A 72,089-nucleotide genomic window follows, 5' to 3' on the forward strand; every position below is an offset into this window, starting at 1 on the left:
ATGGGAGGTGAGTTTCCCATAGTCTTTCTTCCATTATTCCCTAGCCTCCCTGCAAGGCAGCCTGAAGCCAGGAAGTGAGCCTCAACGTGAACATAGCTTCCTCCAGAAGCAGCTTCTAGCTGTGTGTGGCTCCAGGCTTTGGAAAGAAAGCTGCTAGCACTCAGGCGTATGGAAACACTCATTTTTTTCTTCTCTCTGTTCTCTCTTAGCCAGACCCCAAGCAGTCCTGTGACACCAGTGGCAGAGGCCCCTGTGGGAGACAGATCTGGCTCTCTGATCTACACAACTGTGATCCCGAGAAGGTGGGACAAACATTGATTGACGTTTTAAAATACCTGTTTTAATTTTAGAATAGTTTCAGATTTACATAAAAGCTATAAAGGAAGCAGAGAGAATTCCCAGTGACCCCGCACTATTGTTTCTCCTACTGTTAGCCTCTCCCGTTACTCTCTCTTTCTCTGACTTCCCGCAGCTTGACCCTGGATACGCAGAGGTAAGTGGTTGGTGCAACAAGTTACCTAAAGCCCCATCTTTCTACTCAAAGGAAAGAGAAAGGAGTATCCCAAGCAAATGCAAAGTGCCAGAGACGTGAGGGAGAAAGAGGAGCTCAGGAAAATGACTGTATAAAGTGGCTGATGAATTCCTGTGCTCACCCCCAAGCTGTGCCTGCATGGGTTTGGTCCTAACCAGCATATCTAGCATTGAGAACTGGACCAACAGACACCCCACTACTCACCTACTTAGAATGACCACCACAGACATGGGCAGACCTAATAACACTATAGAGGATTGGAAACAATTGATCAGAGTTCACAGAAGGGCAATTGGGACTTTCCACCTAAATCTAAGCAGATTGATTTCCTACTAGAACCAAACCATTCCACAGGAGTTAAAACAGGGCGCAGCGCTGCATAACATGCTAGGCCAAATGCTCAGAATCTAATTCAAAACTACTCAGCCTCCCAATAACCAGAAAGCTTTTAAGTCCATTGGGGAAAAACAGTTAAAAGATGACACAGATGAAAGTTCCTGTTGTGGTGCCAGTAGGGTAAGAATCCAATGGCAGCAGCTCAGGTCACTGCAGAGATGCAAGTTTGATCCCTGGTCTGGCACAATGGGTTAAAGGATCCAGCATTGCCACAGATGCAGTGTAGGTCAAGGCTATAGCTGGGATTCGATCCCTGACCAGGAACTTCCATATGCCATGGAGATGGCTATTAAAAAAAAAAAAAAAAAAAAGATGACACAGATGTTGGAATTATCTGACAAAGACTTCAGTCATTATACAAACGCTCCAATAAGCAATCATCAATGATCTTGAAACAAATGAAAAAATATAGTCTTATTAAAGAAATAAAATATATACCAAAGAATCCAATAAAAATTGAAAAACAGTAAACTGGAATTTTAAAAATTCACTGGATGAACTCAGCTGCAGATTGGAAGAGATATTTAGTGAACTTGAAGACAAGAGAGAACAAAATTGAAAAAAATAAGCAGACCCTCACAGACCTGTGGCACTATAACAAAAGCTCTAATATTTATGTCATCTGAGTCCAAAGGGAGAAGATAAAGAGTGTGATGGTGAAAAAATATTTGAGGAAGTAAAGGCTGAAAAGTTCCCAAGTCTGGCAAAAGACGTAAAGCTACAGACTGAAGATGCTAAATTAATCCCAAACAGGACACATCCAAAGAAATGCACATACAAAGAATCATCATGCTCAGACTGTTGAAACTGAGGACAAAGGAAAAAATCCTGAAAGCAGCCAGAAAAAACTCCATGCAGTAACTAAAGGGGAACAATTTTTCAAATAACCATGAATTTCCCATCACAAATCATGGAAGCCAGAAAAAAATACTATAGTATTTTTCAAGTGCTGAAAGAAAAAAATTGCCAATCTAGAATTCTGTATTTAGTGATCTACATCAGGAACAGGTTAAAATAAAGCCATTCTCAGATGAAGATAAGCAAAGACAGTACAGCTTTAAAGCATACTCTCTTTAAAGGAATTTCTAAAGCAATTTCTTCAGGCAGAAGATACATGAAACCAGAAGAAAACTTGGAATGTTAGGAATGAATGAAAAAAGATATAGAAAATATCAGGATGATATCATAGACAATTCTTTCCTCTTGAGTTTTTAAAAATGCATGCCACAGTTTAAAGTAAATATAACATTTTCTGGTGGGGTTCTTAATGACTTTAGATGTAATGTATAAGACAAATATAAAGGTAAGAAATAAAGTTACCTATATAATAGCAAGTTTTCTGGTTTCCACTTCAAGTGATGAAATTTTGACTATATGTAGACCACTAGAAATTAAATATATGTATTATAATTCCTTTGTTGAACAATAAAATATTAAAAGGGGGATAGTCAAAATCTAAGTAGCAACATTAAAATAAAATGCTAACTACATTAAAGTAATCCATTAGGAGTTCCCATCGTGGCACAGTGGTTAACGAATCCGACTAGGAACCATGAGGTTGCGGGTTCGGTCCCTGCCCTTGCTCAGTGGGTTAACGATCCGGCGTTGCCGTGAGCTGTGGTGTAGGTTGCAGATGTGGCTCGGATCCCGCGTTGCTGTGGCTCTGGCGTAGGCCGGTGGCTACAGCTCCGATTTGACCCCTAGCCTGGGAACCTCCATATGCCGCGGGAGCGGCCCAAGAAATAGCAACAACAACAACAACAAAAACAAAAAGACAAAAAGACAAAAAAAAAAATCCATTAGAGAGCAGGGCAGAGGAAATAGGAAACAAAACCAAAAACGAGCAGAAATTAAAAAACAAAATAATAAATCTAAATTACAACAGAATAATCACAGTTAATGTAAAAAGTCTGAACACACTAAATAAAAAACAGAGATTTCTTAAAATTGATAAAGCACATGCATGTATAAAGAGCTCAGAGCATTATGACAGATAAATTAGAATTTTTAATTATGAAAAATGATATATCATGCCAACACTAATAGAAAAAGAAAACTGGAATGGCCATACTAAATAGACTTCGGAGCAAAGAAAATTAGCAGGAGTAAAGACGGACAATACATGAGGTAAAAGAGTCAATCCAATACCAAATCCAAAACGTATATGCATCTTAACAAGTTTCAATGGCAGAGCTGAAATAGATAAATCTACATACAACCACAGTTTGAGTTTTTTTTTTTTTTAACCCTTCTCTTTTAGTATTAAAGAGAACTAATACAAAAGAAACTAGTAAGGACATGAAAGAGCTGAACAAAAACATCAACTAAAAGAACCTCACTGATTTTATAAAACATTCCATCCAACATCAGAACACACATTTTCTTTATGTGCACATAAAATATTTATCAAGATAGGCAATATTCTAAGCCATAAGACAAAGCTATTGGAGTTTAAAAGAACTGAAATCATATAGAATGTTATTTAACAAATATATATGTTATATCTATATAATTCATATATAATTATTATTCGTATATTATTATGAATTATATAATAAGAGAAAGTCTGGAAAATCCCAATACAGGTGTTTACTAACAACATACTTCTAATTAATCACAGGGCCAAAGAGGAAGTCTCAAGGGAAATATATATTGAACTGAATAAAAATATACCAAATTCATCAGCTTCAGCTAAAGCAGTGCACAGAGGAAAATTTATAGTATTACAATGTTTATGGTCGGGAGTTCCCATCATGGCTCAGCAGAAACAAATGTCACTAGTATCCATGAGGACACGGGTTCGATCCCTGGCCTCACTCAGTGGGTTAAGGATCTGGCATTGCTGTGAGCTGTGGTGTAGTTCACAGATGCAGCTCGGACCTGGTGTTGCTCTGGCTGTGGTGTAGGCTGGCAGCTACAGCTCCAGTTCAACCCCTAGCCTGGGAATCTCCATATGCCACAGGTGTGGCCCTAAAACACAAAAAAGAAAAACATAAAGTTTATGATTGTACAGCAAAAATGATCACAACATTGTAAATCAACTCTACTTCAACAAAACTTCAAAAAATAAATTTAAAAATGCTTGTGTTAGAAAAGAAGAAAGATCTTAAATCAATAATCGAAGTTTTCACCTTAAGAAACTAGGGGAATAAAAGAAGAAAAAGAACCCAAATTAAACAGAAGGAAGAAAATAATAAAGACAAGAGCAGAAATCAGTAAAAATGAAGGGAAAAAATCAATGAAACAAAAAAACTGATTTTGGAAAATATTTAAAGAAAAGATCAACCTCTAGTGAGACTGGCCATAAGAGACACGAATTACTGATATCAGAAACAAAAGATGGGATATCGCTGCAGACCCTAGAGACATTAAAAGGACTAAAAAGAATATTATGAACAACTTGACAACATAAACTTTACAAAGTGGAAGAAAAGACCAATTCCTTAAAAAGTCACAAACTTCTCAACTTCATCCAAAGTGAAATAATCTGAAGACTTATCAGTATTAAATAAATTGAATTCAGAGTTTTAAAACCTTCCCAAAAAGAAATCTCCACACACTAACAGTATCACTGCAAGTTCTCCCAAATATTTCAGAAATAAATACCATCAATTCTACACAATCTCTTAAAAAATACAGAGTTCCTGTCCTGGCTCTTGCAGTAAGGAACCCAACTAGTATCCATAAGGATGCGGGTTCGATCCCTGGCCTCGTTCAGTGGGTTCAAGATCCGGCATTGCCGTGAGCTATGGTGTAGGTCACAGATGCGGCTCAGATACCACATGGTTATGGCTGAAGCATAGGCCGGGAGCTGTAGCTTGGATTTGACCCCTAGCCTGAGAACTTCCACATGCTGTGGGTGTGACCCTAAAAAGAAGAAGAAGAAAAAGAAAAAAAACTTTGGGGAAACGTTTCCTCTGCATAGACAGACATATATTTGTCTTTTAGGACCACGCCAACCACAGAAGTTACCAGGCCAGGGGTTAGATCAGAGCTGTAGCTGCCCACCTCCACCACAGCCACAGCAACTCGTGAACCAAGCCGCGTCTGCCACCTCCACCACAGCTCATGGCAACGCCAAATCCTTAACCCACCGAGCGAGGCCAGGGATCGAACCCATGTCCTCATGGGCACTAGCCTGTTCCTTACCCCTGGGAGCCACAACAGGAACTCCTCCCCAAACATTGCATGAGACCGATGTTACTCTGATATCAAGGAGAAGGGTTCAGAGCTGGCAGTGCAGAACTGGGGGTCAAGAGCATCATAGCAAATAGCAGTGCATGCAAAATCCATGCAATTAGCTGAGATTACCCAAGGAGAACACATCTAGTAGGAAGAACCCCTGGCCCATGAGAGAAACCGGAAAACCACAGGGGGCTGGCAGCTGAGAAGAGGGTCAGGGGAAGAGACCAAGAAGAAGTGGTCAGAGTTGAGGCCAAGAAAATCAGCAGCTTCACAAAGAAATGAGAGCTCAACAGTATCAAAAGAAGCAGTGTGATTGAAAACATGAAGAAAGGTGCCTGCAGTTATTATCCACTTAAAAGCACAGGCTCCCTAAAGAGGAACCATTGTCCACTCACTATTGGTGAGATTGCAATGTGGTTCACCCATTATGGAAAATAGTAGGAAGGTTCCTCAAAAAAATGAAAACTACAACTAAGTACAATCCATCAATTCTACTTCTGGGTACATAGCCAAAGGGAATGAAAACAGATTATCAAAGCGATATCGGCACTCCTATGTTTATTGCAACATTATTCACAAGAGCCAAGCTATGAAAACAACCTCAGTGACTATGGATGGATAAATGGATGGGAAAATGTGGTACACAATGGAATACTATTCAGCCATGAAAAAGAGGAAATCTTGCCATTTGTGACAACATGGATGGACCTCGAGGATATTATACTAAGTGAGATAAATCAGACAGATAAAAACAAATCCTATAAGATAGCCCTTTTATCTGGACTCTAAAAAGAACTGAATTCCCCCACAGAGAGTAGAAGGATGGTTACCAGGAGCTGTGATTTGGAAATCTAGGGGAGATGCTTAAGGTACATACTTGGAACTAGCAGATACATAAGATCTGGAGATCTATACGCAGTCCAGCGATTACAGACAACGAAAAAATATATTTTAAGCATTAAACTTCAAACATTAAGAAAGTAGATCTTAATTGTCCTCCCCACTAGAAAAAACAGTAATCCTGTGATGTGACAGAGGTGTTAGCTGACTCTACAGTGGCAACTGTATTGCAATATAAATGCATCAAATCAACATGCTGTATCCCTGAAACTTACACATTGTATGTCAAATTCTACCTCAGGGTTTTTTAAAAAGAGTATAGGCTTTCAAGTCTATCTCACTGGGCTCAAATCCTGACTTCACTAACTCAGAACCTCAGTGCCTTCATCTGTAAAATGGGTTGATAATAGTTCCTGCTTCAAAGATTGCTGCAGAAAAAAAAATGATCTAATGGGAGTAAACACCTGGCATAGTTGCCTGGCACGAAGAAAGTCTAAGATAAATATTAGCTGCTAATATTTCAGTGCCCTTTCTGCTGGCTTTCCTGGCAATAATCAGACCCAACACATGTGGAGGCAAAATGAAAGTAAGCCACGGATCATTCACTTGAACTGGTCTCATTGCAAACACATCACTGGCCCTCATAGCAAAGTCTGAAACTCTCTGAAAATGCTCAGAGAGCATGTGAAAACCCAGTCACTGGTGAGACCTTATTTTCTGATTGTGCCATGTATAAAAGCTTCATTTTCCACATATAACTAAAAGGCAACAAGGTATTTCTATAAGAACAGTAGGCCGGTTCTCCAAAGACAATGGTTCTAGCCCTGGATTCTGCCTCCAATGGACTGGGTGAACCTGGACAATTCCACTGACTTCCCCGAGCCTCAGTCCCTCCTCAGATCCGATGCATATCTTTCCATCTCACATAAGGGCTGTTGGGTTTAAGCAGATACAGCAGACTCTTCCCCTCCCTCAACATTGTGGAGAATCTTCAAGATGCCGCTTTGTCTAAAGTTGCCAGCCCGGGACTTACCTGGGAGAATCTGAAGATAGGCAGGCCAGGGTGGATGGATGAGGGAACAGCCACATCACTCCACAGAATTTCAAATCCCCTTCCAAGAGGTCAAGAGGTTGTCCAGTCTGTCTTCCATACTGCCAATGATGGAGGTCTCACCACTCACCAAGACTAAACCCAATAGAAGCCTGCTCCACCTTTGAACAGCACTCACCGTCCAAAAGCCCCTCGTAGGATATGGAAGAAGCAGAATCTCCAGCACAAGAGTCAGGGGAGCTGGGTGCCAGGCTAAGTCGTGACCCCAATAAGCTGTGAGATGGTGGACAAGATGCATGACCCTCTGTGGGTCAGTTTCCAGATTCTATGGGTACCACCCAGGGAGAAAAACAAAGCAAGTAAGTTTCCAACCAGAATACTTTGTTGCTTTTTAACAAGAAGGTTTTATTCCCCCCCCCCCCACTCTTTCTCTTTGGGTGGCATCTATTGTGCCAGAAAGTGTAGGTTTTAAAGCAACGGTGGCAAAAATGCTAGATGACAGTGATGCAAAATGGGACCCGAGGAACCTCATCTCATAACTGCTTCTCATTCAGGGACACAGGAGGCAATCAACCCACCATCGCTTCCCAATTATTTTGCCTCCTGAAGCTCATTAAGGCTTTCTCAATTCATAATCAATACATTAAAGTCCCTCTGTTTTATAAAACAGTGCATCAATATTTTATGGTTTTAATAATTTATGTTTTATTACCGAAGCAGATGGAACCCTACAGCACACATGTTCTCGAGAGACGACAGAGGAGAAAGAAAACTGGAGTTGCAGATTCTGGACTTAAATAATCAGCCTTTCTGGGGCCCCGGCCTCCAATCTGGAATTTTTGGAGGCAGAATGGGCTGGGGGATGATCCACCTGCCCCGACAGTTCATGAAGGAAGGGATCAATTCCAATTATTTCTTGACCATCTACCATGAGTCAGGCACTACCCTGAGTATTTGACAGGCATTGTAGCATCAGCTCCCCCAATAACCTGATCACAGATTGAAATCATAACGGAGTAACCCAAGTTCAGGCATACAGAATGGAATCGGGCAGCCATGGAGCATCTGGCCTCAGACACACAACGTCCCTGCACCATTGAGAAACTGAACTTTCTGAACTGTACCAAAGCCAGGGACATCTCCAGCCATTTTTAGCACATCTGGTAGCTGCAACCTTGTGTCTCAAAGACCTCCCCTAGCAACAAGGTAACCATTTCCTTCCCCAACCAATCCTAGCCACAGTCACAATTCTTGACAAAGAATATATGTAACTAACTGTGACCTTATGGTTTTTGCCTTTGTAAGCTTCCTTTATTTTAAAGTCCAGCAGAACAAACACAATTCAAGTGATTCCTGAATCTCTGCTTTCCAGCCTGCAGCCCTATCAACCCCCAGATAAGCACCTTTTTATTTCTGCATCTTGCTTAACAAACCACAGGAGAAAAATATTATTGTCCCCACTGCCCAGATGAAGAAACTGAGGCTCAGTGCCCAAGTAATTTAGCCAAGGGAGCACAGCCAGGAAATGGCAACACTGGGATTGAAATGTCTGACTCTAGCATTTACTCAGTTGATATCTTTTTCTTTTTTTTTGTCTTTTTTGTATTTTTAGGGCCACCTCCTCGGCATATGGAGGTTCCCAGGTTAGAGGTTGAATCGGAAATATAGCTGCCAGCCTACACCACAGACACAGCAACTCAGGATCCGAGCCGTGTCTACCATCTACACGACAGCCTACGGCAATACTGGATCCTTAACCCACTGATCAAGGCCAGGGATCGAACCTGTATCCTCATGGATACTAGCCGGGTTCATTAACCACTGAGCCACACTGGGAACTGCTCAGTTGACAGCTTGCCATTCAATTGTCAATATTTCTTCCTTTAACAAATGTTTATTTATTGAGCACAGATTTTTTCCACGCATTGAAAATACTGAGATGAACTACACAGACAGCGACTTGAACCCATGGAGCGAACATATTGGTGGCGTTACACCACGTAAAGGTAAAAGCTTTCAAAAATCAAGAGCATTCAGAACTCCTCTAGAGTCCAGCCAGTGCCCCTTTTGCAGCAAAGCTGCTGCAGCCCATTTGGTCTCACTAGCCAGGTCATGGCGTGACTTGGCCATCTTGGCTGGGTTCATATGGTCAAGAGCAAAGACCCAGACTTGACAATGGAGAGACCAGACTAGGTTCCAAAGAAGTACCCCCCAGAGGTACATGTTTGTATTAACTCTGCCCTGGGAACTGTGTTTTCCAATGCACTGTTGAGTATTCTCCTGGAGGTTCATGATTTCCCAGGGGTGTTATTCCCACGGAAGCTGGTTTACTACAGGACCAGGAAAGTAGCTTCTTTCATAAGCCCACAGAGGAACTTCAGGCTGGTGGAAATATTTACTGCGATTTCCAAGGTGAACACAAATGTATAAAGGATCACTCCACTATAATCTCATTGACCACTTAGGAATCTGGGTCCCTCGTTCATTTCTTAAAGCTGAGATTTTTTTTCTTTTTGTCTTTTTAGGGCTGCACCCTTAGCATATGGAGGTTCCCAGGCTAAGGGGCTCAAGTGCCTTACCACACGAACTCCTTAAATCTCAGTTTTGAGTTCCCATCCTGGCTCAGCGGAAACGAATCTGGCTAGTATCCATGAGGACGCAAGTTCGATCCCTGGCCACTCAGTGGGTTAAGGATCTAGCGTTGCCATGAGCTGTGGTGTAGTTCACAGACACAGCTTGGATCCCATGTGGCTGTGGCTGTGGTATAGACCAGCAGTTGCAGCTCTGATTTGACCCCTAGCCTGGAAACTTACAAACATCAATGGCACAGCCCTAAAATGAAAACAAAACAAAACTGAGATTTAAGAGCCCATTGCCTAACACAATGCTAAGTGCTCAGCAAATGAATGAATGGATTCTTGGTTGAGTTCAAAGCTGGGGCTGTCATTTATTTCCTGTGCAACTTTGAGCAAGTTACTGAACTCTCTGTGCCTCTGTTCCCTCATATATAAAATAGGGCATAAAAGAGTGCCCACCAAACAGAGCATTTATGTGCTTCAAGTGAGCTAACAGACATGAAACTCTTAGAAGAATGTATGACACATTATGTACTCAAAATAAATGACACTTTCCTCTTTTTCACCGTAGGTATGCAGTCAAGGCCATTTTTCTGATGAATATAATTTTCCCAAGCATAATTTTCCAGGGACTATGTGTTTCATTCAGGATATGTTTCTGTAGGTGTTTTAAATACTAGGTGTGTTTTTTTTCCCCAGGATATTTTCTTCCTTGTGCATATTTTTTGAGTGGTCATTTCTCCTGGTAAAAATTTTCTTGTAGGTATTTTTCCCAGAAAGGCTATGCCCCTAGAGTTTATCCTTACCCCCTCCCTGCTTTTTGCAATGATTTCCCCCCACCCCATGGAAACTTTTCCCTGTGAATATTTTTATAATGAGCATTTTCATAATTACCATTTTTCCCAGAGAATATTTTTCCCAGGAAGCATTTTTAGTGAGAATTCTTCCTGGTGTGTATTTTTCACAGTGGGTACTTGGGCTAGACAGTATATGGTTCCATGGAGAAGGACATTTGTCTTCAGTGGGTTGTTTTTCCAAATAGGTACATTTTCCCAGAAGTCCTATATTTCTCCTTGAGTATTTCCACGAAGAAACACGATCCTCTTTATGGACTGACCTATACCCCCCATTAATGTATTGAACCCTAATCCCCAATGTATTTGGAAACAGAGCCTTTAAGGAGGCAGGAGGTCAGAAGCGTGGGGTCCTGATCCAATAGGATTAGTGTCCTTAAAGAAGAGAGAGAAACACTAGGAGTGTGGGCACAGAGGAAAGGCCCTGTGGGGACGTAGCTGGAAGGCTGTCATCTGCAAGCCATGGAGAGAAGTCTCAGGAGAAACCAACTTTGCTGATACCTTTTTTTAAAATTTATTTATTTTTGTCTCTTTAGGGCCACACCCATGCCATATGGAGATTCCCAGGCTGGGGGTCGAATCGGAGCTGGAGCTCCCAGCCTACACCAGAGCCACAGCGATGCGGGATCTGAGCCCTGTCTATGACTTACATGGCAGCACACAGTAATGCTGGATCCTTAACCCACTGAGGGAGGCCAGGGATTGAACCCCAGTCCTTATGGGTGCTAGTCAGGTTCATTACCGCTGAGCCACAAAGGGAACTCCCTGATACCTTGATCTTAGACTTCCAGCCTCCAGAACTGGGAGAAAATACATTGTTTCTGTTTAAACCACCCAGTCTGGTATTATGCTAGGGCAGCCTGAGCAAACTAATAGAGTTCCCAGTACTTCATATTCTTCTGGCTGGAGACAATACAGTGATAACTTTGGGCCACTTTTTGCTGGTCCCTCAAAATCATCCTTTGCTCATCCCACATTGAACACTCAGGTCTAACATGGGAGAACCAGAAAACCTACCCTGGCCTATAGCTCCCTTGTGTGCTGCTAAAAGAAAATACTGTCCTTAATCCAATTTATCTCCCGGCCTGCAACCCTCCATAATGCTAGCCCTGCAAAACCAGCTCAGTAAGGAGTGTTTTGTTCCCACCAGTGCAGCCCTGAGGTTGCACCCCAACATGTTGCAGAGAGAGAAAGATCCTGAGGAATGCACAGAGATGGCTTGGGGCCCTTCGCCTGGGTTATCCTATAGGGAGGCACCCACCCCAAGAGTCCTCTCCCCAAGGGTCCATCCCTTCCACCCTAATAAAGTTCCAGAGACCTGGATTTGTTTCCAGAGTTGTTCAGACCCTCTCCACTAGAGGGCTTTCGATGGCGATGGGCATAGCAGTTAAGAGAATCCTTACTGCACATCCACACATTAGACTTTGGATGATGGTGTATTAACTCTCCATGAGCATAAGGAGAAGTCCTGGGCAAAACAGCCCATAAAAGCCAGAAAGCGGGGCTGGTGGGTAGAGATTATATTCGAAAAAGATAGGGAGTTCCCTGGTGGCCTAGTGGTTAAGGACTCAGTGTCATCACCGCTGTGGCTCAGGTTACTGCTGTGGCTGGAGTTTGATCCCTGGCCAGGGAACTTCCACATGCCATGGGCATGGCCAAAAAAAGGAAAAAGCTATTTCACCTTCAGCCTCCCCACCTCACATTCGAAGCTCCCTTTCTCCAGCTTCTATACCCACGCAAACCAACTCCCCACGGAGCCTGGCCTGATGAATTCCATTCCTTCTACACAACTGCACACTCCAAGTCCTCTTAGCCCCTTCTCATCGCCATTCATTTTTTTCTCAACAACAAACATAATCGAAAACTGCCTCATTCTGATGTAAACAACTTATAATAATGAATAGTTTCACTCCTTCTCTCCTCATTTTTTTTTCCTCACACATTGTTTTAAAAGAATCAAAGCCACAGAGTTCCCACTGTGGCTCCCCAGGTTAAGAACCCAGCAAAGTGTCCGTGAGGATTTGGATTCCATCCCTGGCCTCGATCAGTGGGTTAAGGATGAGCATTACCGCAAGCTATGGGGTAGGTTGCAGATGTGGATAGGATCAGCGTTGCTGTGTCATAGGCCTCAGCTGCAATTCCAATTCCACCCCTAGCCCAGAAACCTCCATATGTCACAGATGTGGTCATAAAAAGAAAAAATAAAATAAAATAATAAAATAAAAATAAGCAAAGACTTCAATGAAAGAAATAAAGATCCACCCTATGGAATTTCCAAGATTAGCTAATTGGGGAATGGATGATTGACAGGTGGTGACACACCTGCCCTGTACTTTTCCTCCATGTGGGTTAATGTAAGAGAAACAAAGGCATCTTGCTGGGCATCTGAGTGGTACCCAACCAAGATCCTAAAGATATTAAAGCACAACATGATACTCTCACTCTGCTCCAGGTCAGCACAAGGAATTTTGTAACATGAGAATTCCGTGAAGAACAGACTCACCACGTGCTGTATAAAGAGTAATGCTTGGAGTTCCTGTCGTGGCGCAGTGGTTAACGAATCCGACTAGGAACCATGAGGTTGCGGGTTCGGTCCCTGCCCTTGCTCAGTGGGTTCACGATCCGGCGTTGCCGTGAGCTGTGGTGTAGGTTGCAGAGGCGGCTCGGATCCCGAGTTGCTGTGGCTCTGGCGTAGGCCGGTGGCTGCAGCTCCGATTCGACCCCTAGCCTGGGAACCTCCATATGCCGCGGGAGCGGCCCAAGAAATAGCAACAACAACAACAACAACAAAAGACAAAAAAAAAAAAAGAAGAAGAATGCTCCACCCCACCCTGCAAAAGATATCCATGTCCTGATCCCCAGAACCTGCAAACGCATTACCTTACACAGCAAAAGGAACTTGGCAGAGATGAGAGGTTACCCTGGATGATGCCTACAGGCCCAACTACCAAGAGGCAGGCAGGTGAGAGTCAGAGAGAGAGTTGTGGTGCTGTGCTGCCGACACTGAGCCTGGATGAAGGGGTCATGGGCCAAGGCGTTGAGGTGCTTCTAGAAGCTGGAAAAGTCAAGGGGACGGAGTCTCCTCTAGAGCTCTCAGAAGGAACATGGACAAGCTGGCACCTTGATTTAGCCCATTTCAGATTTCTGATCCCCCAAAAGTGAAAGATAATAAATTTGTACTGGGAGTTCCCTGGTGGTCTAGTGGTCAGCACTCAGCATTGTCACTGCTGTGGCCTGGGTTCAGTCCTTGGTCTGGGAATTGAGAGCCCACATCAAGCTACTACATGCGTCAATTAAGAAAAATACAAATAAATAAATAAAATAAATGTGTGTTATTTAAACTCCTAAGTTTCAGAGTTCCCATTGTGGTGCAGCAGAAAAGAATCTGACTAGGAATCATGAGGTTGCGGGTTCGATCCCTGGCCTTGCTCAGTGGGTTAAGGATCTGGTGTTGCCGTGAGCTGTGATGTAGGTCGCAAATGTGGTGTAGGTCACAGATGTGTGCAGATCTTGTGTTGCTGTGGCTTATGGGGTAGGCCGGCAGCCGTAGCTCTGATTCAGCCCCTAGCCTGGGAACCTCCATGTGCCATGGGTATGGCCCTAAAAAAAAGCAAAAATATTTTAAAAAATTAAAAATAAAATAAATGACCAAGTTTGTGTTAACTTATTACAGCGAAATAGAAAACTAACACACCATGGCCCAAGTCGCTGCATTGTGGGTGTAGAATTTTCACTGCAGCCCAGGGCTAACCCTCAGATATCCCATTACAGTGAGGGGATAGATTGTTTATCAAGCTGGTGATTGTGGTGGGTTGAAGGGTGGCCCCCAAAATGATACATCCAAGTCCTAACCTCTGGTATTTATAAATGTGGCTTTATATGGAAAGAGGGTCTTTGCAGCTATGATTAGACTAAGGATTTCAAAATGCTATTACCCTGGATTTAAGGTGGACTCTAAGTCAAAAGACCGGGGAGTTCCCATCATGGCTCAGTGGAAATGAATTTGACTAGCATCCATGAGGACGCAAGTTCGATCCCTAGCCTTGCTCAGTGGGTTAAGGAACCTGCGTTGCCATGAGCTGCAGGGTAGGTCACAGATGAGGCTCAGATCTGGCATTGCTGTGGCTATGGAGTAAGCTGACAGCTACAGCTCCAATTCCACCCCTAGCCTGGGAACTTCCATATGCCTCGGGTGCAGCCCTAAAAAGACGAAAACAACAACAAAATTCAAATGGCCAGTAACTCTTATAAGAGAAAAGAGAGAGATTTATGAAACAGAGACACAAAGGGGGCAATGCCATATAAATATGGAGTCAGAGATTGGAGTTATGCTTTTTCCAAGGCAAGGAACATCTGGCACCACCAGAGGCAGACAAAGGCATGGATTTTCCATGAGTTCTTTCCAAGGAGTTCTGCTCTGCCAATACCTTGATTCTGGCCTCCCAAACCGTGAGAAAATCAATTTCTTTTTGTGAAGCCCCCAAACCTGTCCTAATTTGTATGGTAGCCAGGATCCAGCTCACATGCCACTTGCATCACCAGCCTTCTCCCCATCACCCGGAAAAAGTTATCTTCCCCTCCTGTGGGTCGTTCCAGTCCTCCCTTGGGCAAAGAAGAGGGGGAATGCATGTGTGGAGCATAGCGACATACTGTAGCTGCCTTCTTGAAACACTCATTCCATGGCCGCACTATCCCCCCGCAAGTCTCGTTGTCCCCACCTTAGAGGTACAGAAATAAGCTCAGAGAGGGGAAGTCGGTCAGAGTCAAGCAGCCCACAGCTGGGCACAGGATGCTGTCAGAATTCAACCCAGCCCTCTGCTCCTCCCTCACGCCCTCGCCACTGCACACTGCTCCACCCTTGGGGCATTTCTCACTTCTGTTCTAAGTACTTTATGTCTTATCTTTAAAACCAGACCAAACTGGGTCTCAGCTTGAATCTTCCCGCACCTCTGGCATCTAGTAGTGCTGCCCAGGTAGCTGTGAAATGTGCCAAGTGGAGGGAGAGGGAGGATTAAGGAAGAGAGATAGAGGGATGGGAAGATGGGGGGAGATGGGGAAATTAACACGCACTGGGCATTTCTCCTCTTTTCTGATGTTCGATTACCTGGCCCCAGCTCTGGCTCTTACTACCAATGTGGTCTTTCACCCTCTTTCTCCAGCTAAATAGAGACGTCTCTGAGGACCTGAAACAGGGAGGCGCCACAAGGTGGAAGGAGCCCGGGTTCCCAAGGGGCTGTATAGAGCAGAGCCCTTGCCTGCCCACGCTGGACTGTGACGTGAGGGAGGACTCACCTTCACTTCAGGACGCCATCAACATCTCTGGAATCTTTCCTGCAAGGATTAGCCCACCTTGGGCCATTTGCTGGCCCTCTCTGCATCTCAGTTTCCAAACCAGTAAAATAAGGTAATCATGTCATATCTAAGATGACGCGCCATAAAAAAAAAAAACCTGCAGGTCTCTGAATTTCTCCGGAATTTAGTTCCAGCTCCTCCGTGATTTAAAAAAAAAAAAAAAAAAAAAATTATGTGCATCTACCAAGTGGGCTTTTAGTGTTACGTATGTTACACTCTGAATAGATCCATTTCTTTTAATAATAGAACAGCAGATCCATCCATAACAGGCTTACTCCAAAACAGGGTTTCAATTGACTGAGCCTCAGAGCGTTTGCATCCCATAACAGAAAATCAGTCTGCGATTGACTGAATTTAACTAATTTCAATTTGTAGGGTGGCTCCTGATTTAAACACCATTTCTCTCTCTCTCTCTTTTTTCCCCTGTCGCCCAGCTCCTTGCCAGCTGTACACCTACAGAAGGGTGATTATTCTAAATCTTCCAGCCGAGACAGCTCTCCGGGTACCGTCCACCTTGATGGAGCAAACATGCATGAAGATCGAGTCTCCTCTGTTGGGGAAGTTTGGGGCACAGCTAAAGGGGATGGCGGCTCTCTCTCCAGGCTAACTGCACTCACTGACAGTAGTGGAGTCTTTCTAAGTTCCCATGATATGGGCTCTGGGTGAGATCCATAGAGGCAGGTAAAGAGAGAAAAAAGAGGAGTTCCCGTCGTGGCGCAGTGGTTAACGAATCCGCCTGGGAACCATGAGGTTGCGGGTTCGGTCCCTGCCCTTGCTCAGTGGGTTAACGATCCGGCATTGCCGTGAGCTGTGGTGTAGGTTGCAGACGCGGCTCGGATCCCGCATTGCTGTGGCTCTGGTATAGGCCGGTGGCTGCAGCTCCGATTAGACCCCTAGCCTGGGAACTTCCATATGCCGCGGGAGCGGCCCAAGAAATAGCAACAACAACAACAACAAAAGACAAAAAAAAGAGAGAAAAAAGAAAGATGGGTTTCGTTTATTTAATGACAATGACTGACCTTCCTAATGGTCCCACGAGTTCCCTGCTTGCCCCCTAGAGTTAACTCTCCACACAGCAGCCAGTATGATTCTGTTAAAACACCAGTTGGACCATGCAGAATCCCCAAGAATCCTATCTTGTTCAAAGTCAAAGTCCTTACGAAGGCCCATGAGGCCCTACTTTCCTGGTCTGCCCACGTTCCCTTCTCATCTCTTGTTTTCCCTCCATCTCAGTCACCTGGACTCCGTGCGGTGACTCAAAGATGTGAGCAGACTCCTGCCTCAGGTCCTTTGCATGTCCTGTTCCCTCTTCCCGGAACACAGTTCCCAAGATCTCTTTGTATCTGCCCACAATTCCTTCAACTTTCTGTTCCAGTAAGAGCTCTTCCCTGAAAATCCTATTTACACTTGTAACTCCATCAGTGGCTCTGCCTGGACCCTTTCCATGATGATATTTTTCCCTTTTCACCTTTTATGTATTCTATAGTTATATATAGAAGCATACATGGTTTGTATTTTCTTGTCTACTAGCCCTTCTTGGAGTCCATGGGAACTTTTTTTTTAGGCTATACCCACCACATATGGAAGTTGAATCCAGGCTGCAGCTGTGACCTACACCACAGTTGTGACCCATCCCGCAGCCATGGCAATGCCAGATCCTTTAACCCACTGCCAGAGATCAAACCCACTGCGGAGACCTGAGCTGCTGCAGTTGGATTCTTTTTTTTTTTTTTTTTTTGCTATTTCTTGGGCCGCTCCCGCGGCATATGCAGGTTCCCAGGCTAGGGGTCCAATCGGAGCTGTAGCCACCAGCCTATGCCAGAGTCACAGCAACGCGGGATCCGAGCCGCATCTGCAACCTACACCACAGCTCACGGCAACGCCGGATCGTGAACCCACTGAGCAAGGGCAGGGATCGAACCCGCAACCCCATGGTTCCCAGTCGGATTCGTTAAGCACTGCGCCACGATGGGAACTCCTGCAGTTGGATTCTTAACCCACTATGCCACAGCGGGAACTCCCATGAGAACTTCCTGTTGTGCTTTTGCTCCCATTCCCCTGGCACCTGGAAGACAGACTGGCACAGAATGAGTGCTCAAGAAATATTTGTTGAAAATTCTAGAGACGGAGGATGGATCCGTGGTTGAATTACCAGGGCTTAGAGACGGGGTGAGGAGAGGGCAGGAGGGATGGGACTGGGTCAACAGCAGAGAAACAGGAGAAGTCTTTGCAGTCAGGATCTTGACTGTGATAGCTGTTAACAACCCAGTTAGCTGCTAAAATTGCATAGAACTTAATACACACAAACACATAAAAGCATCCAAGTAAAACTGGCAAGAATGTAAGTAATATCGGTGGATTATATGAATGTCAGTACCTGGTTTTGATATTAAACCATGGTTTTTCGGGAGTCCCCGTCACGGCTCAGCAGTAATAAACCCAGCTAGTATCCATGAGATGCAGTTCGATCCCCTGCCTTGCTCAGTGGGTTAAGGACCCAGTGTTGCTGTGAGCTGTGATGTAGGTTGCAGTTGTGGCTCGGACCCCACGTTGTTGTGGCTGTGGCATAGCACAGGGGCAGCTCCAATTCAACCCCTAGCCTGGGAACTTCCAGGTGCAGCCCTAAAAAGCAAAAGAAAAAAACCTATAGTTTTTCAAAATGTTACTGAGGGAAACTGGATGAAGTGAGGAAGGAATGTTTGTATTATTTCTTACAATACCTTGTGAATCTGTATCTCAAGTTTATCAATTATGTTAAAAATCCCTACCACATTTCAGATTCCAAAAAATAAATATTTGCAGGAAAGAACAGAAATTTTGTTCTGCCCTTGTATTAAATGGTACTAGAGGCACTTTTTATTTAACATATGACATTCTGTGCCCTGCACAGGTGTCAACTGTTTTTATCGTAACTCTTCAGCTGTAATTGTAATTTTGATAAACATTGTAAGTTTTTTTCACCCAAAGGTAGAAAATGCAACGGCAATGCCCTACTCTGAAAAGCCAGCCTGGGGAGGAGGAAAGAGAGTGGTGGGTGTTGCTAGATCACAGAGACCCCTTCATTCATTCACGGAAATATTTGCTGAGTCCCTTCCATGTGACAGGCATCTGTAGTGTTTTCAGATGATTACCTGTGTCTGCCTAGCTCAGTACAGGGATTTAGGAACTGTTTTTGAAAAAAATAATTTAATTAAAGAATCCCTTTAGAAACTAATGCGTGCATTGAATGCAGAGTCTAAGGTGGGTTTTAATTATTGTTGCAAGAATGATCTCTCGAAAGACCCTCTCCAGTTCCAACAGGCTAGGAATCTATGGAATGAGTCTATCACTTCAAGGGTTAGCAAAGATAGATTGAAGCTTCTAGAAGTCGCAGGCCCTCATCTGGTGGTTTTCTTAAAGAGATGCCATCAGGAGGTTATTCCCACCCCCTCACAGCAACCTTCTGAGAAAACACACATTAGTAGATAATTCACCTGCCTGAAAAAAACAGGTGTTACCTTCTACTTTATGGCTAAGCTTTGGGGAGGGATGGGGGTGATAAAAGGAACTGTTTCCATAGCAACAGAAATGCACACATTAAAGAACATAGTGTCTTGCTTAAGTCTATTTATAAAAGAATGTGTAGGAAATACAATTAAGGAAACTAACAGCAGATGAGGTGCTCCGGCTCCGGCTTAATTGTCTGTCTTCCATCACTTAGCACCCAAGAAAAATGGGCAGCAAGAGGGTCGGGGGGGTCAGCAGCTGCAGGAGGGGTGCCACCAAGAGGAGCATGTGACCTTCCTGCTTCACTGCAGAGAGCTGAGCCCCCTCCTCACCCCCGGTATTCCCAAGCCCAAACTGGCGGCTCCTTCTACTGGAACCAGAACTGGCCCTATTTCGTTGTTCAGGAGGGGCCAGATTTGTGGGTTTGTAAGCCATCACCTTAGGGGCCTGATTTCATTGTCCCCTGTGGCTTACTAGCTGCAAAAGTCTTTGTTTTTATTTTTTGTTTTTTGCTTTGTAGGGCCACACCCGTAGCATATGGAGGTTCCCAGACTAGGGGTTACATCAGAGCTACAGCTGCCAGCCTACACCACAGCCACAACAACTCGGGATCCGAGCCATGGCTGCAACCTACATCACAGCTCACAGCAACACCAGATCCCTGGCCCACTGATTGAGGCCAGGGATCAAACCTGCATCCTCTTGGATACTAGTCAGATTCGTTTCCACTGTGCCGCAAGAGGAACTTCTAAAAGTCTTTATTGTTGACCTGAAATTCCCACTAGGAGATGCCCAAAATTCCCTCTATAATAGGATTCTGCCTCTTTCCCCAAACTCAGAATACTCCCTGGTTCTTCAATGGTGCCACGAGCTCAACATTTTTAAAACCACTGATCTTCCTGACCAGCTTACTTCTGTCCCATCACCCTCTCCAGCATCAGAACCGACACCACCCACAGCCCAAATCTGGCCCACTTTACCTTCTCAATTGCCTCTTGCAAGCTCTTCATCCTTGTGACCCAAGATTGCACAAAATGCAGCACAGCCGCACTGGATGCAGTTCTCCTAGGACAGGTCTTGGCTCTTTCATGGGATACGTGGCCTCTCCTCATCCTTGGCCTGGATTCCCAACCGAGAGAATACCCACCTATTTAAATCCATCCCATTAAGTGAAACCTCCTGAACTTCCCAGGCCAGCCCTGGAGGGTCAGAGGCTGGAGCACACACGTGTCTCACCAGATGGGTTTCAGCTTTCACCTGACTTTGTGGGAGCTGTGGTTCTGCACCTTCCCTCAGCACTTACACCTTCACGGTGCTTGGCGGCACACCCACAAGGGGCACCCCGCTGTCAGGAGTGGCTTTGGACTTCTCTGCCCTGTCCTCTCATGCTCCACAGCAACCGAAGACTCTCATTCAACCTGGGAAAAAGGAAAGGCCGCCCAGAGCACACACGGGATCTCTCGCTAATGAGACAAACCCAATGGGGCCACCGGCAATCGGCGCAGACCCTGAAATGGAATTAAAACGCATCTCTCCTTGTCACGTGGGCTGATTCTGACCCAACACTGCCACGGAAAGAAAGAACCAGAAGCCCAAGCACTGGCACACATCATAGGTTGTTCCATGAGCTCTCCTGATCCATTTCTCAGACACCCTTCTCCCTCCCCCGCCAAGAGTCAATCTTCCATCTTTATTCTGTAAAGACCAAAGGTCTTGGTGCTGCAGGAGAACCTTCACCCTCCGGCCACTGCCCTCAAGGCAAGGTTCTCCTCAAAGAAGCCAGCCATTCCCTTGGAACACGCTTCTCCCACTCCCTGAATCGCTCTCCTCCAAATCATTGTTTGGCTCCTTCTTACCCTGCCATTCGCAGCTGAGAGGAGCCTTCCTGGACCACTCTATCTAAAGAATCGCCACTTCCCAAAAAAGGCATCCTCTATTTGTTCTCTTTTCTCCATGGCATTCGTCACTGCCTGTGAGGACTAATTTGTTCATGCATGGCTCCACGTACCTTCTGTATCCTCCGCTTGGATATATGTTTGTTGAAACAGATATCTTATCTGTCTGGTCCGCTATGGTATCCCCAGGGCCCAGAATAACACCTGCCGTGATATGAGACCTCAGCAGACATGCGTTGTCTGGATGAATGGTTTGCTCAGAGACACTAGTGGTTAGAACCACAGGCTTCAAAGCCTGACCTCTGCACGTGAAAATCCTGGATGGAACCTGCCACGAGGCAAGTCAGTTAACTGTCCAAGGCCTCCCTTACTTGATTTGTAAAATAGGGTGAAATACAGCCATTTATTTCATCAGATGATTGTAAGCATTGAATGAGAGAAGATAGTTCAAGCACTAACCATAGTGTCTGGCGTATAACCTCAACACCTGGAGATTATCTTCCTATTTTTCCCCCATTCTGTTTCGCAAAGCTCTTCCTATTACCACCGATTAATTGAAATTAAAGTTTGTATTCTGTCTTACCATAGAAAGTTCTCTTAAGGAGACGCTGGTCTAATCCAGTCCTTTCTATCGCCCTGTGGAAGTTTTCTCTCCCACAAAGTACTGCAAAATAAAAACAGAGTGCTTATTCACTGAGCATCTATATTCAGGCTTTTGTTTTTCCCCCTTTTTTTTGGCCTCAGCCACAGCATATGGAAGTTCCCAGGCTAGGGGTCAAATTGGAACTGCAGCTGCCACCCTATGCCATAGCTCACAGCAACACCAGCAGATGCTTAACCCACTGAAGGAGGCCAGGGATTGAATCCACATCCTCATACATACATTCCGAAGAGCCACAACAGGAACTCCTATATTCCGGCATTTGACATACAATTGGGATTTGACATATATTATCTCCCACCCTCAGGGAACCTAGCCAAGGAGAGGGCAACACTGGCAACTGTCACAGCATAGCCATTCAGCCCTCCTTCTTGAGTGACAGAGTCCTGATTAGTGGGGGAGGGAAGGAAAGAGAACATTTCTCAGCCTTTTTTTCTTAACTTGATTCACATTGGTGGCATCTGAGCTTTTCTGTACCAGCAAAACGTCATACTAACACTTACCATAGGCACTGTAAGTAAGTCCTGTTATTGATAAACAACCAAAACCTCAGAAAGAATGAGTAATTGGGCCAAGATCCCACAGCTAAAATGTCACCCACCTGCAATAAACATAGGGGTGCATGTACCTGTTTTGTCTGGATATATGCCCAGGGGTGGGATTGATTGGATCATATAGTGGTGCTCTATTTCGTTTGCTGAGGAAGCTGTATACTGTTTTTCCTAGTGGTGGCACCAATTTACATTCCCACCAACAGTGACAGTAAAATAAAACAAAAGGTTTATCTTAAAAAAAAAAAGTTGCCAACCTGGTATTGAAATGCAGATGAACTTCATTCCAATATATGAGCCTTTCCCTTTAATCTGCAAGCTATTTCTCCACTCAGAGGAAAAAGGATCTCACAGGAGCTTCTTTCAAGCCTTCACACAGTAGGGGACCCTGAAGGATGATGGTGGGCGAAGCTATAGCCGCCCAAACTCCTGCCTTTAGTTCGGTGTCATACTCAAGTGGCATAGAGGCCAAGGTACCCATGTGGCCATGGGAGTGCAGGGAGTAAGATGGAGGGGGTAACCCTGAGCCCCCATAGCCTGTACCTGTGGCTGAGGGACCCCAAACACCTACATGCTCTGGGGGAGGGCACAGAATGGCCAAGGGAAACCTCAGAGCAGCAGCCTGACGGTGGTGGAGCAAAGCGACTCCAGAAGCAAGTAACCAAGACCACAGATGCCAGCAGCATCAGCACACATTATCCAGGCATAAAAACAGATGGCACCAAAAAACCACCACCGCCACCACCACCACAGAGCACACAAAAATGAGCAGGTCAAATGAATAGAGGAGCCAGAGCTCCCAATGGCAAAAGCTAGAACAGCTTGAGCAAGCAATTAAGGACTATCAGATTATAACCCAAACCCTAAAATAAATATCCATGAATCTATGCAAACCATTGAGTGAATAAATAAATGGGAGCGAAGAGAGAAATCACCCATGCGGAAAGATTTTAAATAATATTTGGAAAAACTCCACCCTCGAGGAGGTGAGGCATAACTTCCCACTCCTTAAGGGCCAGCTCTGCCTAGTGACTTCCTCCCAAAGAGGACAACACGGAAAGTGGATGGGATACCTTCCCAGTGGGGAAGCCTGGCACACGAGACCTTGGACACGGGCTCCAGGTCAGCATCAATGGTGATAAGTCGTGTTGACAGTGCGTACGCTTGACAGGATAAGAATGGCTCTTTACCACGTGATCTTCCTCCAAAACCCATGGCCTTCGTCTCATCGTGAGAAAAACAATGAGAAAAATCCCAATTGAGGGCCAGTGTACAAAACACATGACCAAGACGCCTCCCAAGTGTCAAGGCCATCAAAAACAAGAAAAGTCTGAGAAAATGTCACAACCTAGAGCTGCCTAAGGAGACAGGAGGAGTAGACGTAATATGGTGCCCTGGACAAGATCCTGGAACAGTTGGAGGATGGTGGGGGGGAACTGAGGAAATCTGAATAAGGGATGGATATTAGTTAATAACGATGTCCCAATATTAGTTCCTTCATTGTGACAAACGCACCAGACCGATGGAAGATTTTAAAAACAGAGGAAACTGAATGTGCAGTCTATGGGAACTTTCTGTACTCTCTTTGCAATAATTCTGTAAATCAAAAACTGTTCTAAAATTAAAAGTTTATTAAAAAGACAAAACAGATGGCATCAGACAAAATGTGCTTCAGGGCTCGGCACATCCGTGGAGAGGCTCTGACCAGCCTCTCGGCAACAATCACCAGTAAGCATCGCAAGGATTGGATCTGAATTCAAAGGCCCCGGTTCTCTCCTCTCCACCCCCTCATCAAGGTCAACTAAGATGCCGCTCCCTTTTTACTCTGATTCTCACTTGCAGAGAAACAGGAGAAGGGCAGCACTCTGAAAAAAATCAATGCATTAGTTATCACAGAGAGAGAAGGAGCTTAAAACACTGGACTTGGCTGACTGGACCCACCCAGTGGGATGGAGACACTTGGATGATAAGAACAGTCTTGGGGGGGAGTTCCTGTTGTGGCGCAGTGGTTAACGAATCCAACTAGGAACCATGAGGTTGCGGGTTCGGTCCCTGCCCTTGCTCAGTGGGTTAACAATCCGGCATTGCCGTGAGCTGTGGTGTGGGTTGCAGACACGGCTCGGATCCTGCGTTGCTGTGGCTGTGGCTCTGGCATAGGCAGGTGGCTATAGCTCCGATTCAACCCCTAGCCTGGGAACCTCCATATGCCGCGGGAGCGGCCCAAGAAATAGCAAAAAGACCAAAAAAAAAAAATAATAATAAAAAAATTTTTAAAAAAAAGAACAGTCTTGGGAAATAAAGTGAAGCACACGTGAAAGAAAACTGTGTGAGAAAACATGCACCTTCTCTATCTACAGGGCATGTCAGGGATTCTTCAGACTCTGTGTGCAGGGAGGGATCAGTTGCACCGAATGGCTGATGACAACTCCCCAGATCAGAAATAGCATCCGACATCCTGAGGCTGCCTCCATGACACCACGACAAGGTATATGCAGAGTCCAAGAACGGGACGGCGTGGAGAGGAAAGTTCTTCCTACTTAACAGAGTCCCTCATCATGCATGATTGTTTTACCACTCAAATTCACTCCCCTCTGGAGATGGATTATAGAGTCTGCCCAATGCAGACCATACTTGAGCCAGATGGAATGAAGAAATCCATACCTGCCAGGGATCCACCCTCCGCTGGAGAGATTCCACTGATCCCCACTGATGTTGGGGCCCCTTCTCCCAGAGCAGAAGGAAATGAGGAATCAGCACTGAAGAGTGCCACTGGTTTTTCTCCTTATTTTTCTATGTTCCAGTGGGAAACTAGACAACTCATTATTCTCTGCTTTGGGTGATAAGACCTCCAGAAAACACTTCATATGTAGCTAATTTTAGAAAAAGTGTGGCAGGTCAAACTAATTAACACGGTTGGTATTTTAGAAACTTGAGTAAGGAAGGGTATAAAATGGGAACTATGGCTTGCTAGGAAAGAGTGGCAGGAGGAGTTCCCGTCGTGTCGCAGTGGTTAACGAATCCGACTAGGAACCATGAGGTTGCGGGTTCGGTCCCTGCCCTTGCTCAGTGGGTTAAGGATCCGGCGTTGCCATGAGCTGTGGTGTAGGTCGCAGACGCGGCTTGGATCCTGCGATGCTGTGGCTCTAGCATAGGCCGGTGGCTATAGCTCCGATTCGACCCCTAGCCTGGGAACCTCCACATGCCGAAGGAGCGGCCCAGGAAATGGCAAAAAGACAAAAAAAAAAAAAAAGAGTGGCAGGAAACCCACTCCCAAGGTCAAGTTGAGGAAGCTGGGCAGCCACCTTAAGTTTCAAGGATAGAGGGAGAGTGGAACAGGGTAACCCACAAACTCAATCTAAAGCCCAGTGCTTCTCTCCCCTCTCCACTACCCCCACCCCGAGTCTGAATCAGTAGATCTGGGTGGGCATCTGTGAATTTGCATTCTTCTTTTGTTTTGTTTTTGTTTTGTCTTTTTGCCATTTCTTGGGCTGCATATGGAGGTTCCCAGGCTAGGAGTCTAATCGGAGCTGGAGCCACCGGCCTATGCCAGAGCCACAGCAATGCGGGATCTGAGCCATGTCTGCCACCTACACCACAGCTCACAGCAATGCTGGATCCTTAACCCACTGAGCAAGGCCAGGAATTGAACCCGCAACCTCATGGTTCCTAGTCGGATTCGTTAACCACTGAGCCACGACGGGAACTCCTGAATTTGCATTCTTTACAAGCTTCTGGGTGATGCTGTACCAGGGACCACAGTTTATGTCACACTGATACAGAGAATTTTTTTTTTTTGGTCTTTTTGTCTTTGTTGTTGTTGTTGTTGTTGCTATTTCTTGGGCCGCTCCCGCAGCATATGGAGGTTCCCAGGCTAGGGGTTGAATCGGAGCTGTAGCCACTGGCCTACACCAGAGCCACAGCAGAATTTTTTTTTTTTAACATCGATCCCTGGTCTCCTTTCCTTGAGATCCTGATTCAAATAGCCTAAGTTAGAACCCAGGCATCACTGGTACTTTGTAAGAGCTGCCAGGGAATTCTAACAAATAACCAAGACAGAGAACCATAGTCACACCCCTTAGAGGACTCACAGGAGGACAGGGACAACACACACACACACACACACACACACACACACACACGCATACACATGGATAGAGTCTGATGCGGTCTGGCTGAAAGGGCACACATCACATTGAGACTCAAACCCACATGCTGGCATTCAAACCCAGCCAAAACCCAGACTGGGATTTGAACTCACTGGTTTTTCTAAATTAAAATCAAAATAAAATTAAAAAATCACACACCTGGTTCCAGTACTTCCTGAAGTCCCGGTTCCTTATGTCTCCTGTGGAAGGAATTCAGCAGTGATCGGTAAGAAGTAGATTTAGAGAGAGAGTGTGGGCCATCTCAGAAGGCAAGAGGACCCGATATAGGAGGTGGTGAGTTTTTAATGGGCTAGGCAATTTCATAGGCTAATGAGTGAGAGGATTTTTCCTTGGAAATGTCCTGGCGCCTGTGGGCATGTCATTCAGATGCTAATGTGTTCCAAGAAGCACATAATGAAGTTCAAGGTCCACTGGACCTAGTTTGTTCTAACCCGTTTTTGTTGCATCCTCAAGGACTATGTCATTCTTTTAAGGGCTGTGCCCTGTCCCCTTCCCTCCTGTTTTGTAACCGGAGAAGAGGCAGGAACATTGGAGGACAAAATGAGCATCATTCCTCTAATTGCCTGGGGCACTAGGAGAAGAGTATAGCAGGGGCTCAAATGATACAGACAGGGGTGTGAGGGGACTTAGATTGCAGGGTTCCAGGAGTTCGGCTCTTGAATGGACCCTTTGGAACCTTTCCGGGTCCAAGAGTGGACGCCAAAAATATCTGGCATAATCTAGACGTGTATGGGCCCCCGGAGAGTTAGGATCACGCGCTCCAGGATAGACCTTGAGGATGTGCCAGCACTTCGTCCCAAATAAAGGCATCTAGGCTCAGTGACTACCCATCCTTTGTGAATCTGCCATCTACAGAGCAAAATGCATCTGGGTGGAAGAGACATGGTTCAGCCCTCTGAACCTCTGAAACCCTCCGCTATTGGGTGTGAGGTATGTTAGAGCAGAAACTCAAAGAAGAAGCAAGAGGCCGGAGCACTGAGACTTCAAGCAAATTTGATTGATCAGCAGATTGGCCAGGAGCACGGAGTTGAGAACTCAGGCTCCCTGCCGCTTAAGGAGCATTTAGTTATACAGGTTAGCACAGGTTTGTTCTTGGACTAAGTCAGTATTCAAGGGTTGGGGGAAAGACACATCTCCTTCGGAATGTGGATAATGGTTTGGGGTAGGGGGTAGAGGCAAACTGTAAAGAAACATCCATGACAAATGACTGTTTAACTGGTCTCCAAGACAGCTCATTATTGCGGGAGTAATCAGCATTCTAGATTGTAAGTCTGATTAGAGTTTTGGTGGCTTGTGATGACTGATGCCCCACCTAAGAAGGTAAAGGGGAGTCTGAGCTAAACCTTACGATTCTTGAGGAAGGGGAAATGTGAAATTCTGCTAAGGGAAGAAAATGTTTAGTCATGCCTCCACTAATAAATATTTACTGAGTTGCTACTTTGTGCCAGGATCAAGCGACCAACGGAACATCTCTTTTCCCATCTCAGTGTTTGTGAGTTTCCTCCCTGCCCTTTAGAAACAACCACTTTGCCTGGAGATTTGGGCTTGTTAAAAAAAGAAGGAAAAGAACAAAAATTTGTAAACTGTAGGGGATTTGTGAATAAACGGTTCTCCCATCCTCTTGGATACACAGTTAATTTTCAAGGCTCTGCCCCCAGGATCTGCCACCCTGAGTTCAGAGATCAGCTTTAACTTAAATTGGTGAATTTAAAGAAGTGATTAAACAAGGACTCAAAAGAACACAGGAGCTGAAAAGCCAAGGTCCCAGTAAACAGATGTGAGGGCTAGTTTCCTACCCGGCAAAGGGAATATTGGTTAGCCAGCCGGTTCTCAGGAAAGCTGCCCTCATGGTATCTGGAGTAGAAATTGACATTCATAACACCCTTTCATGGGGTGGACAATAATCTCATCTATTATGCATTTATTTTGAAAGTAATTTCTTCTCTCCTGCTCTCATTAAATCATTTATTGAACACTTACTACCTATTATGTTCCCGGGGAATTGAAGCAAAGGACAAGCCTGCCCTCTCACGTGGTTCACGATCTAATGAGGAAGAATGACAAATAAACAATCCGTGATGGAGCAGTTTGATGTGGGCTCTGATGAGATGAATTTGCGGAGAAGGAACTCAAGCCACGTGGAGAGAATTGGGAAAGGCTTTCCGGAGACATCAACATCAGAATCGAGATCTGAAGGACAAGAAAGACTTGGTCTGTGTCATGCACTGGACTGTGTCTGCCCCTCCCCCAGGGCACCTGTTGAAGTCTTAACCCCCAAGGAGATAGAATCTAGAGGTGGACCTTTGGGATGGCGTTAGGGTTAGAAGAGACCGTGGGGGGGGGCAGCATGAGGGTGGGATTAGTGGCTTTATAAAAAGAGGAAGAAAGATCAGTCTCTCAACGATGTGAGGACACAGAGAGGAAGAGTGTCACCAGCAACTGAATTGGCCAGCACCATCGTTTTGGACCTCCCAGCCTCCAGAACTGCGAGAAATAAATACATGTTCTGTAAGCCACCTATCTATACCTATACCTATACTATGTCTCTCTCTACACACACACACACACACACACACACTATACCTATATATACTGTATCTATACCTATATACATGTATGCACTGTACGTATACCTATATCCATATCGATACCACCAGTCTATGGTACTTTTTAACAGCAGCCCAGCCTGCTACAGGCGAATAACATAGGGAGGGACAAGCATTCTAAGTAACAGGAAGAGCACTTTGTCGAAAGGATGGGTGCTTGCCATGTTCTGGCAACTGTAAGCACATCCGGAGGCCTGAAACACAAAGTTCCCATCTTGCTGGTGCTAGAAGGCAGGGAGCCACAACAGGGACAACGAGAAGCTGAGAACAGCAGACACCCAAGAATGGAACTGCTCTCAAGTACCTGCCCTCCAGGAAGGGCACGACGAATGGAGGTTCAGGGCTGGGGCCACGGGGCAAGGACGTTTCTTGGAGGGGGCCTGGCAGCAGAGGGGGCAGGCACTGGCCGAAGGTCCAGAAGGGAATCTGGTTCATTTCTCTTTTGCAATCAGATGGAACAGGAGCCTGGCCCTGCCTCTCTCTTCTCAGCCCCTCTGCAGGACTTTTCTTTCCCTGGGCACTGTGGAGGGACATGCGTTTGCTTAAGGCAGATGGGAGAAGCCGCATCTTTGGGAAATGCACACGGAGCTTATTCCAACTGGAGAGATTAAAGTACATTTTGGCCAAAGGATTCTCAAAAGGCTTTGTCAGGCTGGTTCCAGAGAGGCAGTGCTGTGTATCCTTCCGTGTCCTGGGCTGTATATCTACGGCCACCTTTTAGGGCATGTACCCAGCCAAAAATAAATAAATAAATAAATAAATAAATAAATAAATAAATAAATAAATAAAATTGTGTGTTGAAGTGGAGGCGTGATGTGCAAAAGAGACATGCATCTCTATAAAACCACTCAGCACTGCCAGCCTTAGCCTCTTGGGGCCGGAAAAGATGGTGTGTTTGAAGGGTACTGTATTTTAAAAAACTTGTTCCAAGCACGAACAGAAATAGGTTTTGGCTTTTTTTTTTTTTTCCCTAACAATTAAGAAACATTTTCAGATACTTTGCTGTGGTGGAGTATTTCAGAAACATTTGTGTCTTTAAATGCCAGATTCTTCAAACTGGTTTTTGCAGAAGCATGAAAAAAAAAAAAAAAAAGACTCTATTTGAAGAAATTCGTTTCAGAATGCACGCAGCAGTAGTAGTGTGGCATGAGGGATTTCTTTTTTTTTTTTTTATTCTTTTTCACCTTTTTCAAGCCTTTTTTAACAGCAACCCAGCCTATTACAGACTAATAACATAGGGAGGGACAAGCTTTAACTTAAATTGGTGAATTTAAGAACCTTAATAATTGGCCCCCTACCTCCGTGGGCGCTCCTCTTGAAACGCCTCTGTTTATCTATGGCGTTCAAATACTGTCAAAATGTCACTAATGCACCAAAGGCTTCATGTTGTGGGGTGCCTTTGTTTCTGCGCTTTCCCTGCTTGGCCCAGAGTGCATTTTCACCACTGGTTGCCTGGTGAACCCTTCCCTCCATCCCTCGAAATTAAGTAGAGACATGACTTCCTCCAGAGTCCCCGAGACAATGATGAGTTGCTCATGTCCATTCTTCTGCAGCAAAACCTGCGAGTTTGGTCCCTGCTCTCAGCCGCTTGGACCATCAAGATCAACTTCCGGCCCCCTCATCCATGCTTAAAAAATGGGGAGTCACAGCCACAAAAAAAGAACATCGCGCCATGTGCAGCCACATGGATGGACCTAGAGGTTATCGTACAAAGCGAAGGAAGTCAGAGAAAGGCAAACATCATATGCTATCACTTGTGATGTAAATTAACTTATTTACAAAGCAGAAATAGACTCACAGACACGGAACAGAAATTTAAGGCTACCAGAGGGGTGGGGTGGGAATAACTTAGGAGTTTGGGATTGACATGGACACAATACTGTGTATAAAATAGATAAAGAACAAAGACTGGTTGTAGAGCACAGGGAAATACATTCAGGATCTTGTAATAACCTATAATGGAAAAGGATCTGAAAAAAAAAGAACCTGAATCACTTTGCTGTACACCTGAAACTAAGACAACCTTGGAAATTAACTCTGTTTCAATGAAAAAAGTAAAAAAAAAAAAAAAGAAAAGAAAGAAAGAAAAGAAAATGGAAGGTCAGAACCAGCTTCAGAACACAGCCATTTGTTCTTCATCCACCCCAGACACACATCTTGCCGAGGGCTGCCCCAAGCAGATTCCAAGGCTCTCTGGAAGCTCAAGTGGGCGCCTTCCTTGCCTGGCGAGGGTCCGTTCTGTGTCCATTCTCTTGATGAGCATATGGGTACCTGTGCTCGGGTACCTATGCTCAGGTACCTGGATGCACTTCGAATGATATCGGACAGTTTGTGCAGTGAGCTTTTCTAAGCAGGTCCCTTGTTTTAACAAGCGGATTATTTCTTCCTCTCAATCTTTAGAGGCTGGGCTTACAGGGCACGGTGAACCAAACGATCAGCCTCATGTTGGCTAACTGGCCAAAGATGAGGATTGGATTCTAGGCATTCCGATGAGCACGTAACAGAGTTTGGGGCACAAAGGGCTCTGGGGACACAGAACGGAGCTGCTGACTTGCCCGGGGAGAAAAGAGAGCGTCACAAAGGAGATGCTTTGTGCGATCTTCTGTCTATGCCGCTGCCTCCCAGACCACAGCAGGGGGCTTATTTGTGCTCTTCAATGAACACTTAAGTTTAAAATACATGTCATTTTAAAAACAAGAAGCAGTAAAAGTGGAATGTGGATTTGGTAAAGACTCAGAACAACCAAAGGGTATTACATACAAAGTTTTTTGTTTTTCCCATTGTGAGGCTCCCTTGTGCTGTCCTTTTTAATTTAATTTTATTTGATTAAAGTATTGTTGATTTACAGTGTTGGGTCAATTTCTGCTGTATATCATAGGGACCCAGTCATACATACATATATATATATACATACTCTTTTTCTCATCCTATCTCCCATCATGTTCTATCCCAAGAGATTGGATACAATTGCCTGTGTCCTACAGTCGAAACTCATTGCTTATCCTTTTTTTGTTGTTGTTGTTGTTGTCTTTTTGGGGCCGCACTCACAGCATATGGAGGTTCCCAGGCTCCCTCGCCAGGCTCCCAGTGGGAGCTGTAGCTGCTGGCCTACACCACAGCCACACCAACACAGGAACCGAGCCACATCTGCAACCTACACCACAGCTCACAGCAACGCCAGATCCTTAACCCACTGAGTGAGTGAGGCCAGGGATTGAACCCACATCCTCATGGATACTAGTCGGGTTCGTTAACCACTGAGCCATGACGGAAACTCCTGCTAATCCATTGTAAATGTATGACATGCGGTCCTACTGGCTTAATTGATGAATGCCCTTCTGCCTTGACTATGAGAGGAGGGCCACTACTCTATTACTTTCGGGTATTAATTCTCTTGATCTGCAGAATAATTCTATGAAGCAGATACTCTACTATGTTTAAATCCACGGGATAGAGGAATGAAGGCACAGAAATGTTAAACCATTTACCTAAAGTCATGGAACTAGTAAGTGGGAGGATTTGAACCCGGGCAGTATGGGGCTAGAACCTATACATGTAGATACAAATGTAGTATGTTGCCTGCTATGCATATAGGCATAGAAAAACCATAAACACCGGAATGGTATGGCCCATATCTCTTTTTTTCTCCTCCACTAAATATATAGCCCTAAGTTTACAGTATGGCTCAGAATAAGAGCCAAATATTAAATACTTTTCAATAAATGGATGATAGAAACAATTAAAAAACATTTTGGTTGCATCGGTCACCCCATTGCTTATACCTGTTTGCATATTTGTTTTCTCTTCAGACCTTGAGATTCTTAAATACAAGAACTGGATTTTTTTTCATCTCAGCAACTTCTTAGGTCCAGCCCACTCCTGTATACCATTGGCTCAGTGAATTCATTCACTCAAAAGACATATATTCAGTGCTTCAGAACTAGGTACCCCGTAAGAGAAGAAGATGCACAAAGAAGATGCTATCGTGATGCTGTAAAATTTAGGGGGAGACTTTTTTGGAATATAAATAATTAGTCCATCAAGTATCGGTCTAGTCCTGTGTAGGGTCATCACACAACAAGGGTAAGCCCCTTTAAGAAAGCTAGATTTTCAGGAGTTCCCCGCATGGCTCAGTGGTAATGAACCCTACTAGTATCCATAAGGATGCAGGTTCGCTCCCTGGCCTCACGCAGTGGGTTAAGGATCTGGCATTGCCACGAGTTGTGGTGCAGGGCACAGGGGCAGCTCAGATCCCTCGTTGCTGTGGCTGTGGTGTAGGCCAGCAGCTACAGCTCCAATTCCACCCCTAGCCTGGGAACTTCCAGACGCTGCTAGGGCAGCCCTAAAAAGACAAAAAGAAAGAAAAAAAAGAAAGCCAGAAAAAAAAAAAAAAAGAGAGAGAGAGAAATTGACAGAGCAGCATGTTACATGTTACAAAAAACTGTGCTAGGGTGCCTCCTTTATATTGATTCCCCTGAAACATAGTTCAAAGTGATCATTTTCAAAACTTAGACTCACTCTTCCAAGGACTGTTCCGGGACCAAAGTGAATGTACCCGCAAATCAATCAACTTACATTATGCACGTGTATCTCAACAATAATACCCACAGGAAAGGGCGCAAAGCATTCTCATGCGAGAGTTCATAATTCTTCGGACAAAATTATGTGATGGTTACCCTTTCAATCATAATTAGCGACATTTTCCGGGAGCACATGGTACAGAAGAGTAAAGAAACAATGAACTTTGAAGTTAGACCCCCACGGGGTCAGATTTCAGTCTGCCCCTTCTAATTGGGTACCCTGGAACATGTGACTCCTGGAAAAAAAAAAATGGAAATAGTTACGTCCATCTACACAGGGCATTGTGAGATCACATACGCCAAGTGCCAGGCACATAACAGTTCTAAAATAAAAACTATTTCCTTTCCTTCTTTCACATAACCCTCTGTATTCATTACCATGAAAATGATTAATTCCCTGTATTAATAAGAAATATCTAAGGAGCCCGTCGTGGCTCAGTGGTTAATGAATCCAACTAGGAATCATGAGGTTGCGGGTTCGGTCCCTGCCCTTGCTCAGTGGGTTAAGGATCCGGCATTGCCGTGAGCTGTGATGTAGGTCGCAGATGCGGCTCAGATTCCACGTTGCTGTGGCTCTGGTGTAGGCCTGCGGCTACAGCTCTGATTTGACCCCTAGCCTGGGAACCTCCATGTGCTGCGGGAACGGCCCAAGAAATGGTAAAAAGACAAAAAAAAAAAAAAAACAACCAACAGGAGCAATGCTGAGTAGTTATGTTGTGAGCCACATGGATGTGGTACACATACACAATGGAATACTACTCAGCCATAAAAAAGAACAAAATAATGCCATTGCAGCAACATGGATGGAACTAGAGACTCTCATACTGAGTGAAGTAAGTCAGAAAGAGAAAGACAAAGACCATGTGATATCACTTATATCTGGAATCTAATATATGGCACTAATGAACTTTGCCACAGAAAAGAAAATCATGGACTTAGAGAATAGATTTGTGGTTGCCAAGGGGGAGGGGGAGGGAGCAGGATGGATTGAGAACTTGGGGTTAATAGATGCAGACTGTTGCCTTTGGAATGGATAGGCAATGAGATCCTGCGGCGTAGCACTGGGAACCATGTCTAGTCCCTTATGATGGAGCAGGATAATGTGAGAAAAAGGAATGTGTACATGTGTAACTGTGTCACCTTGCTGTGCAGTAGAAAATTGACAGAACACTGCAAACCAGCTATAATGGAAAAAAATAAAAATCATTATATACAGTAAAAAAAAAAAAAAACCAACAGGAGGCACGAGAGATGCCCAGTGGATTGTAAGACAGAAGGACTGGAAGGACCTGGATTCTTGATGATATTGTTGAGACAATAAACCAATCTGGGCATTATCTCTTGCCTTGTTTAAAAAATAAAAATACTTCATGGTTTCCTCTACTATCAGCCAGATTTTCTTTTACCTGCAGCCACAGGCATTCTTACATACCCAGGAAACAAAAGAAGATCAGGACTAATATAGAGAGAAAACTAGTGTGGGGAACAGGCAATTGCCTACCAAACTTTAGTTTGTTTTCTTCTTCTTCTTTTTTTTTTTTTTTTTGTCTTTTTGCTATTTCTTGGGCCGCTCCTGCGGCATATGGAGGTTCCCAGGCTAGGGGTCAAATCAGAGCTGGAGCCACCGGCCTACGCCAGAGCCACAGCAACGCGGGATCCGAGCCTCGTCTGCAACCTACACCACAGCTCACGGCAACGCCGGATCGTTAACCCACTGAGCAAGGGCAGGGACCGAAGCCGCAACCTCATGGTTCCTAGTCGGATTCGTCAACCACTGCGCCACGACGGGAACTCCCTAGTTTGTTTTCTTAGTCATTCTATAAATATTTATTGCATGGCTACACTTTGCACTGGACTAGATGCCAGGTTTTCCAGGATAAATCAGATTCCATCTCAGTTGACCATTTACAGCTCATCTTCACGGACCAAAAGCAGAAGGGGAAGAAGAAAAAAAAAAAAAAAAAAGCAGGCTTAAAAGACGAAGCCATGTGAATGGGCTGCTTGCAAGTGCAATCTGGAGGACAGTTTCATGCCAGGCAGGGTGAAGAAACAAATCTGTGGACAGGCCCTTGGCTGGCTGCCAAGAACATGGAGCCTGGGTACCAATGTCAAGGACAGAGTATTCCAATGGTGGCCCCTATGCCTTATTTACAACCACTTTCATCTGGCTGCTCTCTGGGAAGGCCCTGGCTCTCATCTCCTTGCCACTTTCTTTTATTGTCCAATTTGACAGCCTAATTTATAGTTCTCCCTTCTCAGCTACTCCCTAGGCCCGAGAATGAGTAGATCACAGGGTAGATGACTCCGGAGAGAACTCAGGGAGACTGGGCTGTCTGGAATGAAGAAACCGGCTGGAAATCACTCTGCTTTAGACAGAGGAGCAGGAGGTTGTTATTCTAAGGGTCCCTGTATTCCCCTCACCCCAATCTCCCCACCTCACTCTTCCTAACCCTAACCCTAACACTAACCCTGACCCTGACCCTGACCCTGACCTAGACACTAATGCCGGCTCTGGGGAAAGGTTGAAGCTGGTTCAACCATCTCGGAAAGTCAGGTTACCTGAAAGGTGAGGGCTAGGTGTGTTTGGTGGGAAAGAACTTCTCTGCCTCTTGTTTCCATGTTCTTGTGCTCAGAAATGGGAGCTGGGCAGGTGGCACAAGGGCAGGAAAGAGAATTTCTTCCCCAGAGAGCCCTATTTCCCTCTCCAAAGGACCTCTCCAATTAACTCGAAGGAAGACATATTTGCCTTTCTTCCTCAAACCAGAATTTGCCTGGCTAAGTCTGGGCAGCAGTTAATCACATAAAGCACACAGAATACTGGCATCAAAGTTGCATATAAAGTTCAAAGACGCATACCATTTCAGAACTGGAAGTGAATTTAAATGCCATCCAGTCTCCCCCTCCACCCCATTCCATGCTTTAATCCACTCTTCCAATCATGTATTCATTCAACAAACACTACTTGAACACCTACTGTGTGCCAGGCACTGAGAATAGAACAGGTGAACAAAACAGGCAAAAATTGTTGACCTTATGGGGCTCACCCTTGAATGGCAAATGGGTGTCCTCCTTTTGTTTGAATAAGTGAACCTGATCTCGCAACGTCGAAGGCCAGAATAGCCCTTCTTGTGCAAGCTTGATTTCTACAAGATTCTTTCTTCCACTGAACCAAAACGTCCATTTCAGTCTTTCTCCTCACATGCATCGAGCGCCTACACAGTACCAGGGCCTTTCGCTTGCAACTTCCACCGCTTGTCAGAATATATTCTTCATAATTACTTTGCAAGGAAAGCACGATTTATTTTCATATTATAGCTGGGGAGCTGAGCCACAGAGCGACTATGTGACTTGACCAAAGCCACTCAATGGGCAGTGGAAGAGCCAAAACTGGAATACAGATCCTCCCACCTGAGATCAGCCTCTCTGGTCAAAGGCAGCCCAGGACATCTTTGCTGGGTCCTGTCCGGTCAGAAGAAAGAACAACCTTTCTCCCTGAGACAGATTCTTGGGGTGAAAGAGAGCTGACCCCAGGTGACTGCGATTAACTCAAGAAAGGGACAAAGAACATTTCTGCTTTGGATACCCCTGCTTATAAAGGAGCCTACAGAAAGGAAAGTACCCCCACTTCATTGCTGCCTGGAAGGAATCTTAACTATTCACCAGGATGCAGAGTAATGGATTAGGGATCTTTCCTTGGTATTCATTTCCTTCAGACAGCTTTTATCCCAATGCAGTGACTCGAATCCTCAGAGGTGATCTGGTCTAGCACCCCTAGTTTACAGGTGGCGAAACCAAGGCTAAGAAAGGGACAAACGGTGGACCTAAGGTAGTGGCCAGTCATGACCAGGGGTCGGGAGGTTAGGAAGAAAGTCTCAGATACTGCTTGGTCTGATGTCACACCAAGTGGGTGTTACCTAGATGCCCAGACGTGGCCCAGGGGAGCAGCAGGGTCTTTGTGGCTGTCAGCAAGGGAAGCACCGGCCAGAGGGCTCTGGAGTGACCCACTTGAATCTGTGTGACCTTGGCAAAGTTACCTAACTGCTCCGTTCAGCAACCTCATCTGCAAATAACGGTAACAGTCACAATTCTGTCACTGAGTTGTGAGGATTCACTGGGACACTCCAAGTAAACCACTTAGGACACAGCCTGGCCCAGAGTGAGGGCTCAGCAAATAGGAGCTGCAACAGTAGGAACCACTGACATGTACTCTCTATGATATGCTAGACGGTGTTAAGCATTTTACATGCATTAGTTCCTTTCAGGCCCTCCATTCATTTTCAACCCTGCTTCGCTACACAAGAAAACACTAAGATTCACTCAAGGCAGATGTGAAACTAGGTCTAGTCAAATTCCAGAGCCTGGGTGCATTCAAACATGGCAGGTGTCTGCAAGCACTGAGAAGGCGCATTTCCCAGATACAACACTGGCCCATCTTCCCCTCTGCACATCTGTCTCTCACTACGAACGCCTCACGGGCAGGGATTTAACCATCGTGTTCATTGCATATCCCTAGAACCTGATGCATGTGGGTGCTCAGTTGTTTGAGCAACTAATTAAAAGAAAAATAGCATAGCAGATCATGTCACTTGGAGGAAGAGCATGGAGGTGAGGGGTGGCTGTTTAATCCACGCCTCCTCCCTTCCTTCCCGTGGTTTCTCCCTCCCTCTCCCCCTTCCTCCTTTTCCCCACTGGGAAGCTCAGAGAACCAAAGCCCTGAAACCAGTCTCTCCTCTTTAACCTTCCCATGTTATTTCCATTTTTGGCCAATTGATTTTTGACTGAGTGTCTTATATCTGCCATGCCCCCTCTACAGCTAAGGAACTCCTAATCATCCTTCAAAACCCAACTGAAGTGTTACCTCCTTGGCAACGTCTTCTCCTCTCCATCAGGGGACCTCAGCATTCACTCTCCATGTTCTGATGGACTTTGGTTGTTGTTCACAGCCTTGCTCTTGCACCTACCAGACAGAAATCTCTGCTTGCCCCCAGTGCTATATCTGTCCTCTTTGCCATAGTAAAAGTTGCCTAAGATCAAGAACTGAGTCTCCCTGTCTCTACCTGCAGCATCAAGCAGGGAATCTGGTAGCTATCAGGTGCTCAGAACATTTATTAAATGACTGAATGAATGACAGCACGTGCCCAGTTTTTAAAATAGATTTGTCATTCTGAAGGCAGCAGCATTCAGACATTTGATAGCTATTTCTAAAGTGCCTACCCTGTGCTGGGTACTGTGCAAGCCCCAGGGCTAACATGTTGAACAAGGTAAGAGATGTTAGACGCAGGTACAGAAAGAATGATGCCACATATGCTAAGGTAGAGATGATGCTATGAAGGAAATAATGCAGGGAGTCACTGGGGTTTCTTATAAACAAGGGGTCGGGATGGCCTCTCTGAAGAGGTGAATACTCAGGAGAGCTGGTGGAAAAAGATGAGGGGTCAAAGCTATACCGGGCAGAATGAGCATCGAGAGAAGCGCTCTCAGGAGGAACAGGTTTATCATGTTGGAGGTACCTCGAGGGGACCTGGGTGGGAGTTAAGAGGGCAGAGGACATGAGCTTGAGACTACATGCAAGGGTCAGATTATTCAGGCTCCTGGACCATGATAAGGACATCAAAGGGTTTTAAACAGAACAGTGAGCTGATCTGCCTTATGTGGCTGGGAAATCACTCCGGCTCAGGTGAAAAGGATGGGTTTTGATGCTCTAGGAGGAACAGACGTGGGAAAATCAGCAAGGAGGTCACTGCCTGAGTCCAGGTGTGAGCTGATGGCAGCTGGTCCAGGATGTGGTGATGGAGAGGGGAGGGGAGATTTGGGGGGTGTTTCAGAGGTGGGTCCTACAGATCCTGCTGCTGTAGTCTGTGTGAAGAGTGAGAGAAAGATGGGCATGAAGGGTGGCAGTCGTTGGCACAAGCGCATTTCTAAACTAATGCATTTCCATTACTGCGAGGTTCCTGGAGAGGATTTCTCTCCCTCTGCCTCTCCACATCCGGCGGAAGTGCTGGAGTGTGAAATCTACCCGCACACCCGGCTGCCTTCTTCTTATTCCCCAACCCATCTTCACTCACCTCCTGCATCTTTTCCTCCTCAAAAGCACTGCCTGAGCCTGAAAATCATTGCTATTGCTTTCTCCAGCAAAAAAAAAAAAAAAAAAAAAATTAATTTGGGAAGCTGGTTTACTTTTTTTAAAAGCATCCTTTGTACTCAGGAAAGTGGTCCGTGGGGGCTGATGGCTTTCATGGAAAGCAATGCATGAGTCAACAGGGCCAGGGAGATGGGGGACTAACACTTCGTGAAGTGCTGATTCCTCGAGGGTGGGGGTGGGAGTGGGTTTCCTCTTGGAAGGAAGTGGCCTGAGCTGATTTCATGCCTCTCTGCCTCGTGGTTGCTGGAGCGCTTGGAGAAAGTTGTGGCTCCATCATAGACCCACACCCCATTGAATCCGAGGCGGGGTTATGAAATTGATTTCTTGCACTTTATTTTCGTAGTTTAAATAACAAATGGGGAGGATGGCGGCTAGTTTACAAAAATTCAAATATGGACAACGCATCCCACTTCCTGATTGCTCACCCTCCAGCGCTGTACAATTATCAGGCCACTCCCCCCCCCATCCCCCACCTTCCCTCCCCCATCCCCCGGCCAGGTTTATCAGTGCACTTAGTCATTGGAACAAAATACATTCATTGAACACCTCTAGATGCTCCGGGGTTACATTCCCCCAGCAAGAAAGAGGTAATATCGCTACTCTCACGCAATTCACCTTCTGGTGGGATCGGGAGACTGAAATAACAAATGAGTTGATTCCATAAAGGAGTGTACTAAGGAAAGCAGACTGAGTGCCATGGAGCGACTCCAAGAGCAGGGTCTGGCAAACGTTTTCTGTCCAGCCAGCCGGTATGGAAAGGGATGAAGAAGCAAACTTCGTTCACCGAAACAGGTGGCCAGCCTGGGGACTGTATTTTGCCACCCCTGCTCTAAAGGAAAGTGGGAGGAACATGGGATAGAGTGGACTGAAATAGGGTGACATTTAAACTGAGGTCTGAAAATGAGGCAGAACCAGCCACCAAAAGATGAAAAGGGAAGGCATTCCAGACAAGGGAACAGCACTTGCAAAGCCCTGAGTCACAGACTATTTCAGGAGCTGAAACACCCACCCATGTGGTGGGCAACAGGAAGGGGAGGGAGAGAGAAAGGTAGGCAGGGATCAGGTTGCCGTGGGTCTCTTAGCCCGTGAGGAGGCCTGGCACATAGTAGGTCTTCAATTAACTAATTGTAGTTCTAGCAAAGGAAATGTAAGGAGCTCTAGGTCCTTACCCAAATAACCTAGACGAAGTTCCATAATCTTTGTTCAGCTCTATGTGCACCAATTCTAGGATCTTACTTTGCTCCTGTGCTCAAACTTTCACCAAAATCTCAGTTCTCTGAATTATGTTTCAGCTCATCTCCTATGAAGGGGTCTATAGGTGTCTAAATCCTGCCTCCATAACCTGGCTTGAGACCCCAGATCTTCCCAAACCAGACCCTGACTGACTTGAGCCTAAGAAATTCTTGCCTCTGAGCCCTCGCAGGGGAGAGCTCTGCTATGTGCCAGCTGCTGACAGGTGGAGGTTTGCAATGACCATGATTTGGAATATTCACAAATACTCTAGTTCTCCTTTTTCCAGGTTCTGCCTCAACCCCTGAAAGTTTATGTGATAAGTGATTTGTTTTAACCAATGGGGCGTCTGCCACTTCCTAGGAGAGGCTTTAAGACCCCCGGTACAAATTGCCACAACTCTGCCAGGATGCCTGTAGTAGCTCCTGCCAAGAGGAAGCCTCCATCTCACCCACGTTGGACGTACAGTGTCAGCAGAATAGACTTGTGTTGTGCTGAGGCGCTAAGACTTTGTAGTTATGATTGCAGCATGGTGATCTGTTCTATCCTGACTTGTACAGAGACTCATACTTAGAAGGAAGGGCCTGCCATAACAAAAATCTCAGACAGGCTGCACGGACCTATAAGTTGGACAGAGGGTGGATCAGGATATCCAAAATTAAGTCAAGAGGGAGTAAGCCACGGGAACATCAGAACACACCAGTCTAGGAAATACGGCTCTTGAAGAGCTGTGGAGATGACTCTGGGCTCATGGGCCAACCAGAGGCTAATTCTGACCTCTAGAGGCTCACACTCTGGAGAGAGCACATCCAGGTAAACAAGGCAGTGCAATGCCCTGTATAACAAACGGGAGAGTCATGAACAAAGTCACCGGAACCAGAGAAAGTGGGGTGGCATTAATACCACAGTGCATTGTTCTGTAATAGGAAGATGAATGGGCCAGGCTAAATTGGACACATTATAAAGGCTGACTCAAACGCTAAACCTGGAAATCTTACGGTAACCGAGCACCAACACAAACCCTAACACTAACCCTAACACCTAAGCCAAACCGAACCATAAGCCAAGCCGTAATTCAAACCCTAACCATAACCCCAACCCTAACTCTAAATGGAACACTATCCCTAACGGAAAACCTAAACTTAAAATGAACCCTAACCCTAAGCCTAACCCTAACCCCTAAGCTGGACCGAACCCAAAACGGAATGGAGGGATGGATAAATTAGGATTTGGAGATTGACATAACCACTATATGTAAAATAGATAACCCACAAGAACCTACTGTATAGCACAGGGAAATACACTCATTTCTTTGTAATAATGTATAAGGGAAAAGAATATGAAGAAGTTTTATATGTGTATAACACTGAATCACTTTGCTCTACCCCTGAAACTAAAACACGACATTGTAAGTCAATTATACTTCAATTGAAAAAAAAGACAGGCAGTCTGGAGTTCCCGTCGTGGCGCAGTGGTTAACAAATCCGACTAAGAACCATGAGGTTGCAGGTTCGATCCCTGCCCTTGCTCAGTGGGTTAAGGATCTGGCGTTGCCGTGAGCTGTGGTGTAGGTTGCAGACTCAGCTTGGACCCCGCATGAGTTTGGCACCAACTCCTTTGGCAGCAAACACCACCTGAACTTACATGAGGCTACTTATAATCTTTATTTGCCCCTCTTCATGCGAATATTCATACCTTTTACTCTTATGTCTTTGAGGACAGGATGCTAGACCTACATAATATGCTGTATCTTGATTTTATTGTCTTTTTAGGGCCACACCTGCGGCATATGGAAGTTCCCAAGCTAGGGGTTGAATAGGAGCTGCAGTTGGAGACTATGACACAGCCACAGCAATGCCAGATCTGAGCCACCTCTGCGACCTACACTGCAGCTCACAGCACTGCTGAATCCCTGACCCCCTGAGCAGAGCCAGGGATCGAACCCAAATCCTTGTGGATACTAGTCGGGGTCGTTTCTGCTGAGCCACAACAGGAACTCCTGTATCTTGATTTTCTTTAATCCACAAGATTTTGAGTGTTTGGAGCACTCCTCGTTTTAGATAAATGATAAGGGACCCCTAAAGTGATCAGATTCATCATCTTTAGGTGAAACACTCTGGCAGCTACATTAATGAAACACCGGAGGAAGAAGAGAAGGAAGCTGGTGAAGGATCTGTGGGAAAGCCAGTGGTGATTAACACTGAGAGCTGCACCAAGATGGAAATTCTGGAAATGAAAGGGTATGGGGGACATTTCCCAATCGAGTCAGCACAACGTGTTGCCTTGACTGGAGGTGGGAGGTAAGAGGGGAAGGGATCCAGGATGAGCCTCATGCTTCTAGCTTGTAAGACTGGACAGATGGCGAGCCATCCACTGCAAGAGAAAATTGAGAATGATTAGAAGCAAGCAGAGAAAAAAAGATAAATGCCAAATTGGACCTGGGGGTGTGAGGTTCTGCAGTCGGAAATGTGGATCTGGAGCCCAGGAGAGAAGCTGATGATGGAGGTACAGGTCTGGGAGGTGTCATGGTTTGAATAGAGTCCCCCCAAAAGATAGAGCCATGGTGACTGCAAATGTGAACTTATTTGTAAGTTGCGTCTTTGTGAATGTAATTGATTCAGATATCTTGAAAGGAGATTATCCCCGACATAGAATGGGCTCTAAATTCAATGACCGTTGTCAAAATAAGAGAAAGGAAAGGGAGACTTGAGACACAGAGAGAATCCAGAGGGAAAGACATGTGACGGTGGAAGAGGGAATTAGATGGGTGAGTCTGCAAGTCCAGGATCACCAGAGCCTCCAGACCCTGGGGGAACAGCATGGACCAGCAGCTCCCTCGGAACCTCCTATGGCATCTTGATCTTGAATTTCTGACCACCAGAGCTGTGAGAGAGTAAATTTCTGTTCTTTGAAGCCCCTCGGTTTGTAGCCATTTATCATGGCTGATCTAAGAGACAAATACAGAAGGTTTCTGGCATTTTCTGTCCCCAAATATGGTGAGGAAGAAAAGAGGAGGCTCTCAGGATAGAAATTAGGTGACACCAACCTTGAGTAGAAAACAGCTCAGTTACTGAGAAAGGGCAGTCAGAGAGACAAGGCAAGAACTGGGGCGGGGTGAGGCGGAAAGGCATGAGCCCCAGGCGCGAAGATGTGTTCCACGGTGTCAGATTTTGCAGAGAAGACATCCAGAAGCAAAGCTGAGAAGAGACTATCAGATTTAGCAAGAAGGTCATTGATGACACTGAGTTGGAGCCGTTTCAGTTAACTAAGCAATAATGGGAGAAAAGTGCAATCCATAGAGAAGTCTTTCAAGCCATCTGGCAATAGTGAAGGGGACAAGGTGGCCATATCAGTAGCTTGAAAGGAGTTCCCTTGGTGGCTCAGTGGTTAACAAATCTGTTAGGATCCATAAGGATGTGGGTTCTATCCCTGGCCTCACTCAGCCGGTTAAGGATCCAGCGTTGCCGTGAGCTGTGCTGTATGTAGGTCACAGAGACAGCTCAGATCCAGGGTTGCTGTGGCTGTGGTGGAGACCAGCGGCTATAGAGCTGATTCAACCCCTAGCCCGGGAATTCCCATATGCCACTGGTGCAGCCCTAAAAAAGTGAGAAAAAAAATTAACTTCCAGTCATTTGAAAGGGTTTAGAGTCAAGGGAAAAGGTCCCTAGGATGGGAAGCACATATGTCTAAAGGTTTTGTGGAAATTAGTGCTGGGCAAGGCTGTCTGTGTAGGAAAAAGCAAAGCAAATGAAAAAGCCAGAATCATCTGATAGCTATTGTGAAATGTCCATCAGCTTCTGGGGCATAGAGGGCAAAGCACTTCTTACTCTAAGCTGCTCTTAGGAAGCAGATACCAATGAGAGGCCATATTTCCCAGTCTCCTCTGCAGCCAGATGGGGACACGCAATCACTTCTTGCCCATGGAGTAGCTTAGATGAGGTGAGTCTCCCCCAAGCCACGGTGGGTGAGGCATGGGCGTGCTTTCTCTACCCTTCTTCCCGGTCTCCAACTGGATGCAGAGGCCTTCACAGCCCCTAGAGATGGAAGCATCACAAAACAAAATCCTAAGTTTCTGATTCACTACTTCCTATTAAGAGGAAAATGTTATATGAGCAAGAAACAAAGATTATCTTAAGTCACTGAAATGTGGAAGTTCTTTTGTTGTAGCAGCTAGTGTGACTCTAATACAGACTGTATATTTTACACGCCCAGATCTTATACTGCTGGGTACACACCACCTGCCAGAGAATCAACCCCTATCGGATTAGCCCACTAAAGACCACCTGCCAGGCCACACCTGGTATCTGTCTCATCCTGACTGAAGGTCTTTCGCTCATTCAACACAGATGTATTAATTTCCTGTTATGTATAGTACACTGGGCAGGAGACAGGGACATGGCCATAGATTGAAGGGAGGGATGGATCCCTGCCTTCGGGTAGTTTATATATTCTAATGAGGCAGACAGAAAATGAACAAATAGACACACAAACCTATAACATAATAGCAGGTAGGAAAATATGATGTACTATACAAAATAAATGAGGCAGAATCAAAGGATAAAAAATGGTGGAAAAAGTATGATGTCGTTTCGAATAGAATGTTCTGGAAGGCCACTTTGAGGATGTGATCTTGATGCAGAGACTTATGTGAGGTGAGCAAGCAAAGAAGCAGCTGGAGGCAAGGTAATCCAGACAGAGCAGCTCCTGCAGAAGTGCAGAGAAGAGCAGCGGCTGGGCCTTTAGGAGAGCAGCAAGAAGGCCAGTGCCGCAGTGAGCAGAGCAAGCGAGGCAGGCAGGAGGGACGAAGGTAACAACGTCTTAGTATGTCTGGCCATGGTGAGGACTTGGAGTCCCATGCTAAAAAATAGGGAACCACTGGTCCTGCTGAGCCTCCCCGGCAGGCAGGCTCTTTCTGGCCACTTCCTAAGAGACAGCTTCTTCCTTGCAGACCTGCCCAGCTGCCAGGGCCTGGCTCCTGCCTACCTATTCCCACCCTGTTAACTTACTCTCACTCCCCTGGGCACCGAGCTGCCAGACTGCAGGGTGCATTTGCCAAGGATAAGCAAGGCAGGGGAAGTGGCTTTTTTTTTTTTTTTTTTCCCCTTCATTGGAGAGGTGACTCCTCTGCAAAGAAAATAAAGTCCTTAGGCTTCCTAGGAGAGAAGCAGCACCCACGAGGCAGTGAGCATTTAAGTCTATATTTGAGCTGAAAAACATTCAGACAGGCGGGCGGGAGCCCAAACACAACTGCTTCTGCCTTCTGCGATCGCAAATGAGTAATTTGGCCTCCTGGAGTTTCAGGAAGCTCCTCCAGCCCTGAAACGGGGCCATTTCTCATACTAGAAGGCTGCAAAGATACGTGTGAGGACTTTGGAGCCTCTGCAGATGGAAAGGCTTCTAAGCCGCAATAACTCGCATTTGCAATCTACACTTCAGGCATTTCATCTACGCTGCCCCGTCTTCACAGCTAAGATGGAGCCCAGACAACTTAACTCCATGAAGGAGACATTCTGGCCCTGAGAGGTAAAGTCTTATGACTAAGGTCACAAAGCCAGTGATGAGATTATTCTCAGGAACCACATTTAAAAGTAACCTATACTGGAGTTATGGCTCAGGTTAAGAACCCGACAGAGTGTCCAGGAGGGTGCAGGTTCAATCCCTGGCCTCCCTCAGCGGTCTGGTGAAGCCTAGGCCCCAGCTGCAGCAGCAACACAACCCCTAGCCAGAGAACGTCCATGTGCTACAGGCGTGGCCCTAAAAAGAGAGAGGGGAAAAGTACCCAATATTGCCCTGCTTGAGATTATCCACTGGTACTTAAAATTCCAACCCCTCCTGAAGTCCTGCAACATCTTATACCAGAGACCAGCTAATTGCAGCCCATCACCTGATCCTGCGAATAAAGTTTTATTGGGACATGGCCATGCTCACTCATTTGCATATTGTCTCTAGGTGCTCTTGCCCTTTAGGATCAGTCCAGGGTCTCCTTCTCTTATCTCTTCTGCCCTCCCTTCTGCTCACTCTCTTCCAGGCACTTTAGTCTGCTTTCTCTTCTCCGAACAAACCTGGATTTCCTGCCTCAGGGCCTTTGCACTTGCCATGCTCTCTGCCTGAAACACTTTCCTTCATGCTTTTCAATGGCTGGCTTCCTTGCACATTTTAGGTCTGAACTTCAACGCTGATTTTTCAGAGAGACCTTCCAGAATCTCCGTATCTACCAGGACCCCTCGGTCCTATCTCAAATTCACTTTCCTTTTTTTTTTTTTTTTTGAATAGCATATCCAAAAAAAAAAAATAGCTTTTAAATTGGCTTATTTGTTTACATACTTCTTGTTAGAGTCTCCCACTAGAATAATAGCTTCATGGGAACAAGTATCCAGACAGTCTTGGTCACAGTTAAATCCCCAATATCCAGAAGAGTCAAGTGTTAAGCGAATGAAATCAATCAAATAATTAGTGAGTGAATCATAACCTGATTTATCTGACTAAACCTCACTCTACATCGGAGTTTCTCATCCTCGGCCCTGGTGACATTTGGGGCTGGATAATTCTTGGTTGCAGGGGCTGTCTTGCACACAGGAGAATGTTGACCAGCATCCGTGGTCTCTACACATCTGATGCCTGGAGCAACAGCCCACCACCACCACTGCTGCCAGATTGTGACAACCAAAAATGTCACCAGATATCACCAAATGTCCTCCTAGGTGATAAGTCACCATTCCCAGTTGAGAACCGCTGGGCCACATGGTTTAAGTTTACCCGTGGAGCTTAAACTATCCCAACAAGAGAGTCAAGCTATGACGCAAGACCAGAGTCATGCCAGATGTCTAAATAATTGTAGTGGTACCTATAAGGGACCTCCACGTGGCCAGCTCCTTGGTAAGCTGATGCAATGATTCCTCTAAGGAAGCACCAGCCTTGTTTTGGAAACAAAAGTCCCGAGTCAGAAAGCACTTTAGTGTTTTCAGGAGGGAATGATTAATAACCGGGGAGCCAGAATGCATAGAGCTCCAAGTTATTACCATCTCCCCACTGACATCCACGTAAAGAGACGCTGTTGTGTTGAAACGGTAATGAGGGTGGCAGGGGAGGAGGCAAAGTGGACAGAGGGGCCTGGGACCCCCTTGGGAATGTGGCCATTTACAGGGAATCAGAATTATTAATGGGAGTGTTTTGTTAAGTCTACTCTCATGACAAAAAGAAAAATGGATGAGAACAGAGATGGAGCAAATGCACTGACTGGCAAGGGCTGCCGGTGATCTCTGGGGTACGCAGATGAAGGAAGGATATGGAAAGGCATTTAGTGATCTTGTTTTTCCACGAGGGAAATGCTGAGTGCAGGGAGCCTGCTTCTGCTGCCGCTGCCTTTGATATAAAGGCTGGTCAGTGTATTTTGCGCAGCTCCTGGGGATGGAGTCTATTTTAATAGCTCTGGCCCCCATGGGGCACCGCTTAATGTGCCACCCAACAGATACGTCCTGCTCAGCAGAAGGATGGTTGCCCTCCAACAGATGATCCATGAGGCCAAGAGAGAGGACGCAGGCCACACAGGCTTCCCCTGACCCCTAAGCTGCATTTTCAGATGGAAGTGGGATTTGGATGGGGAGAAACGGGGCTGCACAGTCAGCCTCCAGGAACCATGCCTGTTAAAGTGAGTGAATTTCTCCCAGACCGACTTTGCATGAGTCCTTTTCCTCCTCCAAAAGCCTCTGGGGACCAATCCCGCTTCCTATCCCTCCTCACTCTGCCTCTCTCTCTCAGATTTGTCTCCCACCAAAGACTACTTTCAAATTAGGATGCAGTCCTGGCTCCCAAATTTCACTGTGGAAAACAAGCCCATGGTCTTTTTTCCCCTAGGATGTCAGGACTAGGGAATAGAGAGGGGTGAATACAAATAGCAAAGGAAGAGAAACATATAGTGGAATCTGTTGTTATTATTTATCTAGCATCCAATGCCCCTTCTGATTATAACACATTTTGGGAGAGATCTATTATCCCCTAACCCTCTGTTCTTGGGGCCGGAGTCATGGCTAGACTCAGCCCCAACAGATTCAGGGCAGGCACATGGCTCCGCCCTGTGCCAATCACGGGAGTCCATCTTCCGTTCACGGAAATGGGTGTGCAGCTGGGATGACCCAGGTCAGCCCAAGCTCTGTTATTTCAAGTTCTTATGCTAAAGAGTCTAGTGAAGACGCATGTTCCTTCTCCCTCAACTGAGAAGAGAAGAGGATGAAGGCTAGGGGCTGCTAGAAGCCATTTTGTCACCACTGGTAGGGAGCCCACCAATGGAGCCAACAGGGAAAGGCGAGCCCAGGCGATGAGGACTGCATGCCTGTACCCTAATGACCACCGGATACAGCCATGCTTGAAATTGACCATACTCTAAACTCATTGATTGCATAAGCTATTCATTACGTAGAATACGCCTGTTGATTTTTTTCTCAGGCATGTTTCAGTTGGGTTTTGTATCTCTTGCAACAAAGGAATCTTGTATTCGAACTGACAACGTTCCCAAACCCTCCAGATTTCACAGAGGCTTGGTCTTTGGCTGATATTAGTTTCCTCTGCTCCCTTTGATGCCTAGACCCTTTTTTGAACAGTGGTTGGGTACTTATATCTAAGAGTACTCCTTCTTGAATTCCAATGCTGGAAGCTACTAAGTATTTATTGAGGACAAAATATATTCAAGGCACCATGGATGGTTTTTAACTAGGTTTTTTTCATTTCACTAGGGTTATCAGAACATGGGACACACAGTCGTACTCTCAATTTAAAGAGGAATAATCTTGGATTCAGAAAGTAAAGAAATGCTGAAAGTCATGCAGCTAAAACAGGACAGAATGAGCATCACATCCAAATCCTTGGTCATACAAGCTCTCCCACTGAAGCCTGAGGCTCTAACTAGGAAGACCAATAGTTATGTACTGCTTGACGATTCAAGATTAATAATATAATTCACCATTTGAGTACTTACTAGAAGCCCAAGCTCTGGGCTAAGTACATCACCTATGGTCTTTCTAACACACAGCACTGTAAAATAGGAAGTCTTATCTTTTCATCATCATTTCTTTTTTATGAAGGAAGATACCAAGGCTCAGAAAATATGGAGTTCCCGTCGTGGCGCAGTGGTTAACGAATCCGACTAGGAACCATGAGGTTGCGGGTTCGGTCCCTGCCCTTGCTCAGTGGGTTAACGATCCGGCGTTGCCGTGAGCTGTGGTGTAGGTTGCAGACGCGGCTCGGATCCCGCGTTGCTGTGGCTCTGGCGTAGGCCAGTGGCTACAGCTCCGATTCAACCCCTAGCCTGGGAACCTCCATATGCCGCGGGAGCGGCCCAAGAAATAGCAACAACAACAACAACAACAACAAAAAAGACAAAAAGACAAAAAAAAATGTAAAATAACTCGCCCAAGGTTACATCGTCAGTTCAAGAAGAGATGGAAGACGGACCCACAGAGACACTCAGCCATTGCTTTTCCACTGGCCAAATTTTCTCCCAAGTCTCAAGTTAGAAATTAACATCTTCAGAGCTTTGTTTTCTCCCATGCGCACAGCTGATCTGTAAGAGAAAGCTCTTCCTAAGAAATTTCATCATATGCCATCCACTTAAACACTTCATGCAGGAAAACCTTGCATCCCCAGTTAAAAGAAGATCCTTGGAGGCCGGGTCCGTGACTTACACATCGACACATCCAGAGGCCCACCGGGTGCATCACAAGTACTTACTGAAGAAACAAGCAATGGCACACTGTTTCCATAGCTTTAAAGTCTCCGTCTACCTCTTTTCCCCAAGTGTGATCCATGCAGGTTTCCCAAGGAAGCTGCTAAAACTACAAGTGCCCAGATCTGAGCCCAAGCTTACAGGATCAGAATATATGGGATGAGTGGAAAAAGAGAAAGTGGCATAAAAACATGTGGTATATTTGGATTTTATATATATGTGTGTATATATATGTATATACATATATAAAGTATATAATTTACATAAATTACAAATTAAATATATAAAATACATAATAAAATTTATATTACATACAATAAAATTATATAATAGTCCAATAGTAGACATTATTTATTTGTATATTTATATAAATAAATATGTTTAAATTTTTTATTAAAGCATAGTTGATTTACAATGTGCTAATTTCTGCTGTAGAACAAAGTGACTCAGTTTTATATATATATAAATATATATATATACATAAATCAAAAAATGTTTATAACTTGGAGAACAGACTTGTGGTTGCCAAGAGGGAGGGGGAGGGTGGGATGGACTGGGAGTCTGGAGTTAACAGATGCAAACTATTGCATTTGGAATGGATAAGCAATGAGATCCTGCACAGGGAACTATATCTAGTCACTGGTGATGGAACATGATGGAGGATAATGTGAGAAAAAGAATGTGTGTGTATATATATATATATATGTATGAATGTATGTATGTCTGGGTCATTTTGCTGTAAAGTAGAAATTGACAGAACACTGTAAATCAACTATAATGGAAAAAAATCATAAAAAATGTTTTTAATGTTTCTGTATGTACACATGAATGCACTTTATATAAACTATATATAATTATACATAAATAATATATAAATTATATATTTAATCATATTATATAATTATATATTGATATAATTATATATTGTATACTAGTTTTATATATTATGTCCATTACATGATTTGTATATATTACGTATAATATTCCAATAAACCACATAGTCCTTATACGTAACATTCACACTGAAGGTCGGGTAAGAAATAACCGAATAAACAGGCAGACTATGGCAGGCATGGGGCACAGGGTGTGTGCAAAGGCCTTGAAATAGAAAGGTGAAAAGAAGGTTCCGGAAACTGAGGGAAAGCGAGAGGGTCTGGGTCTTGGAGAGAGCCTGAAAGTACCACATTTCGGTGAGGCACATCTCGGAGGGGTCCCTACGCCACAGTCAGATTTGCATTTTGGAACTACGGGCCCAGCTGCCCTGCAGAGAAAAGAAAGAACAAAGGTAAACGCAGGAGAGCCGACAGGGAGGCGACTTTTACCCAAGCGACAGAGGAAGGTGGTGCGGACTGGAGGGCTGTGGACAGTGGACATGACAGCACATCGGGGGCATTTCTCAGATTCATCTCTCCAAACCTCAGTGACCGATCTGATACAACAGTAAAGAGAAGAAGGAGTTGCCTGTGTCTCGGTGGACATTCCGGAAGAGAACCAGCGTCCTGGGGGGGGAATTTGATGAGCTTGCTTTTGAGATAGTTGAATTTAAGGATCTATCCACCAAGGCTCCCTTCAGGCAACAAAAGCCCCTTTAGCTGCTTTAAGCCATGATGGGTTTATGTCCTCTCTGTCATCTCTTTACTTTGTAACAAACCGCTCCAAAGTCCAGGCTTGGACCAAGAGCCATTTACTTAGCTCACCATTCTGCAGGCTGCCAATCTGGGTTGGGCTTGGCTCGGCGGTTCTTCTGGTCTTGGCTGGGCTCCCCCTTATGTGCAGTCCGTTCTGAATTAGCTAGGCCTCTCCGCATGTGGGCATCGACTGGCTCTTGGTCGAGTGTGACAAGGACAACCAGGCCATGTATTTGTGATCGTTTAGCAGGCTCTCTTGAGTTTATCACACGGCTGCTGGGAGGATCCCAACAGGGAAAATGCATCCAAGGCCTCTTAAAAGTGTAGGCTCAGAATGGACACAATGTCACTTTGCCTCATTCTGTTGGTCAGAGCAAAGTTACAAAGCCAGCCAGGATCCTAGGCATGGGAAAAGAGACTCCATCTCCTGATGGGAAGAGCCGCAAAGCTTCATTGCAAAGGGGCCTGAATATTGGGAGGAAGAGGATTGTGGCTATTTTTGCAATCTCGTAAGTACTGAAAAATCATTGAAAGATTAGCAAAACATGCTCACGCCAGCCTCTAAGAATAATCTGCTCAGAGTTCCTGCTGTGGCGCAGTGGAAATGAATCTGACTAGGAACCATGAGGTCACGGGTTCAATCCCTGGCCTTGTTCAGTGGATTAAGGAGCTGGCCTTGCCATAAACTGTGGTGTAGGCCGGTGGCTACAGCTCTAATTTGACGCCTAGCCTGGGAACCTCTATATGCTGTGGGTGTGGCCCTAAAAAAAATAAAAATAAAAAATAAGTTAAAAAAAATAAAAGAATAATCCGCTCACCAGGGGGCTTTTGTCCCTGCCACAATCAGGAAAGCCACACCAGGACCACTGATTTCAAGAACTCACCGCTTCATTGTGATCCCATGATCAAGACACGTCTTGAGCTGCCATTTCATCAACGACTGCTTTTCCACATCCAGGAAACAGCAACGGGAGCCTGGAATCCTGTTGCAGAAAAATCTGACATCCCAGGAGTTCCCATTGTGGCGAAGTGGTTAACAAATCCAACTAGGAACCATGAGGTTGCAGGTTCAATCCCTGGCCTTGCTCAGTGGGTTAAGGATCCGGCTGTTGCCATGAGCTGTGGTGTAGGTCACAGATGCAGCTCGGATCCCGAGTTGCTGTGGCTCTAGCGTAGGCCGGTGGCTACAGCTCCGATTTGACCCTTAGGCTGGGAACCTCCATATGCCGCAGAAGCAGTCCTAGAAAAGGCAAAAAGGCAAAAAGACCAAAAAAAAAAAAAAAACCTGACATCCCAGCTGCTGCAAGAGAACAATGGCCTCCAGCTTCCAAATCTCATGCAAGTGCATGTAACTGGTGGAAATTTGTTTTGATCCAGAACTCCAAGGGAGTCTATAGCTGCTAGCTTTCCAACTTCAATAATATGGGAAGGTACTCTAGAAGGAGTTTGGGATGAATTCTGCATGCTGAATCACCATATACATCTCAAGGTGATCGTGAAAAAGCCGGGGAGAAATAACGAGGAGATAACTGGAGAGATGCAACTGCAATTCAGGTAAGCATGCCGGGCTGATCTGAGATTTGAACAAAGACTTGAATGTGGCCCAGGAATTTATTACTGTATGCCTAGGACTCATGCCAAGGCCAAACATCTTAACTATTTCTGGAATATAGTTCATATCCAATCCCATTCCCACTGTCTCAGTGATTCCCGCATTAAGAGAGGAATCGTAGAAGCATTCTTTTGTTGTTGTCGTTGTTGTTGTTGCTATTTCTTGGGCCGCTCCCGCGGCATATGGAAGTTCCCAGGCTAGGGGTTGAATCGGAGCTGGAGCCACCGGCCTACGCCAGAGCCACAGCAACGCGGGATCCGAGCCGCGTCTGCAACCTACACCACAGCTCACGGCAACGCCGGATCGTTAACCCACTGAGCAAGGGCAGGGACCGAACCCACAACCTCATGGTTTCTAGTCGGATTCGTTAACCACTGCGCCACGACGGGAACTCCTTTTCTTTTTTTTTTTTTTTTTTCGTAGAAGCATTCTTAATTCACAGTGAGGAGACCAGCGTCTAAGCTTATTACTCAACAGCTCTGTGAATTTGACCACCGTCCCCGTTCCCACAGCCTTGGTTGAGTAGGATTTGTCTACATGGTTGAATGGCAAAAGCCTCTTTCAGCAATAGACTCTGTGAGAGATCCTTGCTCCCATGCACAGGTATTCCCCCTCCAGAGTCTCTTGGTCAATGTTCACGTCCCAGCAGGTGGAGGGCTTATTCACTAGACACTTGGCAGTGAAAGCAAGGGAAATGCCCTGGATGCATGCCAGGCTGTCCTGTTCCCCCTCCTGAGAAGCAGCAGCTGTGCCCCCAGTTGGGAAGCCTTCTTTCTCTTGCCCATTTCACCCACCCCCATCCTATCCTGGACTTGGTCTCGATCAGGGGCCAATTATAGGACATAATCCAGTTGTTCTACAAGAGCAGCTTAACGGCTGGGATCTCAGTAAATCCCTGATCTGTCCATGACAGATGCAGTAGTTACTCAGGGACCAGCTGGGTGGTGGGGTAAGAGGTTTGGGAACCACAGAGCTTTGCCCTGTTGGGTTATTCAATGGCAATAAAGGGTCAACTCGGGGAGGTAAGTCAAAGAGGAGAGAATAATCTAGAAATGCAGCAGTTCCATCCTTTTATGTCATCGATGTATATGAGAAAGAATTCGGTCAGAGCCGTCCTCATGACATAAAAATGAAACATACGAGTCTATCTATGTTTTTGAAAGCTACACATAGAGCACTTACCAAAATGGTCAGCACCCAGTGTTTTTTAGCGTCCTGCCTACCAGTCTCAAATTGCTTCTTACACAGGCACTGAGGTAAACATCCCTCTCTCCCAGCTCTCCTCCAAAAGTTTAGCCCTGAAAAGATAGCTTCTCCCTTTCCCACACGTCACCATCCTCCAACAACTAGAAGGAATTGCCTCTAATCATAATCTTTTGGTGGCTGGCTCCACTCTACTCCTTTACATCATACACAAGACCTTTTATGATCTGGCTTCTGCCGACCTCTCAGGCTTTGTCTCTCATTACCTCTTCCAGGCTACGCTCCAGCCCTGCTGAGCCTCTTCTACTTTCCTGGAAACACCGCATCCCCAGTATCTCCAATTTCTTTGCATGTGCTTCTCCTTCTACTTAGAAGAGTTTCTTATCCACCAGCCCAGCCCCATATCTGGCTTCCCTGTTTCCCTGCCTTGGAAATTTATCCAGGCACTGCTGCTTCTAGAAAGAGCTCTTTGATCCCAAGAGAGTGGGTGTGAAACCCCAAACTGGGCTTCCCTTGTCCTCTTCTCAGAGGGGGCGCTCGTGAGGATAGGTATCACCTTATTGGTTGCCAGTGTCTGGCCCAGAAGAGTCACAGAGTAAAGGTTATATTTTAAAAAGAAAATAATAGAATTTCCTGCTGGCTCAGTGGGTTGAGGATCTGGCATTGTCACTGCTGTGGCTCAGGTTGCTGCTGTGGCACTGGGTCAAACCCTGGCTTGGGAACTTCTGCATGCTATAGGCGTGGCCAAGAAAAAATAAGAAAAAAGGAAAATCATATCATTTATATGGGGAATCTAATTTTTAAAATGACACATATGAACTTATAAAACAGAAACTGTCTCGCAGATTTCGAAAATAACCTTATGGTTGCCAAAGTGGGGGAGAGGGATAAATTAAGAGTTTGGGGTTAACATATACACACTACCCTATATAAAATAGATAACCAGGAGTTCCCACTGTGACACATTGGTATAAGGATCTGGTGGTGTCTCTGCAGAGGCTTGGGTAGCTGCTGAGATGTGGGTTCAATCTCTGACCTGGTGCAGCGGTGTAGGTCACAGCTGCAGCTCAGATTTGATCCCTGGCCCTGGCCCTTCCATATACCACAGATGCAGCCAAAAATAAAAGAATTAAAATAAAAAGATAGATAACCAACAAGGACCTAATGTATAGCACAGGGAAATATACTCAATATTCTGTAGTAACCTATATGGAAAAAAAATCTGAAAAAGAATGGATATATGTATATGTATAACTGAATCACTTTGCTGTACACCTGAAATTAACACCAAATTGTAAATCAACCATACTTCAATAAAAATTCAAAAGAAAGCAAAGGAAAACACCACCCCCACCACCCCCAAAATCAATCCATCAATGCATTTGACAATCAATGGTCTCTGAGGATATTGATATTTACTGCGTACCTGAGTAGTAGATCCCACTGAATATAAATGAGTACAAAATTCTAAGATCAGGCCTTTGGATTCAACTCACAACAGGTTCAAATAACCCTGCTGTGCATTTTGGCCAGAAATAGGATCCCTAACCTCCACACCTTGATGATCTGGACACACTAGGGGTGTCCAGAGAACAGAGTACAGACAGGAGCCCAAAATTTCTCCAGGTTGGCCAACAAAAATTTATTGAGCAATGACCAGGAGTCAGGCATGGTTCTCTGTGCTGGGTATTGAAGGGAAAATATGTTTGACGAAAGCTGTGCTGTGCTTGACTTTGCGTTCCAGAGAGGAGAGAATGAATAGAGAATTGGGTCCATAAATGAACAACAAGCTCTAGTGAGTGTGAAGAAATCAAAACAGGACAATGGAAGTTGGAGTGGCCAGGACAATCTGCTCAATTCCAATGACTAGGAAGGCACAGAAGACCTCACCGAGGAAGCAGCCCATGAGCTTGAGTGCTAAATGGTGAGAAGCATCAGGAGGCAAAATTATGAGATCACCTCTTTCCAGGAAGATAGGGGAGCAACTGCAAAGACCCTGAGTCGGGCGTGGGCAAAGGTGGGGCATTCAAGGTCAGGTAAGCTGTCAGCATAGCTGACCTCAGTGACCAAGGTGGGACATGGGAAGAGCTAAGGCCAAAGAGATCTGCAGGAATCAATAATATGGGATTGGACAGGCCACCCAAGGAGTGGATTTTGTTCTCAGGGGAGTGGGAAGGAATCAGAGCATTTTAAACAGGGGTATGGTGTAATCTAACTTAAAAGCTCACTCTGGCTGCTACATAAAGAGGAGATAATGGGGGCAAGAGAGGAGGAGAATTAATTAGGAGGCTACTGCTGCAATCTAGGGAGGAGGTGACACGAGGGATGATGGGGCCTCCACGGAGGTAACGGCAGTAGTGATGATTAAGCAGGGGAAGAGTTAGCCAACAAGACTCGTCATTTCAAGGGGTTAAGGGAAATAAAGAACCTGAGGATGACTTCCTGTTGTTTGGCTTGAGCTTCTGGGTGGAGCATGGCCATATCTAGATGGAGGGTTCTAGAAGAAAGATTTAAAGACTAAAAGTGTCAGCGCTTTGCCCATGTCACACTTGAGACATCCATACGATGCTGAGTTGGACATGTGAAATAGATCATGGATATGCGGATCTGGGGCAGAGGAGGTTCTGGTCCAGAGAGAATGACTTCCGCATCATCACCAAACACAATGGTTTAGAAAAGCTTGGGCTGGTTGAGGGACTCAAGAAAAGAGCACCCACAGGAAAAGGACCCTACATATCTGAAAAATAATAAAACCTATATTTTATTTTATTTAAGAAAAAAAGAAAAGGATCCTGGACTGAGCCCTAGGGGCACTTCATTATTTTGCAATCAGACAGAGGATAACACGTCAACAGGAGACAAAGACAAAGACAGTGAAGTCAGGTGAAAGCAGGAGAGGGCGGTGTCCTGGAGCCAAGAGAAGCCCAGCACCTGAGTAGATCAGGCTAGAAAAGCCCAAATCAGTCACGCTTCTGGAAGGACAATGGATGAGTGACAACATCTCCAGGAAGAAAGGGAAGCACTTACTGGAAATGCTGTAGGGTAAATAACTATGTGGTAATCAATAACCATATCAGGCAGAACAATTGGGTTCAAATGGTAATTACAACCTAAGGTCACAGATCATAGTCTGAATTAATGTTGAGGGCTTAATCTGGAAAACCCTGGTCCCAAGAATATGTAGAGACGAACTAGACGGGAAATACTTTGAGAGACTCTATTTCATCCTTTAGATCATGTCTCCATAGTGACCACTTTTTTAAAAAAGGTCTTGCTATTTAACTTGAACTTGGAGTTCCCGTCGTGGTGCAGTGGTTAACGAATCCGACTAGGAACCATGAGGTCGCGGGTTCGATCCCTGCCCTTGCTCAGTGGATTAACGATCCAGCGTTGCCGTGAGCTGTGGTGTAGGTTGCAGACACGGCTCGGATCCTGCGTTGCTGTGGCTCTGGCGTAGGCCAGGGGCTGCAGCTCCGATTGGACCCCTAGCCTGGGAACCTCCATATGCCGAGGGAGCGGCCCAAAGAAATAGCAAAAAAAGACAAAAAAAAGATAACTTGTTGAACTTACAATTACTTTGCAGTGTTGTGAACTGTAGTTCATCGCTTGCAGTTTCCAAGAGACATGAGTTGCTTCTGCTACAGGAGGGAGAAGAGCACCAGAGAAAAGAAAGGACTGACGTCAGATTTTTCCAGATGTTGGGACCCCTGGGGGAGCTGCAGACACAACGCAGGGGTGAATAAAGCTGGGTGGCAAAAAGACCTTCCTCTTTATCTTCACTACCTTCTGATATTTGGCATTTCGTCCAGTGCCTTTGACTCTCTCACCGAGAGAAGCAAGGTATTAATGTATCAAGTCACAGTAGGTGCAGGGATCTTAAAATATTGTGGATACTCATCTACTACTTTGAAGGAGACCTGCCTCTAGAGCTTCATATCTAATGTGTTAGTAAAGTGCATACATTACTAAACCATGATGCTTATTTGGTCTATCGATATTAAGATAGCTAAGTTTCCACATAATTCCTTATTACTCCCCTGTGTTTTATTTTGTGCATTTGAAAGCATGACGCTGAGAAGGGGTCCATAAGCCTCAGCACACTGGCAAGGCATCCATGATACAAAAAAATATGAAGAGACGGTATCTAGAAGGGAGTCTGGCCCCAGTGAAGAAGAACTGCTTCAGGAAAAATGAAGATGGGTGACTCCAGAAACAAAACTGGTCCAGAAGAGAAGGTGTTCACGAAGGAAGTTCCCATTGTGGCGCAGTGGTTAACGAATCCGACTAGGAACCATGAGGTTGCTGGTTCGGTCCCTGGCCTTGCTCAGTGGGTTAAGGATCCCATGTTGCTGTGGCTCTGGCATAGGCTGGTAGTTGCAGCTCTGATTCGACCTCTAGCCTGGGAACCTCCATATGCTGCGGGAGCGGCCCAAGAAACGGCAAAAAGACAAAAAAAAAAAAAGATACTACACAGCAGAATAGAGACAGCTGAGTGGAAAATGCTCCTCAGAAAATCTGGAAGAAATCAAGTAGCTCTTAGTACTGGGAATAGCAAAGACACAAGCACCCATTCGAGGAACTATCTGAGGCAGAAAAGCCCAAAGCAGCAATTTTACAGTAAAATTTTAAAAGGACAAAAATGCAGGTGATAGATGATTACGTCAATAGTTTCCAAAAGAGAGATGCCAGATATAACAAATAAAAATATTAGGTGACCAGTTAAACTTTAATTTCAGATAAAAAAATAACATTTCAGTATAAATACATCCCAACTCCTGCTTAGGATATACTTATACTAAAAAAGTGACCAAAGGATAATTTCGAGCATAAGTGTTCCCCAAATATTGCATGGAACCTACTCATGCTAATATATTAGACTTATCATATGCGCACACAGACGTTTTTTACTTACCTGCAATCCAAATACAACTGACCGCCCCGTATTTTACTTAGCAATCTTTTTGTGCGTCTTTTTGCCTTTTATAGGGCCACTTCCTGACTAAGGAATCTAATCGGAGTTGTAGCTACTGGCCCACGCTGCAGCCATAACCCCGCCAGATTCGAGCCGTCTGCGACCTACCCTACAGCTCACGGCAACACCAGATCGTTAACCCACTGAGCAAAGCCAGGGATCAAACCCACAACCTCATGGTTCCTAGTCGGATTCTCTAAGCTCTGCGCCACAACGGGAACTCCTTATTTGGCAATTTTAAACAATAAATCTTGGCTCCCAGCAGCCATACTTCTGCATGCCCCGCCCACATTCACTGGTCATGTGACTTGCTTTGGCCAATAATATGGCAGCAAATGGAACACAGACAGAGACCTGGCAAAAGCTTCTGCCTTGAGGCTAGTACTTTTGGAATGCTGCTGCCACCAAGTGAGGAAGCTTGGTTTAGCCTCTTAGAGGACGAAAGATGCCATGGAGAAAGAAGCCCAGCTGGCCAGTTAGTTGGCTTAACTGCAGCTGACCCTCCAGCTGAATGCAGCCGCCTGAGGGACCCAGGTGAGCCCAGCAGAGTTATTCAGACTGCCAACCCACATGTTGTGAAAAACAATGAATCATAGCTTTTTAGTGATGGCTTGTTTTGTAGCAATAGATCAATGATATAGTGCATCTTCTTAGGACTCACCTAATGAAGATTTCTAGAAGAACGTACTACATGCCAGCCACTAAAATAAGATAGATGAGCAGCCATTCCCAGAGTGCTGTAATCCACCCGCATTAGAATCACAAAAATTATTTGTTAAAAAATCCATATTCATGGACCAGTACTATTGAGTCAGAAACTTTGGAGGTTGGACTAAGTAATTTGCATTTTTGACAAGCCCTCCCTGGAGATGCGTAAAGCTCTTTAGAATCTAAAGCTGACTGCTCTAAAGAAACACAAATTCAGCAGACACTGCTCTGCCCTCCAGCTATGCAATGTAGGCGAGGAGACAGAGCGTACACAGGTGCCTCTAATACAAGGCAGAAGGAAATGACTGCCCCCAAAGTGTCTAAAAGAAAACTCTGTGAGGAGTTCCTGTCGTGGCTCAGTGGTTAACGCATCTGACTAGGAACCATGAGGTCGTGGGTTCGATCCCTGGCCTTGCTCAGTGGTTTAAGGACCCGGCGTTGCCGTGAGCTGTAGTGTATGTTGCACACGCGGCTCGGATCACACACTGCTGTGGCACAGGCCAGCAGCTGTGGCTCCGATTCGACCCCTAGCCTGGGAACCTCCATATGCCACTGGAGCAGCTCCAGAAAAGGCAAAAAGCCAAAAAAAAAAGAAGAGAAAACTCTGTGAGCCACAAAGAAAGGTTAGATTTACTCTAAAAGAGAGGTAAAAGAAGGTTTTACAGAAAAGAAAGCTTTAGAGCTAGAGTTCTCATTGCAGCTCAGTGGGTTGAGAACCCAATATAGTATCCATGAGAATGTGGGTTTGATGCCTGGCCTCGTTCAGTGGGTTAAGGATCCAGCATTGCTACAAGCTGCAGGGTAGGTCATAGACGTGACTCAGATCCGGTGGTGCTGTGGCTGTGGCATAAGCTGATTTGACTCCTGTCCTGGGAACTTCCACATGCCACAGGTGCTACCATATAAAGGTGAAAAAAAAGAAGAAAAGAAAATGCGAGATTTAGAGCTAGACCTTATAGAGTGAGTGTAGGTCAGCTCAGGGTAACGAAAAGGTACTGGACTAAGAATTTGGGTTCCTGAGTTGGGGTCTCAGCTAATAAGAGCTACTGTTTACTGAGCAACTACTATTTATAAAGGAATGAGCTGGAGTTCCCGTCATGGCTCAGTGGTTAACAAATCAGACCAGGAACCATGAGGTTGCGGGTTCGATCCCTGCCCTTGCTCAGTGGGTTAAGGATCTGGCGTTGCCGTGAGCTGTGGTGTAGGTTGCAGATGTGGCTTGGATCCCGAGTTGCTGTGGCTCTGGTGTAGGCTGGTGGCTACAGTTGCAATTTGACCCCTAGCCTGGGAACCTCCATATGCTGCAGGAGCAGCCCAAGAAATGGCAAAAAGCCAAAAAAAAAAAAAAAAAAGAGGGGAGAATGAGCTAGGCTCTCTCTATACATACTCTTTTGAATCTTCATAAAAACTCTTCAATGCAGGTACTATGATTCCATTTCTAAATGAGAAAAGAGGATCAGAGAGAAGATGTCACTTGCCCAAGGACAGTTAAGAGTTGTCAGAGTGAGGTTTTCATACCTGTCTACTAGATGCTATGAATCAGGTAGCTTTCCAGGTGTCACACTACCACTATAAAGGAGCCAGCCCACCTTTCTGGGTTGGCCTCCATTTCCTCGTCTATGAGATGGGACAGGATGCACAAGATAATTTCCGAGGCCACATCTTTGGAGCCTAATCCACTCCGCTCTGGATAATGATTGTACCTGTTACATGGTGGGAGTGGTGGAGGACAACAACTGAGGGAGGGAATCTAGGCCCTGGGGGATTTGTTGCTATGTCAGCTTGGGTTGCTACAACAAACCATCATACACTGGGTAGCCTAGCAACAACAGAAATTGACTTCTCACCGTTCTGAAAGGTGGAAGTTCAAGATCAGGGTGCCAGTATGGTTGGGTCCAGGTAAGAGCCCTCTTCTGGGTTGCAGGCTATCTATTTATTGTTATGTCCTCACATGGCTGAGAGCAGAGGGAAGAAGCAAACTCTCTTGAGATTCATACGGCAGTAATCATAAATAAACAAATAATATAAATTAAAAAAAAAAAAAACAGGAGTTGCTCTCATGGCTCAGTGGAAACGAATCTGACTAGCATCCATGAGGACACAGGTTCGATCCCTGGCCTTGCTCAGTGGGTTAAGGATCTGGAGTTGCTGTGAGCTATGGTGTAGGTCGCAGAAACAGCTCGGATCTGGTATTGCTATGGCTGTGGTATAGGCCAGCACCTGCAGCTCTGATTCGCCCCCTAGCCTGGGAACCTCCATATGTCATGGGTACAGCCCTAAAAAGCCAAAAAAAAAAAGAAAGAAAGAAAGAAAGAAATACATACGTAAGGGCACCAATCACATTCATGAGGGCTCCACCCCTGGGGCCTCAACCTCATCAAATGCCAACCACCTCCCAAAGGCTCCATGTCCTAATACCACTCCACTGGGGGTAGTGTTTCAATATACAAATGTGGGGGGGGGGGAATCACAAACATTCAGTCCATAACAGACCCAATACCAGCCACAAACCATCTGCCTGTCACTTTCTATAACCATAGCTCTAAAGACTCGGTTTGTCTCCCTCTTGGGGAAGAGAATGAAGGGGAAGATAGGGTCAAGGGGGGATGCAGGTTAGTGAATAACTGATTTTTTGTGAGTAAGTGAACGACCGAATGAATGATTGAAGGGGAGTTCCTGCTGTGGCTCAGGGGGTTAAGAATGTGACTAGCATCCATAAGGATGCAAGTTCAATTCCTGGCCTCGCTCAGTGGGTTAAGGATCCAGCATTGCCACAAGCTGCAGTGAAGTTGGCAGATACCGCTCAGATCTGGAGTCGTTGCTGTGGCTGTGGTGTAGGCTGGCAGTGGCAGCTCTGATTTGACCCCTAGCCTGGGAACTTCCATATGCCATAGGTGTGGCCCTATAAAAAGGAAAAAAAAAAGGGGGGGGGAGAAATGATTGAAGTGATAAGAAGTCTATCAAGAAATAATGGCCAATCAGAGGGTTGATGAAACCCTAGTAAAAATGCCTCCAATTTTTCAAACTTAGAGGAATATCAAGTGCTTGAGACCAAGGCAAAGACTGCCTCTGGAGACAAGACGTGGTTGGCAAGCAAAGCCTAAGCGAGGACTAAGACAAGGTGTGAATGGGTGGCAAGACCGACCTGCCGAGCTTTGGCTTTTGACACCAGGAGGAAGGGCAGAGAGAGTGGAGGGACTGAGAAGACCCAGCAGAGGGTGAAATGGTGCCAGAGCCCTGGGGCAGGGACAGCCACCCCACAACCAGCTTGCCACAGAATGAAGGCTGAGGGGGGAGCCTGTCCCACTCCCTGCACAAAGTTCTGCCCACAGGGGGCGAGAAGCCACTAACCGATGATGAAGCAGACATGGAGAGTTTATTGCATAAGGTCCGGAGAACACTGAGACGCCTGGGCGGTAAAGTGCTGGAATCATTCTAGTCTGAAACCATGCAGGTTAATGGGGTGGTCAAGGATCTCAGCCCATGCTGAGAGCCCTTAATTCTGTACTAAACGAAGTCAATCCGGACCGTGTAATTAACTGTGTTCTGAAGTTTTCCTACTTGGGAAAGAAAAAAATAGATACTTTGATGGTATCCTGATTTCTGAGAAAATTAGACAAGCCTCTAGGACTGTGCATTGTAAGCACTTTAAAAATTATGAAGTGTTTTTAAGTGCCAGAGATTGCTTTGTTAACCAAAGAAATCTGCCCAGAAGGGGGAAAAGGAACAAATGTTGATATGCCAAGCAGGGTACTAGGCAATTTATGAACATCGCATCGTGGAATCTGTACTGCAGCTCTCTGGTGTCTTATTGTCTCCACTTTACAAGGAAGGAAACCCAGCCCAGCAGTATCCCCCTACAAGAAACTACGGTGATTTGTGTGTCATTGGCTGCTTTTACTTTTTCAGAGCACAATCCAGAGAGCTCATCTCTTCACACATTTGCTCTGGAAATACCTTTTCCATTGCCCAAACCTATTCTATTCATTGGATTTGGGACTGCAATCTAGGGCCTAGTATTTCAATATTATATAATACTTTGCTTCTTCCTGGATAAAGGCTAAATACGGAAGAGGTGGAAAGAAGTATTCAATCCGCTATGCCTCTCATCAAGGTTCTTTTCCAAAGGAAATAATGATAAATTATATTTATATATAGGATGTCACGAAACTCCAGGCATCTCATCCCCAACACATTCAAAACAGAAGAATGGGTAAGCAATGAGGTCCCACTGTACAGCACAGGGAACTAACTCTATCTCTTGGGACAGAACATGATGGACGAGAATATTATATGACTTGGTCACCATGCCACACAGCAGAAATTGACACAACCTTGTAAATCAACTGTATTCTAATTTTTAAAATACACATTTCAAAACCCCTCCCCCCCCAAAAAAAAACTGGAGTCTTGATTTTTTCCTGAGCCTTTGCACAAGCCATCTTTTCTGCTGGTAGCTCAGGCCTCTGTTTTTCATGTTGCTTCTTTTGGGTCTTTGTGTCTCAGATGCAAACACTCCTGCCTTCTCCGACTCCCATCCTCAAGTGGTTTCCTCTCCAAGTCTGCTTGCACCTGACTGTGGGTTTCCTAAGGGCGGAGACCTGGTCTATCTCATCGCTCACTCTGCCCAGCCTCCAGCACACTGTCTGGTACATGGAACGAGCCCACTATTTCCATCATCTTGCAGTGTAATTCCAAGAGGCATGTGTGGTGTGTTTAATGCTCTGTCTCTGGCACCAGGATTTCCTGCACAGGAGCACAGGCCTTAGGGATCTGGAGAAATTGTCTTTACCAAAGTTCATGGCAACAGACACATTTTAGAATGTACGGTCCCAGCCTAGATTCAAGACGGTGGACATTTTGAACAAGGTTGGTTAAAAAGAATGAGAAAAACCCCCTTCTGTAACTGTGTCTGGTCCCATTGCAGCCCTCCCCCAACATAGCCTGTTAAAAGGGTGTGGAGGAGTTCCCGTCGTGGCGCAGTGGTTAACGAATCCAACTAGGAACCATGAGGGGGTTCGGTCCCTGCCCTTGCTCAGTGGGTTAACGATCCGGCGTGGCCGTGAGCTGTGGTGTAGGTTGCAGACGTGGCTCGGATCCCGCGTTGCTGTGGCTCTGGCGTAGGCCGGTGGCTACAGCTCCGATTCAACCCCTAGCCTGGGAACCTCCATATGCCGTGGGAGCGGCCCAAGAAATAGCTAAAAAGACAAAAAAAAAAAAAAGGGTGTGGAAAACATGGCAGAGAAAGACAAAGAAATAAGCCTGCCATTGAGAACTGCATCTTCATTTCATTTCTTTTTTCTTTTTTTTTTTTGTGTGTGTGTGTCTTTTTTGCCTTTTCTAGGGCCACTCCTGCTGCATATGGAGGTTCCCAGCCATGTCTTCAACCTACACCACAGCTTATGGCAACACCAGATCCTTAACCCACTGAGCAAGGGCAGGGATCCAACCCGCAACCTCATGGTTCCTAGTCGGATTTGTTAACCACTGTGCCACGACGGGAACTCCCAAGTCTTCATATTCTTTTGTTCAATGTTGTCACCCCAGTACCTAGGACAGTCACATAACAGGCACTCAGTAAATTTTCCTGTACACGAATGAACAACCTGCTGACACAGGCGTTATTAATACTTCCATCTTATGGGTGAGGATCCTGAGTCTTAGGGAAACCAATTTGGTCAACATGATGGAAGCAGGAAGTGGGGAATCAGGACTGCACACGTGTCTGGTCTGAGATCATGTGCTTTCCGGTTGTAAAAATCAATCCTCATAAGTCCCCCTTCCCACCCCAAACTCATTCTGGATGCAAGGCCATGGTATTGTCTAACTCTAAAGCACAAATGGGAGCTCCCATCATGGGTCAGCGGAAACGAATCTGACTAGTCTCCCTGGCCTCGCTCAGTGGGTTAAGGATCCGGCATGGCCTGAACTGAGGTATAGGTCGCAGGTGGCTTGGATCTGGTGCCGCTGTGGCTGTGGCATAGGCCAGTGGCTACAGCTCCAATTCAATCCCTAGCCTGGAAATCTCCATATGCCATGGATGCGGCTCTAAAAAGACAAAAACAAAAAACAAAACAAAACGAAAAACAAAAAAAAACCATCGGAGTTCCCATCGTGGCGCAGTGGTTAACGAATCCGACTAGGAACCATGAGGTTGAGGGTTCGGTCACTGCCCTTGCTCAGTGGGTTAACGATCCGGCATTGCCGTGAGCTGTGGTGTGGGTTGCAGACGCGGCTCGGATCCCGCATTGCTGTGGCTCTGGCGTAGGCCAGTGGCTACAGCTCCGATTCAACCCCTAGCCTGGGAACCTCCATATGCCGCAGGAGCGGCCCAAGAAATAGCAACAACAACAACAACAAAAAGACAAAAGACAAAAAAAATAAAAAAATAAAAATAAAAAAACCCTCTAAAGCACAAATAGTTAATAATCCCCATAGTCTAAGAATCGTCACACTCACGCCTACATAATTCTTTCTTAACTTTCCAGATGATTGGATCTGCATGGCGCCCTGAAGGAAAGAACCACCAGACAAAGAGACCTTTCTCCAAAATGGCATTTGCCCTTTAAATCTGACAGTCAGCTGACACTGTATTTCCTTTCATTTGCTCAGGGTTGCTGAATTCCCACTTACTTTTCCACCCCGTAGATATACAGGGAATATGTACAGGTTAGAAAGTCCAAATCGGTGTTGCTGAGTCACCCTAAGGTGGGCACACCGGTTTGATTGTTCTTACCAGGCTGCTGAGCAGAACTCAGGGGTGGAAAATCTTTTTTTTTTTTTTTTGTCTTTTTGCCTTTTCTAGGGCTGCTCCCCCGACACAGGGAGATTCCCAGGCTAGGGGTCGAATTGGTGCTGTAGTCACCGGCCTATGCCAGAGCCACAGCAATGCGGGATCCGAGCCGTGTCTGCGACCCACACCACAGCTCACAGCAATGCCAGATCCTTAACCCACTGAGCAAGGGCAGGGATCAAACCCGCAACCTCATGGTTCCTAGTTGGATTCGTTAACCACTGCACGACGATGGGAACTCCTGGAAAATCTTAAATAGCTCTACCAGCTCATAAGGCTTCCTGTCTTCAAATAGGAAACAAAAGTCACAGAGGGTAAACCTGGGCAAGAAGGCAAAATAGGAGTCAGAGCCTCTCTTAGAAAGTAAAACCAATGATAATAAGTGATATTAATTGAACAGGACGGTCATCTAAGGATAAGGAACAAGACTCCTGAGATTGGGCAATGTGGCAGACTCACGTACATGCCAACAGCTGCCTTAAACTCCTTACATGAATTCTCGCAGTTCATTCTCACAGTAAAACTATGTATGACACCCATGCCCATGCCCGTGGGCAATTTCCAATGAGGACAGTGAGGCTCAGAGAGATTAAGCATCTTCCCCAAAGTTACACACCAACCACGTGAGAGAAGAATTTTATCAACTGCTGTGAAAATCAGCAAGATTATGGAGAAGTCCTGGGCATTGGAGAGATGAACAGGGCTTTACGAGACTTGGATTTAAGTGCTGTGTCTGCTTCTAACCAAATAGGTGTTTCTGGGCTAATCCCTTCCTCGCTCTGAGCCTCCACTTCTTCAGCTGTAAAATGAGGAGACAGGACCACATGGGACAGTTTCATGGGAGGGTTGCTGCTCATGGAGAGTTAGTGTTTAGAAATACAGAGGCGGGGTCTCGTCTAGTGTAGATTAAGCAGAGAGACAACAGGGGGTCACAGGAGTTCGTGTTTGACCTGGAATTTAAAAGATAAGGAAGAGTTTATTGGGTTTTGGAACTCCAGGCCCTGGGAACAGCATATTGTAAGAGACGGGAAACTTCCCTTCCAGCATGCTAATTGTAAATGAGAAAACCAGGAGAAATTTCAAGGAATAGCACCAGGGTTGGGGTGCCTGCCTATGCAGCCAGTCAGCAAACCTTTTATTAAATTTTATTGGAATAGAGTTGACTTACAAATTTGTGTTAATTCCAGGCATACAGCAAAGTAAATCTGTTTTATGTGTATATATTCCTTTTCCAATTCTTTTCCCATACAGGTTATTGCAAAGTGTTGAGTAAATTTCCCTGTGCTATAAGTAGGTCCTTGTTACCTGTTTCTTTGATATCTAATAGTGTATATATGTCAATCCCAACCCCTAATTTTCCCCCCCCACTGCCACATTTCCTCTTTGGTAATCACAAGTTTTGTTTGGAAATCTTTGAGTCCGTTTCTGTTTTGTAAGTTCTATTGTATTGTTTCTATTAGATCCCACATATTGGTGATCTCATATGATGTTTGTCTTTCTCTGTCTGACTTACTTCACTTAGTACGATAATCTTTAAGTCCATCCGTGTTGCTACAAATGGCACTTTTTCGTTCATTTTTATGGCTGAGTAATGTTCCATTGTAAGTACATAGCACGTCTTCCTTAGCCAGTCATCTATTGATGGACACTTAGGCTGCTTCCATGTCTTGGCTGTTGTAAAGAGTTCTTCACTGAACATTGGGGTTCATACATCTTTTCAAATTACAGTTTTCTCTGAATATATGCTTGGGAGTGGGATTGCTGGATCATAAGGTAGTTCTATATTTCGTTTTTTAAGGAACCTTTATACTGTTCTCCATAGGGGTTGTACCAGCGTACATTCTCACCAACAGTGTAGGAGGGTTCCCTTTTCTCCACACCCTCTCCAGCATTTATTGTTTGTAGACTTTTTGATGGCCATTCTGAGAGATGTAAGGTGATACCTCATTGTAGCTTTGATTTGCATCTTTCTATTAGTGATGCTGAGCATCTCTTCATGTGCTTTTTGGCCATCTGTCTGTCTTCTTTGGAGAAATATCTGTCTAGATCTTCTGACCATTTTATAATTAGGTTTCTTTTTTTTGATATAAAGTTGTATGAGATGTTTGTATATTTTGGAGATTAATCCTCTTGCTTCATTTCAGCAAACATTTATGGACGGCACAGGTGTGTCAGACATGTTCTAAATTGATGAGAAGGGGGGGTGGGAGGCAGAGATAGTGAGAGGAAATAAAGAAGCTGGTGGAGCAATCATGAAGAGCTTGCTATGCAAAACAAAGGAAAGCATCATTATCTTGGAAACTAGGAAGATTTTAAGCAAGGGAATCAAATCATCACATTTGCATGAAAGTCGGGGAGGGAGACTGGTTGGGATGTGGTAGATGATCAGGGGAATGGAGATGTTACCCTGAGCTGGGGTGGGGTTGAGCGGCTCTTGGGGGAGGCGGTGGGGATGGAGATAAGAGAGTAGATGCAAGAGATCTTAAAGAGGTGAAAACTACACCACAGAACTTGATAATCGGTTGGATGTAGAAGGAGAGAGAAAGAAAGGAATTCGGAGGATGGATAGATGGAAAATGGTAGGTGTGGATACAGCACAGCTCAGTTCTGTTTTAGACAAAATATAATTCATCTTTGTTCTTCATATTCCACAAAGAATCGCTATGACAAATCCTCAATATTTTCTTAAGTGAGTGACCCCAACCTTATATCCAAGGACATTTGTATCCATTTAGGCATGGTCTAAAATACTTGGAGCTTCAGAATTACATTTAAATAATTTCCCCTATTGGCTTCTGGAAACCCCATGGGTCACACTGTGAGTAGAGGGAAGTCCACTGAACTGGGGGGTGGGAAGTCTCTGTTTCTGCATCTTATTCACAGGGGCAGGGAGAGGGGGGATCTTCTGTGGATCACTTCTCTTTTCCTTTGCTTTTTATAAAATTTTTAAAATTTTATATCTATGAAATAACTGAGAATTTTTTTATTAATGATTTTTATGTTTTCTGTTATATTTGGTTTACAGCGTTCCGTCAGTTTCTGCTGTACCAGTCAGATATCTATCTATCTACACATTCTTTTTCTCACATTATCCTCCATCATGCTCCATCACAAATGGCTAGATATAGTTCCCCGTGCTATCCAGCAGGAGAGAATTTTTTTTAAATCTATGAGTAATTGAGCTAGATGCTCTGGGATTCTCTATACAGCTCTAATGTTTTCTGTTTGGAGTTAAAGCACTCCATGATATTACCTGGGACATTGGGAAGGGTGTCTTATCAAATGCAACTAGAGTAATGAGTATGTCCACCCTTTTCCTGGGTGTGTTATCAAATTAGGATAATTTCCTCCTAATCTCAACACCTCATTTCGGTCATTAGATTGCCTGGATTCAAATTCAGCCCTGCCTGTCAACCACCAGCTGTGGAACCCTGAGCTGCTATTGCAGCCTCAGTACATAAATCTATCACTTTTCAGAAGATACTTGAGAAAATAAACAAATGCGCCCCTCTTAAAGGTGGTAAAACAAGAAAGAGTCCTGAGGTTAGACTTCAGTTCTTCTCAACTCTCTCTCTCTTCAGTCTGCTCTTAGAGCTAGAATGACTTAGGTCTTTAGTTGCATTACTGGACTAAGACATAAAGAAGTTTTTTATTTTCCTAACACCAACATTCCACTCGGCAACTTGGGATTGACTTGGTAGATACTCAAGACTCAGCAGACTCTTTCCCTTCCAACCTCACTCCGCCAAGTGGTGGCCTCCCATCAAGGACTCCAGACACCTTGCAACTTTAACTTGCCATAACCTGAAACCACTATCCCTAGCGATTTTACAGACATCTCACTTACATTTTCAAATTGGATGCACTAAAAAAACTTTCAGTCACCACAGGTGGCCAAGCCCAATCTTCAACCTATTTTTAAACGCCAGATGAAGTTTGAACTGTAATATCTTTTTCCTGACCCATTACACTACCTGAAAGTCCAGTATAAACATAATTTTAATCAAGCCCTACTATCAAGAGAAAACCTGAAGTGTTTACCAGCTCATGCCAGACCACTTTCCAAATCCACAAGAATAAGACAGACAAAAGAATTAACCTTGGTATGAATAGATCGAGTAGAGACGGGAGAAATGATAAAAGATAATTCTCACTATGGCACAATTTTCACAGGGGCTCAGACCAGGTTAAGAAGCACAGAGAATTAGGGGTTCTGCTCTTCGGAACTTATAAGAATGCAGAAAGATGATGCCAAACGAACTCAAAAATTAATGTATAAAAGGCCCAGAGAAAAAGGATATGGAATCAACCATGAGAATCAAAGTCCTTTTTTGTTTGTTACCTTACAGTTT

This window comes from Phacochoerus africanus, chromosome 7 (assembly GCF_016906955.1).
Source record: "Phacochoerus africanus isolate WHEZ1 chromosome 7, ROS_Pafr_v1, whole genome shotgun sequence".
In the NCBI taxonomy this organism is placed as follows: Eukaryota; Metazoa; Chordata; class Mammalia; order Artiodactyla; family Suidae; genus Phacochoerus; species Phacochoerus africanus.